General features: G+C 38.0%; 1 protein-coding gene across 1 annotated transcript; it reads right to left on the reverse strand.

Moving 5' to 3' along the window:
• Window positions 1-4,747: 4,747 nt before the first annotated feature.
• On the reverse strand, window positions 4,748-43,253 carry SCG2 (secretogranin II). Its single transcript, XM_072617956.1, has 3 exons — window positions 43,032-43,253; window positions 10,483-10,624; window positions 4,748-7,048 (listed from the first exon to the last, which is right to left on the reverse strand). The coding sequence occupies exon 3, from the start codon at window positions 7,032-7,034 to the stop codon at window positions 5,160-5,162; it is 1,875 nt and encodes a 624-aa protein (XP_072474057.1). The 5' UTR covers window positions 7,035-7,048; window positions 10,483-10,624; window positions 43,032-43,253; the 3' UTR covers window positions 4,748-5,159.
• Window positions 43,254-72,089: the final 28,836 nt, after the last annotated feature.

The raw sequence follows: 72,089 nt of genomic DNA on the forward strand, positions 1-72,089 counted from the left end.
ATTGGATATGAAGAGTGAGAGAAAGGGAAGAGGTGAGAATGACTGAAGTTATGAGCTTGGTTGACTGGAAGGGTGATGATGCTCTAATAGAAATAGGAAAATTTAAATGGGGGAGGTTAGAAAAGATAACAAGCTCTGTTTTGACACTGTTCATTCTGATATCCCTATGTGACAACCAAGTGGAATAGCCAGTAGTTACTTGCTGATGTGGTACTGGGACTGCATATTTAGATCTGGGAGTTATATGCATAGACATGATAGTTGAACCAAAGAAAATGGATGAAATCATTGAGAGAAAAGACACAGAGAGAAGGGAGTCTAGTTCATAACCTTGAGGCATATATATATTTAGGGTACGGAATGTGGATGGTCATCCAGAAAGAAAGACTGAAAAGGATTGAATATCTCTCTGTGTCTCAATCCTAAATTATGAGGACATAACTAGGCTATGCAGTGGATAGAGCTCTGGGCCTGGAGTTAGGAAGACTCAAGTTCAAATCAGGCCTCAGAGCCTGGTCAAGTCACTTAACTTCAGCCTCACTTTCACCTACCTCCAAGGATGGTCATGAGGATCAAATGAAGTAGCATTTGTAAAGCTATTTAGTGGCCCCTGTTATTAATTACTCATAGGTATTTAATAAATCCTTGTTTCCTTCCTTCCTGTTCTGACCTCAATTCCTTTCCTCCCCAAATTTAACCTAATATTTAACTAGTTAAACTACACAGTGTCTTCAGCTATGGAATGTCTTGACCCTTGTCCTCATTGCTATCCCTTTCAGAATGCCAAACCTGGGTTAACTGTATTATTTAAATTCTCCATTCCTACTCATATGCTGCTTGAGTCCCACCACCATGCCCGTTGGAAAGTGCGACTTAGAGCACTCACAAAACTGTAACATGGTCACTTGGTAAACAAGGGTCAGAAGATCATAGATTTAGGACTGGAGGGCACCTTAGAGACCATTGTCTTACATACACACCCCAGCTTTACAAATGGGTATACTGAAAAATGGGTGGGCTAAATGACTTCCCCAAGGTCATACATCTAACAAGCATCTAAGGTGAGATCTGAATCCATGTCTTTCTGACTTCAAATGCACACACTCATATGTGTATATACATACACATAACATTTTTAGTTTATGGAATAAAATAAGCATTTCCATAACAATACAACAGAAAAGATGATTGCACATGAAACTGTAAATTACACACAACTTCCTATCCCTTTCAAATGTACAAAAAAATTGTCATGTAAATTTTTCTCCTTTTTTTCCTCCCCTACCTCCACCTCTGGCCGAGTGATGTCTACCTTTAGACACAAATAGGTGTATATACACATACACACACATGCACATATATACACCAATGTATGCACGTATGTGTATATATACATATGCATATATACACATATGTGTAAATATACATATATAAAATTATTCTGTACATACATCTATTTATCAGTTCTTTCTCTGGATGCAGATAGATATTTATATATACACATATGTGAGCACTCTGAATATTCCCTTTCTTGGATTTATAATTTCACAAGATTCACCTCTTGAATGGGTATTTAGCACCACAATACTTTATCACCAACTTTATTCTGGCAAAGACTGTGACTATCACTATGATTCATAGTCAAAATCCAAAATTCAGACTGCTGGATCAAATTTAAACATCACTTTTCCACTTGCCAAACCTCATCAACTAACTTCTTTGGAGGGGAAAAATGTACTTTTCCAGGATTTTTAAATTTTTTTTTTTATTTTTCCCTCTGAAGATGTCCTGGCAATAAGGTCCCAGGCTGATCTTGAACATTATGGAAGTTGAAATATTGAGAAAAGAATTTTCCAAGTCTTGAATGGGTAGATCCCTAGCTATTAGTAAGCTGTAGACACAGAACCAAAGTAGTAGGAAGGATGTGAGTAGTATTTTCAGTCTTCTCTTTGAGAAAAATTGGATTTCGATTCAATACCATTCAAAAACCATATGGCTAAGTACTGTGATAGTGAGGAGCAGGGTATAGAAAGACAAAGGGCCCCTGTCTTTAAGATCTCTTGTTCTACTAGAAGGATACAACATGTATGCAAAAAACATGTGCAAAATAAGCACCAAGTTATTTGGAAGAGGGAGAACTGATGAAAAGAATCAGGAAATTCTCCTACTGTGTTCTCAGAAGCTCTGATTGTATTTTGGGGGAAAAAGACAATTATGGCAGTGATAAATCAATAATGCCTTTGTAAGAGGATCTTTTCCCTATCACCCAGCATCCTCCATGGATATGCATTAGAGTATGCACAGGTATCCACTTCTAGCCATGTATGACTCATCTGCAGAGTTCCCCTGATTTTCTACTGAGTGAGAAGAGCTTTTAAAAGGAGAGAAAGTTTCCAGCTGGACTTCTTGGCTGTGGTTCTCCAACCTACAAGATATGACTCTAGTATATGGTGGGGGGAAAAGTTAGGATCCTTTATCCACCCTGACATCATGGCAATCTTTCCCATGTGAGAGTTAATGTTAGAGGCCTTAACTGAGACAGCCTGTGCTAGAAACCCCTGGCTTCCCCATCTCTTTTGTGTTTCCTTTCCTTTGGTGGGATGCTTTGTGATTTGAAAGGCCAAAAGATCTAAGAATAGTAATAGAATGATCTGCTAGGAAGATTGTGGTTACAGCAGTAGCAAGAATACATTGGTACCTAAGAAAGTGTTTGCCTTAGATAGTGAGGGCACTGGGACAAAGATGAATCTTGGCTATTTTGTCAGTCAGTGCCCAGTGCATGGAGTGACATTTGAAATGCCTGATCAGCATTTTTGCAAAAAAAAATTGCTTTATGGTATGATGGAGTCTGTCAGTCTTCCAGACAACTGTATCTATAGTTATAAGTTACTGACTCCTGTTTATGTTGATTTGTTCAGGAGAGTCTTTATTCTTCTAGGTTAGCATTGTTTTCTGTATAATAATAAATTACTCGCCCCATATTTAGTAGAAATCAGTGTGTATGTGTGTGTGAATGTGTGCACACGTGTGCTTAATCTGCAGAGCCTAGGATGGTATCTTGCATGTAACAAGTTCATCAAATGCTTGCTGAGCGTATCTGGTTCACTTCTCAATGATGCTAGTAGATAAAACATCCCAGTGAAACAAATTTGAACTCCAATATTTTCTTTTACTTTAATTTACTATGGAAAGACTAAACAAATTGGGAAGATTTCTTTCTGCCTCCAAGAATACATTAACTGCTGTGTCCTGAAAGAGTCTATGGACTTCTCTTATGAGATCACACAAAAAGGGACTTTGGTGCTAGGAAAAGAATAAAACTTAGTGGTTTTATTTAAATTACCTCATCTGATCTGAGAATCCAATGTAGAACATCTCATTTGAAATTTGTTATTTGAAAAGAAAACCTGACAAGGAAGTAGAAGTGGGGTGGGGTTGAGGAAAACATAGTGTAGTTTGTTCTCTGAAATCATCCTTCGTCCCACGCCAGATTTCCAGACATTATTTTCTTACAGGCATTGAAACAAGGATGTCACCTCCTTAATCCAGGCCCTCAGGAAATAACAGTCTCAATGGGGCCAGACAACTTGCTAGTTTCAAGTGGTGTTTGCCACTTTGGTGTAGGATCCTTAACTTGAGAACTATTTTTCAGATAGCTCCTAATTAGGGGTTGGGGAGAGGAAAGATTTCCTTGGGAGTAAATCAACTCAGTCTTAAGGAAATGTTTCTAAGAAGTAGAGCTGCTGCCCAGTAAAAGGATTTGTCTCAACAAGTAGTGAGTTTCCCATTCTTGGAAATAATCAAGCAGAAGCCAGGTAATCATTCATAAGGCATATTGTGAAAAAGGCTCATGAATGGGATCGCTTTTAACTCTAAAATTCTATGTGAATCCATAAAGTTGAATGATATTCAGATAGCCCTGAGCCTACACAAAAATAGTGAAAGTTTTTTTTTTAAGCCCTTACTTTTTGTTAATATTCCCTTTTGGTACTGTCCTTGCCCTACTCCCACTCAGACCCATCCTTCCCCCAACCCTCCACAGGTCACCCCCTCCCCCAACACCCAAAGGATTTTCATTGCTAGCACCATCTTCTGAGGACCTCCTACTAGGACCTCACCCAGGTCTGACCTCTTTGGATAACACCACTAACCTCCCTTCTCCCTTTAAAATATTTGAAGAAAGAAAAAAAAATCTATACTATTGTGTTGTTGGGTACTTATGTTTTAACCTTCCTAGATAATTTGCATTTTAGCAGGGTCCCAATGGAGATAATACCTTAACTCAAAGGAATAATGCTAATAATAAAGATTTCTGGCTCTGTGGCAGACCAGAAAAAGAAACTTTTCCAAATAAATAGATAAGGGGTCTCATGTTACCCAGAAGGAAGTAAAATGTACCCCTTAAGCATAAAAAGAGCCTTGAGATTCAAAGAGTTTATCAAGGCCTGGGATCATTTCTGATTGCTGAGTAAATAGGAATTTAGGAGCATGAAATCTGGGGATGCTGTCCTAAGAGCAAACAGCATGCTTATGTAAGTTCACATTAGCCTTCCCAGATTGACTGTAAAGTGTATTATTTCCACAAAATTTTTACTTACAGGTTCTACAGTTCCTTAGAGGAGCTGGACAGTCTGCTCCAGAGCCATAAGGCTTTAATTAACTGTAATGAAAAGAACAACGTTGTCCAGAAATAATATTTATTGATCAACAGTAAAACGCACAATAGAAAAAGCCTTGTAAATAAAACTAGATATATTTACTGCTTTATTTTTTCTTCAGTACTTCACAAAACACTACAGACAGTAACAAAATAATTCAATTAATTTTTAAAAGTTTCAAGATATCAGACACCCTTCATCTTCTGTAACCATCAACAGTACTTCAGTCGTTGATTTCTGAGATGTAATATGAACTAATATCATACATTTCTTCCTTAAAACAATTGACATGATTTATTTCTATCCAGGAGTCATAACATATACACATATCCATAAACAAGAGAACAGCTCAGGATACGTTGGGCAAACCTCCCAGTGGTCTGGAACTATTTGCCATACATCATTTAGAGAAAATACAAATGAACAGGAGAAAAGGGAACACACAAAAGAGAAATAACCTTGGGGTTATTGAGGGGAGGCAGGGAAATTGACAGAAGCAGCCTACATGTTTTCCATTGCTCTTTTAGTAATGTGCTCTCTTCCCTTTTCTGTTTTTGCCTGATTGAGGTATTCCAACACCTTCAGCAACAGATCTTCATCTAGGTACTGTCTGTTCTGAGTTTCATCGTTTTCCTGGGTAACCAGAGGAAGCCTTTTGGTGACAGAGCCCAACTTATCAGACTCTTGAGATCCCACCTGGCTTAAATGCTCTTTGATGGCCTGTTCAATTTGTTCCTCTCCTTGTTGGTCATCTTCTGAAGAGCCAGGGATAGAAACTCGTTTCATCTGGTTTGAATTCATAACCTCAGGGTATTTAGCTAACACTTTAGCTAAATAATCTCCCAGTTCTTCATCTTTCTCTTTCATGTTTTCATATGCCATTTGTCTCCTTTCCAGATCCGGAATCCAAGCAGCTTTAGGAATTTGTTGTCCTCTAATTCGCCCAGTAGAATATGAGAGCCTTGGGAGAATATTCTCTCTATTAAAATGGTTAGCAAAATATGGGACTTTCTGATTTCGTGCATTCTCAGTCCCTAAGAGGCTTAAAATGTCCTCAATATTAAGACCTTCAGGTAGGGAATCAGTCACAGCTTGCCCAGATTGCTTACCATAGCTACTTTTGGAGCCCATCTTATTTTGGAACAAATCAGGATGTTCCACATCAGTCTCGGAGATTTCCTCTAGGTCATCTGGCAGTTCAGGTTCCTGCTCAGGCTCCACTCTTTCATTTGGCTTCTCCCCAGTTTTGAGCATATCAATTAAATCCTCAGGTGGGATTTGCAAATTCCTTGAGATTTCAATTAGCTGATAAATTGACTGGGGATCAAATTGTTTCTCCAAAAACTTGGCTGCTCTCTTTTCTTCATTTTTTCCACCCCTGAACTTCCCATTTTCTGCACCATTCACTAACTTTTTCAAATAATAGTTCATTAGCTTAGACACTTCATCTGAGAGTTGATTCTTATTTTCCTTCCTAAGATCTTCATCTGGGATGTCAAGTTGCCCTGAACGCTTCATCTCATCTTCAATTTCTTCTTCATTTTTGTCAATCTCCTCTTTGCTGTCTCTTACCTCTTCCTGGGTTTGGCTCTCTATTTTTTCCTCTATTGGGTTCCAGTCTTCTCCACCAACAACATCTTCATAGGCAATGTTGTTCACTTTGTAGATGTCATCTTCATCATCTGCATATAGTTTTTGTTCCTCATCAACCCTCTCACGCTTATGGTTGTTTGGCCCAGTCAGCTTTCCCAGTTCTTGGAAGACAGACTCCAGAGTGGCGAGGCTTTGAGGAGTGTATTGCTCTTCCACGATCTCATTAGTACGTTTAAATGGGTTATCTCGGGAGCTCTCTTCATACATGCGTGGCAACTTGGCATGTTTGTGTCTTCTTTCAGGCCATGGTTGAGTCTCGTAATCTTCACTCAAATCAATAGGAAAGTTCTTTTCAGAATTCAATGGATAGGGTTGGTTTTCTTTGGGAGCAGACTGGGGCTCTTTTTCAGCTTGTCTCAAGGCTTCCAGTATTATTCGCATCAAATGTGACTCATCTTCATTCAATGAATCCCTTAAATTTTCTGGCAAGTGGCTTTGATCAATACTTTCTTTCTGCTGGAGGGAAACTGGAACTCCCTGGTAAGAATTATACTCTGGGTTGATTTCCCCCTTGTTAGCTTGTTGTCTGAGGTTCTCTATGTACTCCAAAGCTTTGATCATATCAGGGCTGGGAAATCTTGGAAAGTTTTTTATTTTGTAGTCTGGGTCTTTCTGAAGCAGTTGGTAATGTTGAAATGAGGCTGCATCAACACAACAGGTTAGGAAAACTAAGGAGGTGAGAGACAAGGCTGCTCCAAGCCAGCAGGTCTTAGCATCTGCCATGTTTGAAAGATTTCCTTAAAAGAAAGAAAAGAACAGTTAACAAAAACAAATCAAATTAGGGAAATTCAAGGAGTTCTTTTTCATTAAATTTTGACAGTAAAGAACAAGAATATTTCTAAGTGAGCCATACAAATTAATCAATGGGGTCTTAATAGAATTCTAAGATAAATTCATCAACTTCTAGGAATATTTTCTTAGTAATAACCACCATAAAGAAAGACTATTTGAAACCAGCATAGCTTAGTGGTTTGGGGACTGACCTTGGAATGAGAAAAAAAACTATGTTCAAACCCTGTTTTTGACACATTCATTTGATCTACCCAAAGATAAGTTAACTAAACCTTCAATGCCTTAGGTAACTCTCTAGGAAATTAAGTTCTAAATAAGTAGAGGGAACTTCTAATGAGGCATTCCCTACAAAAATGAAATCAGAAGTTCAGACCATGTAAACAAATAAACAAGTAAATAAATAAAAAAATGAATATACTGTAATAAGCATTTTCAATGTGGGTACAACTCTATACCTTTTATTTTGGAAATTAGTAACCTCAATCTTTATGGGTATTCTAGTTTAAGGATCTTTTTTAAAAAAATATAACAGTGTTCCAAAGAAATTAACATTTTTCTTTTGCTACAACAATTACAGAGGTCACTGAGAATGATAATGATAATCATGAAGCAGAATTTATGGGTAATTTCATCATGATATGTCTAAAAAATGCAAAACAATCATTCAATACATTGAAAATAACTACTTTAATCAGCTGCTGGAGATTGCTGACCAAACAAATAGTTAGCTTAATGGATTTTTCACTTTTAAACCAATTTTGCTGGTATAATATAGACAATGCTACAGTGGTATTCCTGAATGTAATAGTCTATTGCAACATAGTATCACAAATCCACACTTAATTCAACTATGAGAAAGACCCTTCTGCAAACATTTTTCATGGCAACAATAACTTCTTACACTGGTACTGAGTCTTACACGTGATTTTGGAAGAATAAAGCTTTGGTAACCTTCAAAATATATACCCTTTCAGATTACAACTAAGCAAAGATAAAAATGTGAAGATAGATAGATAGATAGACAGACAGACAGACAGACAGACAGACAGACAGACAGACAGACAGACAGATAGATAGATAGATAGATAGATAGATAGATAGATAGATAGATAGATAGATGATAGATACATTTAAATCTCTGTACTTCATACTGATTCAAATGAGGTCATTGTTGCCTTTATTGTATCATTAACCATAACCGTAATTTCTTCATTTTATTTCATATTATTTCATCAGTGTTTAATAGGACATAGTAAATAATCACAGATGCTCACGCTGAAGCATGAGTTTTCTTAACTAGCCTATTTCTGTCCCTATAAACATGTAGAACCAGCTTGTCCAATGTCTATCTATTTTGGTGTGAACCTGTGAAAAACATCCTCTTGAATGACTCATGTTGCTAAAAATTCTTAAAATAATCACTACTTCTCTCCTAATTTAGGTAGAACAAAGAGGAGGTATTGAATTTATCATCCTTAATATTTCCATTCATTTTTAAATTTAATGGTCTTATAAGCTGATATGAAAATTAAAAAATTAGTTTTTATGGTGCCACTGAACAATTTCCTTCTAATACTTGGTAATATTTAGTTTTAGTTGCATATGAAATAAATATAAAGAAGGGTTGCCTTGTTTGTTCCTGACATCCTATGAAAATCTAACATTCTTCTGACAGGAAAAAATTTTTGATTTAGCAACAGGTGAACTACTCAAATAAAATTCATATGTATAATTTTCTGCTGACCAGTGCCCAACACTATGAAATATGGCATTGTTTCCTGAACAGCTTTCACCCTGACCACCCTAGATCATTCAGTTTGTTACTAGGCTAAATATATGACCTTCTTTATGAGATAATCAATTATATCTTTACAGGTTAATTTCATTGTTTTATCTAGGTTTATTTATTTCATTAAAGTAAAAAGTAGAGTGATCACTTAACAAAGTATTCCTAAGTAGAAATATTTGCTTTTTTTGTCTTTGAGTACTTTAACCTAACCCAAAAACCACAGGTTTAAACTAAATTAGATTATAAGCTCTTTTTCAGGTTATTTTAAGCTTAATGTATCAGTTCCAACTTTTTGCATTCACAACATTATGGAAAATTGATTCAACTCCATTTCCTTTAAAACTGTATTTCTATAGCACACTTAAAATTAGAGCTCGGTGTGTGTCTTTAAAATGCTCATTTCAGGGTACTGTGTTTTGATTGATTGGTTTTATGTTTCTCCCCTCCCTGGGTAAGTACTGCAGTATGTTTAACATCATAGCATAACAACTTAACCATTAGTCATTTTTTTGTAGGTTGCATTTGGCCAAATAGTAGCTTTTTCAGGATAAGAATCAAAACATTACTTTCCCACTCAGTGTCCCCTCTTCAGTGATGAAAGCTGCACCTAGAAGTTCATTGTGGCAGTTAAGAAGAAATATGTCTGTTTTCAGACTGAATCATCTCATGCCCAGCTGATCAAAAGATACTTCTTTTGTTGCTTTACACCACAGAGCATTTAAATTAAAGTGTTTTTTCTACAGAGGTTAGCCTGGTACCTAGATTTCTGCTCCCTAATATTTCTATTCATCTGAATTGAACAATCTGATCAGCTTGAATCTAAGGAAAAGAAACCTTGTTTTGACCAAGATCTTGAGCAACAAATGGAATGATCCTTAAATCATCCATTAAACCACGACAAAAGCCACAACAGTTTGATACAGTATTTTTACCCAGTTTAAAAACATAGAATTTCTAATGTTATGTGGTCTATATCTCAAAGGAATAGTCCATTAAGAAACTAAAGATAACCTAGGCATACATTGTCACTTTTATCTTAGCCTCTCTGAATTAAAATTAGAAAGCAATAAGAGAGTTCCTTTCCGGGTATCAGCCCAATGTGAATTCAACATAGTTGTTTTTTTATGAGGTCTTGTAAGGTAAATGAAAAAAGCAAACTCTTCTGATACTGATGACAAACTGTATTTGTAACCTAGGAAACTTGCCATCTAAAACATTATATATGTACATTCATAACATTTTTAGGATTTTATCTGGTTCTGTTAAAGATTACAAAATGTTAGGATTTTAAAGCTTAATAGAAATATGTACATTGGCATCAAGATCTTCAACTTTTTCACATTCTTTCCTATTCCTCCCTGGAATCCAAATTACTTGACTCCACCATTGAATACTCTATCATATATGACACAAATGAGAGGTTCAGTCATCAGAATAATAGTAGCCTTACAATGGTCAAATGTGCAGCAGGTTGCTATTCATTTATTGCTGCTTGAAATACATATGCCAGATCAAGCTTTTCATATTAACCTAGGAATATAGAGGAAAACATAGAACTTTTCATTACATGAAATGGAAACACAGTCTTACCTGTTATTTAGATGGCCGAGTGCATCCACAGCATGGTCTTCCCGTCCGTCAGCTGGGAGTTTACGGACTGTTTTCAGCACCCGGACAGCTCCCTCTGCTTATACTGAACACCACCTGACTCTGCACTGCCACACTGACGTCACTGTACTCAGTCACACAACCAAAGCACAAGTGAGCTTTTCAAAGAGCACTAGAAAAAATAGTCATTTTATGAGGTTGTGTGTGTGTGTGTGTGTGTGTGTGTGTGTGTGTTTAAACAACAGTATAATTCTGTTGCATGCTTACGCCACCTGTCTTTTTGGGATGAAAATTGCAGTTTTCTACTATCCAACATGATCTAAAGCAGAAAAGGCTCCACTAACCCTTTAAAGTCAATGTTATGTGAAGCATCCCTTGGCAAAAATAAAGAAAAAATCTGTCTGACAGCTTCCGTTAACTGCATGACAGTCTCATCACTTTTCCAATAACTTCTTATGGACTGATTTCTGTCCTAATGAGAAAATTTAAAAGACAAGAATTTGTTCATTGAACACAAAGAAAATGTATTATCATCCTAATACTATCACTGCAAAATGAAAGCAAAAGGGTTATTCATACACTCCTTCGTATCTTGAACAAAACATCCTTCAAGGGGAAAAATCGCTTTTTTTATCAAATAAACTTGAAATTCCCTTGGCTTTTATGATTTTGGATCTTGCCTTGGTATTTGTTTGTATTTAAATCCTCCATATGCATGTTCTATGTTTTGTGTTAAAAGCGGGTTCTGGATTTAAATGTACTTGAGTTTATATTTTATGTTGTCTAATTTCCAGAAAGTAACTGGAAATGTTGTGAACAACTGAAGTGACTGATTTTCTGGGAAAAAAATTTAAAAACAGTCCCCCTACTTCCGGAATAAGTGAACAAGAAATCTGCCTTAAGGATTATTCTGATATTGAGGGAAATATACATACTGTTCCTTATCCCTTTCAAAACTAGTATACACTAATAATAGTACAGTAAGGGTGGACTACCAAATGATTCCTTCTACCTCCATATGAATGAATATGACTGTGTAAGAGTATTAGAATTTGCTACTTATGGTATCGATTCCCTACTGGTTCATACAAAGTGTTATGCACTTTATATGAATCATTTAAAACTCTAGGTTTACCTAGCTTTATTCAGAAGATGTAGACATATATGCTTTATGAAAATTGAATGCCATTTTAAGTATAGGAGAGGAAATCACTACATAAATGATCTCCTCAATGATCTTTCTGTAAAGTAAAGAGTGCAAGGATAACCAAACAACTCTCCTCCAACCTCTGTCCATATAACTGTCACCTTTCATATAACTGGTCCTTTCAGCAAGGAGCCTGGGCATATAAATCAACTTGAGAATGAACAGGATGTAATGAGGTGCAATATAATTCCCAGATGTTCTGAGAAAGAACACTTAGGACAAATAGAGGAACAGTGTTTCCTAGAAATTAGTTGGCCTACAGTAGGGTCTGACCCTTTTTCAAGGTATTTTGCATAGAGCATCTTTTTTTAAAATTTAATGATAGCTAGTTTGTCAATCTCATGAGGGTAACCTTGGAAAAATATTCAGCCTCTTCTCATCATGATTTCTCAGAACGGTGCCCAAAGACAGGTTTGTAAAGCTAAGAACTCATCATCTTCTGATGTCTTTTGGATCAATCATCATGACTTTCACATATTATATATTTTATTCATCTCTTGGTAAAATGTATTTTCTATATATTAAAATATAAGGGGTCAGGTCTTGTTTCTATATGCCTATGCTACAACACAATTCATCCATGGTAAGCACTTTGAAAATATTTGCTAACCATGTGATTAAAATGACTGACCTCTACAAATAGCCGCTTGTGTTAATAGTAATGTTCCAGTTTTATAACTATTTTCTCCCAATGAAATCTATTTGGAGCAATAATTCAGGCATAACATACCTGGAAATCACCTTTTATGTTCACCAGAAATACACTGTAGAGGGAGTATCACAAGCGAAGGATAATCCTGCTTCATTTCATCAAAGAACACGAGATGAAAAGAATCATTTAGAAGCATTCCTTATGTTTCAGATCCCTATCTGAAATCTTTAAATAGCTAGCTATTATAGTCACTAAGAAAGCAAAGTTTGTGTCTTGAACATTTTCAAAATAATTATGTTCTATGTGTGAGTAATGATTGTCACTCCCATAGCCTGCTTCGACACTGTTAAATTCTAGAGAGTTGTTCTCAACTTAAATCTAAATTAATTAAAATAACCAATTTCTCTATCGGAAACTGAGTTTTTTTCTTTCTTCCTATTGATGCTCTGACCATTTTTGTCTGTATTTTTCCACTTCATATTTCTGTTAGATTTTAATTTTGCTGTCATTGATATAGTCACTTTGCCTTTAATCATGTTCTTTCCTCTCAAATCTTTCTTCCATTTCATTACCTTTCTCATCAGATTTTATATTTACATAAAAGCAATCAAGCACCAGAAAACCTAACAAAATTCAACTCTCTCCTTCCCTTCTTGTCCTCCATAATTTTTCCCTTTCCCCATCTCTCTTGAAATCTCTCCCATAGAATACAGTCATTAGAATTCATTCATTCCCACCTCCCACAATGTGCCAGAATCCCCTCCACAATACCCCTGAAAAATAGCAATCCTGTCTTTGCTTGAATATTTCCATGAGCAACTAGATGGTAGTTTCTTTTTCTCCCTTTCTCATCTTTTTCTCTACTTTCACACTCCTTCCTCCTGTCTTTTATGCTCCCTTCCTCACACACCATTTCCACCATCTTTTTTTCCTCACTCCCTCCCTAGATCCTTCCTGCCTGAACATTCTTAAACTGTTACAGTGAACAGATTTGAGGAAAAAAATGTTCACTGCTTTCCTAGCTCGCCTCTTGTAAGTTATCTCCTCTTTCTTTCCTCTCACTGTCAGTAAAGCTGTTCTCTAACACTACTCTTGAAGAGGGAGGGAAGATCTGCCTTAAGTTACATTGAAAGAGTATGAAAATGAGGAATAGTATGCATTCTATATATAGTGAAAAAAACTGCTACTGCCAAGTTTCCAAATGAAATCTTTTTCATTCCAATTTTCACTGTCATAAAAAGCTTACAAATTCCATCGTGGATTTTCCCCCTCTACTTTCTTATTAATCATTCTGAACTGTTATTCACAGAAACTAAAGTCATATCAAATAATTTTTGTTTTGAGATTTTTAAGGCAAAAAAATCCCTTCCTTCAACACAGGAATAATAAATGAACAGATAATTTCTTTCTTTACTCGTTTAATCTCTTTTCTCATTATTCTCTGCCTTTTCTTTCTCTCTTCTCTCTGTTCTCTCCCTTTTCTCTATTTTCTCTCCCTACCCCCAGCCCCCACCACCACCACCACCACTCCCTTACCTCTACAGTGGCATACAGAAGGGTATTATTTTTGATTATTGAGGGAAGAAAAATCTTTTACAAGTTCCACTCCAATCAGAGAATATCGGAGACCACCTGCCTTACCAATTTGCCAGCATCTATAAATCTGACACTGTGTAAATGGTGTTCAGGAGGTACTCATGTGCTATGCATATCCAAATGTAAACTGCACAGGACATACCTTGCTTTCAGAAAATTTCAGATCAAATTACATACACACATGTGTGCATGAATATATGTGTATATATACAATATTCACATGTGAACATATGTACATGTTTGTATATGTGTTATTTATATGTATAAATACAGACTCTATTTCATTGACTTTCTCATTATTTATATTTATATGAAACCAAATTATCATATAAGCATATTGATATGCAAATATGCACATATGTACATTTCAGTGTGTAAACACATGTATATGGATTGTATATACACTCATGTGTGTAAATATGGCTCCATATATAATTGAGTCCCATTTTTAAAATTTCACCGACACTTTTTCTAGAATTGGGAATTTGATATTCATATTTATGTAAATTTTAAGTGTAACCTTTCTTATTCATACTATGCATGTTTTCTATTTACTTTCACTTTGACTTTTGAGATAGAAACATTTTATATTTGGGGTGTCTGATGTCCACATTATGGGGAGGGAAGGAAAGGAATTATGCGACTTTCTTCAAAGGTCCTAAAGTGAGAACCACACTTTTTTTAACCATATCTGTGGTCTCATTGGTAGGAAAATGTCAGTGAGGAAACTCTTTCTATCAGGGCAGATCAGTACCTGCTCTGCAACTGACAGAACTATAAATGGCGAGTAAATAGAGGTTTCACTTTACTTATCAAAGAAATTCCTTTGGATTCTTCTAGAACTACCTGGAACTGAGCAGGGGCAGGAACAGGGTTCCTCTTCCTCTTCTTCTGATGGATGCACATTTGGACATCTTCTGCACAAAGTGTTTTGTGAGAAGAAAGCTTGACTACTTCCTTGAAGTAAAACACTGTCAGTAAAACTGACAAACCAAACTTCTCAACCCATTTTCACACTCTTCCCATCACCTTAACATGATGTTTCTGTGAATTGAATTTTCAGTATAGCTAGTGATTTTTTTCATAGAATAAATTTTGTAGCTTGAAAAAAACCATGGAAATAATGAGCCCAGCACACTAACAAAGGAGAAAACTGGAGTCCAGAGTAGAGAAATAATTCACCCAAGGTCACAAAGCAAATTGTTGAGCCGGGAATCAAACCTAGACCTTCTAATTTCTGGTTCATTGTTCTTTTCCACTATATTAAACTTCATTCTTTTGAATTCAGTTCAATTCTATAAAAAATCATTGTTCTCTGACTATATACGAAGCACATATACTTCAGGGTAAATGTGATTTCACTCTAGTGACTTCTCCCTACTACCATCTGATGCCAAGCTTCTCCCCTTTAAAATCAGAAGCTTAAAGAAACTGGAAGGTATCACTCATCAAAGTGAAAGTTTAACTTGCAGTCTTCAGGGCTTCCATTGATTCGTTATTTGATTCTTCAAAATCACTCAACCTCTCTCACATTTAGTACTCTGGGAAAATAAATACAGTGCCATCTAGAGTGTGGAAGTTGGGCAATAGAGAGTAGTTAGCTCCATTTTCTTTCCTAAACCTTTACCTAAGAAGGAATTTCAGTATAGTAGACTATTCAGACATTTTCCTGCAGAGTGAATTTCATCATCAAGGACCTATATGGCCCTGCTAATTAGACAATACTGGATATATCATAAACAGGAATACAGGATTTTGTTTAAAAAAAAAAAGTCCTGCTCTCCCAGAAACAAAAGAAAACATCTCCATCCAGGGCCATTATTCTAAGACAAAGGCTAATACAGAACACTCAGACTAATACACTGGGACGAGACAGGGTGGGGAAACAGACAAGTGCAAGAGAGAAAGCCACTTAGATACACAATAACAATACAGTATTTGCTCCTGGTCAATAGCAGTCCAAAACTCTTGTACTATATTGAAAGAAAATAACCCAGCAAGTGACAAGAGATGGGGGGAGGGAAAGGCTTTGCTAATGAATAGACATCAGTTGTCGCTGATCAGTATAGCTTATCTAAGAATACCACTATGCCAAGTACAATCCCTGAAGTTTACATGTAGGGTCATCAGACATCATTTCAGCAGCATCAGGCACACCAAAACCGAGAGGTACAAAAAAAAGTAAATGGTATCATTTTAGGGACATTCCTGAAAGATGCCAAAATTATTTCTCCCAACCACTTTCCAATGGAAATTAAAATTGATTGATTCCTTTATGTCTCCAAAAATATCCTATAAAATGTAAATACTCTCTAGGAAAGAGAATAGGTTAAAATGTAATTGGCCATTAACACCCTTACCTTGAAATAATTTACCATCAATTTGTAATTCTGTCACATAGCAGTATGGGTACCTATAGAAACATGAGAAGGATGCTAGAGGGGCAGCATGAGAATGGGGTTGGAGTCTCATTGGGCATCTAAGGCACAAAATATTGGGGCTCACCAACACTAGGGAAATGGATTTTGAAAAGTGACGTGGGAAGATGCCTAAAATAAACTTCTGCCTGATGATTTTGCCTAGGAAGAGTTATTGATAACTAGTAACTCTGAAATATTTAGAGAACTTGGATGACTAATCGAACATTAATAGAATTATGACTATCAAATGAGATCATATTTGTCATAAGATAAAGTGAAATATTTGTTTTTTTAAAGTACCTACCACAGTGCCTAGCACATAGTAGTAGGTGATATATCGACCTCTCTGTTTCTCTCTCTCTCTGTCTCTCCCTGTCTGTCTCTCTCTGTGCATATATATATATATATATATATACATACATATGTACATACATATGTACATACATAGGATTAAAAAGAAGTGACTATTCATATTCAAACCCTCCATGGGTAGCAAATTTCTTATTCATTTCAATTTCCTAAATCAACTTTCTATGATAGTAATACCTACACATATATGTAACATACATATATGTGTACACACATCTATCTATCTTAGTTCACAAAAGGCTTTCCTCACAATGACCCAGTGAAGCAGATATATAGATATATAGGTGTACATATGTAGATACACATATACATATGTATATACTTATTCCCTTCCCTTTCCCCCATTACCATCCATAATACCGCATGCCTGACAATGTCCAACTGGTCCATGGGATGTGAAGAATTATATTGGAAAGAGTATTAAACAGTGTCAGAAAGTTTTGGCTTGGAATCCCAGTTCTGTCATTTCCTAGGCAAGTGGCTATGTATATGCTACCTCTCTGAACTTGAGTCCCCTCATCTAAAAAGTAGGAAAAATAATACTTGTATTGTCTACCCATGTAGGGATGCTAGGAAAGAAGCCCTTTGTAAAGAGTAAAATGATACATAAAAGTGGGATGATATGCAATCCAGTAAATATTTCTTGAGTGCCTACTATGTGCCAGGCACTTTACTAAGTGCTGGTAGTACAGAATATTGGTTCAGTCACTTAAACTTTCTGATCTTTAATCATTCCGTCTGTAAAACAGGAAAAATTATACTTACAACTACCTGCTTCACTGGGTCATTGTGAGGAAAGCCTTTTGTGAACTAGATAGATAGAGAGATAGATAAAATGTGTACATACATATGTGTATTACATACATAGTATGAATGTATATTAAACATATGTATATATATACATATATATATATATATATATATATATATATATATATATATATATATATATATATAGGTAGCCACTAATATCATAGAAAGTTGATTTAGGAAGTTGAAATGAATAAGAAGTTTTCTACTCATGGAGGGTTTGAATCTGAATAGTCACTTTTTTTAATCCTAGAGTCAGGGAAAGGCTAACTCATTCTTTTTCCCACCTTGAATAATTGGGCTTACTAAAGACTGGGATTGCTTACAAACAAAACTGGACCTTATCTCAGTACTTCAAAAAAATTGGGTTTTTGCCTCCACCTCTCTAGGAGCAACCAAACAGAACAACTTATTGCAGGAATTGGCTCTTTATATATCATATATTGTCCCCGTTGCTTAAAAGTTTATTTTCTAGACATCAAATTTTGTTCTCATTGTTCAGTCATTTCAGTCATGTCCAACTCTTCATAACCCCATTTGGGGTTTTCTTAGCAAAGACACTGGACCAGTTTATCATTTCCTTTTCATTTTACAGATGAGGAAACTGAAGCAAACAGGGTTAAGTGACTTGCCCAAGATCACACAGCTAATTAGTGTCTGAGAACAGATTTGAACTGACTCTAAGCCCAGTGTACCATTTACTGTGCCATCTAGCTGTCCATCCCATAGTTCCTTACAAATTATTAGGCTTTTCCTCTTCTCCTATCTTCAAGTGTCCACTCAATCAAAGAATATTAGGTTAAAAATCTATTTTTTCTACTTTGTTTCATGGAATCTATTGGTAGGTCCTTATTTATATAGTGTTTACTCATGGTGTAGAAATAGTATTTAGAGCTGATATTTCTGATAATCTTTTTTCCAATCAAAGGCTTATTCTGACACCTTTGTCACAGCATAGGGGGTGATCCCAGTTACTTCAAGGTTATGCCAATGCAGATTAAATTATCTTGGTTCCTCCCAGTCTAAAAAGGCTACAAGTTTGGGTGCTAATAATGAACTGTATGAAACTCTCCAAGGACCAGCCCAACTAAGTTGAAAGAGGTTCACCACCATAAGTCTGATGTCTTGGGGTGTACTTTGAGATTGTGCAAAGTTGAGAGGGGGAAACTTGAGGAAAGCCTTAAGTATAGCCAGTACAATGGGAATATTTCTTTCCTAATTTATTATAGAGTTGGTTACAAAATAAAGTAACTGATTGTAAGAAGAAGGTGAGAGATCAGGGCATCAGGAAGTAATTGTAGCGCAAACATGTAGCAATAGAGTACTTGGTAGCCAGGCTAGCCACTGTGAGGATAGCAGCATGGCAGAAGAGGCATTGGTAGCCAATGGACATATCTTGGATGTGGACAAGAATTGTGTAATATGAGATGTAAATGACCAGTAATGACAGATCCATTTGGAGTACTGATGAATAAGGATTTTTTTAAAGTTTTGCTGTGGATTAACTGAGCCTGGGAAATACTCACTCCCTCAGGGAATTCATAAATCATATAGTTTAAATCTTTGTGATCATAACTGAAATCTGCAACTCCAGACTTAAGCCCTCACTTAACTCTTCAGGTTCCTTACTGTTCATAGGACATTTCACTTGAATAATTCAATAATGCCTAAAGCAGTGCTTTAAAAAAAAATTCTAAGCTTATCATCTTAGAATTTTAGCATCATAGGAGTTAAAATTGGATGGGACCTTAGAGACCATCTATTCCACCTCCCTAATTTTACATAGGCCATCAATGGCATCATTTCTGAGGACGATGAGGTCCTTACAGTTAAATGAATTACCCAAGGACATATAGGCAATAAGTATGGGAGCTAGGATTCCTTGAAGTAGGTCCCCTTACTCCAGATTTCCTCATAATTCAGAAGGTGGCATGATGTAAAAAAGGAGTTGAACTTAGATTGCATTTCACCTCTCCCTAACCATGTGGTTAGGGTAATTGACCTCCACTCCCTTCATCTGTAAAACAGAGAAATGTAATTTGCTCTCAGCATTATAAGTAGAAACGTCTATACCTGAACATTACCTTAGTTGGAGGTAGGGAAGAAAAGGAAAGAGTTCATCTCATCTAATATTTGGCTCACCCCCCAACCCCCATGTCTTACCTTTTGCCCAGTTTTACCAGTTCTACCTTTGCAACATCTCTCATGTATGCCCCCAACATTTTCCTTGGGTACTGCTACACTACCTGGAGGTAGGAGGGATGCAGCCCTTTATCATCTCATAACTAGATATTATAATAGCCTTCTTGTTGGTCTGTCTTCCTCAAGAAGTTTCACTCCAACCTATCTTCCACTCAGATTTCAAAGCAATCTTCCTAAAGTTCAAATCTGACCCTGTCACTCCTTATTTGAAAACTATAGGGACACCCTAATACCTTCAGGATCTGTTCGGATTTTAAAACCCTTCTTACCCTCTACACTTCCTACCTTCTGATCTTCTTACACTCTCATCCCTTCCACGTACTCTAGGATTAAATGAGATATTTGTAACACACTTAGAATAGTCCTGGTACCTACCAGGTGCTTAATAATTTTGTTCCTTTCTCTTCCCTCTCTTTTATAATCCATTGGTTGTCTGATACCAAGTAGAGCTGAAGTCATGGCAGTTTGAGCCAGCAGCCACTGTTCCTCACACCAGACACTCCAGCTCCTGAGTGTGCATTCTCCCTGGCTGCCTCCATGCCTCTCCACTTCTGCCTCCTGGTTTCCCTGACTTCCTCCAAGTCTCACCTCAAAACTCTCTATAATATACCTTCTCCAGTGTCCTTTAATGCTACTGACTTCCTTCTGAGATTATCTTTCATCTATGTGGTATATAGGCTATCTGCACATAGTTGTATGCATATTGTCTCTCCCTTGTGAGTTCCTTGAAGGCAAAGACTATTTTTGTATTTCTTTGTATTCTCCAGAACTTAGCATAGTGCCTGGAACCTAATAAGCTTAATAAATGACAGGTGTCTAACTGACTGACTTTTTAAATTCATATATCTTGCTAATTAGGTGTTAACTAGAAGCTTTGTCGTGTCTACACTGCTAGAGTGCTACAAGAACTATCAGTACCCTCTAAATCTAACATCCTTTAAATCTGTCACCCTCAGACAATGCTCTGGTGACCCATCCTTAGTTATAATTCTGTTTGCTCAGATAACCATCATATATTCTTAGGAGAATCTCATGAGAGAGTAGGTGGTAAAGGCTTTGAAAAGTATAAAGGATTCAATGGATGTAGAGCATCTTTATTACTATTATTTAATTCCCTTTCCCTGAAGATTCATTCAAAGAAGGGCTACCATATCTCAGTTCAAAGATTGTAGCCAACATGAAAAAAATAATGCCATTTATGCTGATGTGATAAGAATTGATTTTCTCTATTCTGGGCTAGATGACTTCATAAGCCCTGCTATTTCTGACCTACCTTCAATTAGAAAGAAAAAGGCAAATCTATAGCAGCTCTGCGTAAGTGCTCAGATTCTCCAATCCAGACATGTTCAGGTTTCTTCAGGGAGGCTGCTGGCTCAAACTGCCATGACTTCAGCACTGCTTGGCGTCAGACAGCCGAATTTAAAGTCAAAACACACATGGTTAGAGGGAATAAGACAATGAGTCATCCTGTGCCAAGTCTGAAAGGAGCAGATGAAAAGACAGCCAACATGAATGAACGTGAGCACCTCATTGCAGTGAGGCTGCTTCCTTCCCAAGCTCAAAGCCAGATTCATCTTTTAATCATTGGAGTTTCTGTACACTTTGGTAAGGGGGAAGTAGAGGAGAGGGAGGACAGCAGCAAACTGAGATTATTCATTCAAAGTGGCATCACCATCAGTTAGATCTCTTCCTCAACAAAGTGCTCATGAGGCCCTAGAGCCTATCTGATGAGGCTCTCTGATATGGGAGAGGAGCATATTTATAGCAATGAAGACAGGCAGGTGAGCTCAATGCTGAGGGATCAGGAATCCAACCTCCCCCACAGGTCTGCAAATCTTGAGAATTCCCAAAGATCCTGGCAGTTTGGGTCCCAAGGCCAATGAGGAGATTGCTGAGGAAAAGTGGAGTCATTCAGGGGTCGTCTCTGAATGCTCTTTCCTGGAACAGACTCTCAAATCACCTGATTGTCAGCTTCTTACTTGGAATCAGTCTACAGCATGAGTCTTCTCAGTATAAGAAGTCAAAGGTAAAGAGTCAAGATGCTTGGTTTGTGCCCTAGCAGCAGAGGACCTCTTCAGCTTAGTCCAGTCTGTGGAAAGGAAATCTAGCTGTTCCTTACATTTGTTTCTGGTTTTTAATAAGCTGTATTGAGGCATTTTATTTTTATTACCGTCATTTTCATTTCTATATGAACCTTAACCTCCCAAAGTCTTCTCATAAAGAGGTTCAGAATACCAACCATCTCTTCATTTCCCACTAGTGCCATTGCCATCATCTCTCTACATATGTACACGGGCTCACGCAGACACAGACACACACACAGACACACACACACACACACACACACACACACACCAGGATAATATCATCACCAGGAAACTCATCATTAGGAAAGGTCATCACCTTTGCTACTCACATCTCATCAGAACCCTCAGTAGCCACTAGTCCTTTGATTGGAGGACTTGAGGGTGAAGGAAAAACCTCTTCCCAGAGCCTCTTTATAAAGAGTACTCAGAAGCCCAACCATTTCTTGATTTCCCATCAGCTCGTTCTTTGAATTCCACTCCATCATCACCATTTTCCTGTGCCAAGTACCTTTTACTCTCCCATTTTTTAATTTCCTTGTGTATATTGTCTCCCCCTCCACCTTTAGAGTGTAAGTTCCTTAGGAACAGAGACTCTCCTTTCTTATTTACACCCCTTCTGCTTTGCATAGTATGTGGTATATAGTAGCTGCTTAATAAATGGATATTGTATTACATTATATTGCATATATGGAGCTGGAGATGAGAAAAAGAACATACAAATGTGAAGATGTGGATTTGGGAGTCACCTTCTACCTGCCAAAGAAGGGAGTGTAAAGAGAAAATTAAAGTTAGTCAAAGATAGAGCCTTGTGTCCACCTATCTTAAGGAGTCTGAAAGAGTGAGAAACCAGGAAAGGAGAAAGGATTGGCTAGAGAGGTCAGAGGAGAGCTGAGACAGTGTATTGCCCCTGAAGACAAAGCACAAGAAATTACACAGTCAGCGATGGTGTTCAATAACATTAAAATCTTCAGAGAAGCCTAAGAAGGGGCGGGGGGGGGGGGACTTAGAAAATGTCAATGGATTTGATAATGGAGTAGTGAAGAAAGAAGCTGCATATCAAGGGACTGGGGATGCTGCTATTACTAAATACGTCTTTCTAAACATTAAATTCCTTATAATTAGAGAGCTGACAGTTATAGGCACTAGGCTGTTATCCTTATAAAGGTAGCAATAAGTGCTAACTGGTCGAAGAATTTACAACCATTGCAGAAGAACAACTATCTTGTATTGAAAAATAAATAGCTTTTTGCAGGCATCCATGACATGGCACTGGGCCAAGAATACTTCTAAATTTCAATGAGACAAGACAGAGTCCTGATTATTATACATGCCCCATCTAACAATAGTAACCAGTATAAACAGTAGGGCAGGAAGAAAATTAATAGAGGGTAAGAAGAAGGAAGTTTCTGTGTAATCTAAGGAATACTAAATGAAAATACAGGAAAATCAAGCATACTTACTGGAAATCATCAGGCATACTCCTAGGCCAGTCTTGGCAGTGAAACATAATGGGCTTTCTCCAGCAGAAGTCATATGTAACCCACTTAGAAGATTATGTGTTGGTCAGTTCTCTCAACACCAGTGTTACAAAGATTTCTGTGGTACTGTTTTTTGTCAAATTATTTTTTAATTGTTTTACTTATTTACATTAATACATATGTATTACATACAACTTATTCTTACATCACATTCCTTCCTAAATAAATTCCTTCTTCCCCCTTCCCCAGAAGACTTTACCTTGAACCAAAAATTGAAAAGAGAAATTTTTTTGTAAAACTCAGAAAAAATACTTAATAAATCCTGCCTCTCAGTTTTAAAATGAAGAAATCAGAGGTATCTATAGCCATATGGGAAAATGCTCTAAGTGGGAGGGGTGTGGGAAAACTGGGACTCCACTGTTAGTGGAGTTGTGAACTGATCCAACTATTCTGGAAAGCAATTTGGAATTATACCCAGTAGACTATAAAAACTGTAAATACCCTCTAATGTAGCAATATCTCTACTATATCTGTATCCCAAAGAGATTTTTTGAAAAACGGAAAAGGACCTATATGTAAAAAAATATCACAGCAGCTCTTTTTGTAATGGCAAAGAATTGGAAATTGAGGAAATACTTATCAACTGGGGAATGACTGAACAAGTTCTGGTATATGATTGTGATGGAATACTATTGTGCCATAATGAGCTGTGACAAGCAAGATGTATTCATAAAAACCTGGAAAGTTTCACGTGAACTGAGGCTGAGTGAAGTGAACAGAACTAGGAGAACATTGTAGATAGTAACAACAATGTTGTGTGATAGGCTTCGCTCTTCTCAGCAACGCAATGATCCAAGATAATTCCAAAAGACTCATGATGGAAAATACCATCCATCTCCAGAGAAAGAATTGATGGAGTTAGCACACAGATCAAAGGATACTTTTTTATTTTTTTTATTTTTCTTGAGTTTTTTTGTTTGTTTTCTTTCATGATATGACTAAATGGAAATGTTTTGCATGACTGCATATGTATGATGTATATCAAATTGTTTTCCTCCACAGGGTTAAAGAAGGAGGGAATTTGGAACTCAAAAAAATTTTAAATGAATGTAAAAAATTACTTTTTGTATGTAATTGGAAAATACATATATTTTAAAAACATAGATTCTGCCTCTGATGCTTACTACCTTTGTGACCTTTGGCAATTCATTTAAACTCTCTGGGCCTCAGTTTCTTCATTTAAAAAATGAGGGGACAGAGGGAGGACTAGATAATGTCTAAGATCTTTTCCAGCTCTAAAGCTATGATCACACAATCAACCATTCTATAATAATATTATTTCTTACTTTTTTTGGTTCTTTTCTGATATTTTCTTTTCTTTCTTGGTGTCCTTGGGTAGTTGTGCTACTATAATTAAAAATGCCTTTCTGAGCATTAAATTTCCCATAATTAGAGGGTATAAGTAGAGAGAGGAGGAACTAGCTGAAAGTTATGGGGACTAGATTATTATTCTTGTCCAGGTAGTAATAAGTGCTAACTAGTCAAAGAATCTGCAACCATTGAAAAAGAGCAGCCTCTTAGTCCCCAAGACCCACAACATATGCTTCGCCCTTGACTTCTCATTATCTCTCTCTCTCTCATACACACACACACACACACACACACACACACACACACACACACACACACACACACACACACACACACATCCAACACATTCTGCAGTCTATTAACACTGGCTTCCTTGCTTTTCCTCGTAAAAGAAACTGTATCTCTTGACTAAAGACATTTTCACTGGTTATCATCCCCCATTCCTGAAATGTTCTCCCTCCTCCTCCTCATCTCTGCCTCCTGGCTTCCTTCAAGTTTCAGCTGCAGAAAGCTTTTCCTGATCCCCTTTAACTCTAGTGATGTCTCTCTGTGGATTATCTCCAATTTATCCTGCATACAGCTTTTTGTAAATTGTTATTTGCTTGGAGTCTCCTCCATCAGACTGTGACCTCCTTGAGGGCAAAGATGGTCTGTTGCCTTTCTTTGCATCTCCAGTGCTTAGCACAGAGCTTGACACAAAGTAAGTGCTTCATCCATGTTGCTTGGCTGATTGAATGAGAGATAATGGAAGGAAGCCTAAATAGTATGAAATGAGTTATAGCAACTTGCAACTGCCCAAAAGAAGAGAAGAGGGAGTAAGAAATGACCGTGGAACATGGCTTACGGATGGAATAAACAAAAAATGGAGAAAAATGAAAAAAAGAAAAATGGAGAAGAAATGAGGCAAACAATCTGACCCACCGATGTGAGCATCATTTGAATATTTCCCAGAAGACTTTGCAGCTTATGTGACATTTCTGCCTACATAGTCTTCTAATCCTGAAGGAAAAATGGCAGATATTATCCCCATTTTGTAGATGAGGTTTAAAGAACTTTTACTAACAACTAAAACCAAGCAGTGGTGGAGCCAGGACCACAGTCAGTTCTGATTCCCCATCCAGTGTTCTTTCCATGTACCATGCTATATTGAAGTGGATGGGGCAGCACCCAGTTCATTTCAACAGACATTTATTAAGGACCTTCTATATGCAAGGCACTGTGCTAGAATCTGACAAAATAAACAAACTTACATAGAGGTCATGAAGGATGATATGGCAAAATATGTCCAGAAAGTTAGATGGGAGACTGAATGTGGAAAGTTTTAAATGCAAAGGGTCATGTTACATATTATACTCCCAGAGGGCTACCACCTTCCCCTCTACCCTACTGGGGCTATTAGAAACACAGAGCAGCATGGAATTCTGTTGTTGAATTTGTGAAAATAATTTCCAGTACCGTGTAAATTGCAGCCCCCTCTTCTGTCTCTGTTTGGTAAGATACATTCCTCTCCTAGTTCCTCTGCTTTTCTCCTCCCTACAACAAATGCAGTATGCTATGATTTAATTTTCAAATTAATTGAAATTCATTTTTCCCTGAACATTTGTCAACATCCCTTGTGATCAGTGGAGACAATGTGAGGTGTGGCTAAGCCAGGTTGTGTGATGGGAAATATCATATGGCAAATCCCCCTTCTAGCATTCAAGGACATGCTTGCAGCCAGGGCTTTCAGCCATCAGCAAAATGAAAAAACGGTAGAATGAATGCAGGGATTTGAATGCTCAGATTCATAGCCGTTTTCTGCTCCCATGTTTAGGCCACTGCTCCTATGATTAATGGTAACCTCTAGCTGCAAACTAAGACCAGTGGAAGACTCAGGTCCCTATGAAGATACAGAATCTAAAATAATTTTTTTTCTTTTTTGTGGGTTTTTTGTAGAGCATTTGCATTCTTTCATGTGTGAAAAGCTATGACCTATATTTTTGATACTTCTCAAATAGAATATGAGACCATCCTAGCACTATTCCCATTCAAAGGCTGGTGCAGCAAAAGGCTGTAATAGGATTTTTTTTAATGGGCTATTGGATTCAACTCTGTTTATGACTTTAGCTCCTGATTGGCCCTTCAATGAATAACTGGAAGCAAACTCTCTAGTTCCCTAAGTAAAATGGTGAAATTGGAAAAAACTGTTTCCATACATCTCTCACCCTCTTTCTGGAACCTTTTCCCACAAACCTGCCCTCTCCCATACTTCCCTCTTACTTCACTAACTCATCAAAATCTATTAGACCTATGCTCCACCTCCCTAGCACCCTGTTCTCTGCTACAATTAAACATCTGATATGTGTTAAGGTATTAATACTAATAATCCACCTTCCAAATAAGGTATTACTATCATCACTATGGAATTCTGAACCTTACCTAACTAATGCCAAGAATTTCAATCACAAGGCGGCAGGTTAGTGAAATGTTTCTATTGGGAGGGGAATAGCACAGAAAGGTTTGTCAGTCCCTCAGTTATTTCATGCCCATAGTTTGCTATGCTGCCTTTCCTAAAGGAAGCTTTATATAAAAATTCAAGAAACCATTGAACAGTGCTTAGATCAGCAAAAAGAACTTTCCCAGTGAGACTCAGAACTCATTTTACAGATGTGGAAACTGGAATTTAGAGATGTCAATTAAATTGACCAAAATCACACCTATACTCAGTGAGGGAACTAGGACTGGAACCTAGGTCTTCCAATTCATGGTGCATTGTTCATCCCAGGCTTTCAGTTGGGCCTCTTGCCCTCTACCCTTTTTAATTTAATTTTTCAATTACCAAGTATCTATTTTCTGTCCCTCCAACATTTTCCCCTATTTTCAAAAAAAGAGAGAGACAGAAACAAAATCCTTGTGACAAATATGCACAGTTAAGCAAAAGAAATTTCCCTGTTGGTTATAACCAAAAATATATGTCTCATTCTGCCTCTTCAGTCCATCACCTCTTAATGTGCTTCCTCTTTGGTCCTCTGAAATCAGGTTCTTTAAATGGCATTGATCAGACTTCTTAAGTCTTTCCAAGTAGTCTTCATAATGTTGTTAGTGTTAGATAAATTGCTCTCCTAGTTGTATTCACTCCACTCTGCCCCAGTTCATGCAAGTGTTTGCAGGTGTCTCTGAAATCATGACTTCTCATGGTATAATAGCATTCTGTTACATTGGTATGACTTATTTTGTTTAACCAATCTAAAGCTCCAGAGACTATTCACTAAATACAGAGGATTCAGTACACTTGACCCTGCTCATGCACCAGGGAAAAAATGTTTGTTCTTTATGTCTTCTCACTTTTTTCCCCATCAGGTGGTCATAGGACCCCAACAGTCTTCTTCCTCAGCTTCCCCACAGTGCTCCACCCACCCATAACAAAGTAGGCTGAAAGGCTGACAGCAGTTTAGCAGTGAATCTCTCTACCACTACTTTTGGAGTTTTGCTGTTGCCTAAGGTTGAGGCAGAACCAATGGTCATGTACTAGAGGCTAGAAGTGCATGGGAAAAGTTGGACTAAAACCAGCCAAGGAAGTTATTGCAGTCAGCTTTATCACCTTTGCCTCCCATCATGCTCTTTCTGAGTTTTAAACAAAGGAGTGGGAAAATGAGGGATGCCACACAGGCCAGCTAAGGGATTTGTCCTGCAGAAACTTCAGAATTGGACACACTGAGCAACTCCAGCCACTCTAATTGCATTAAGGCTTTGCTAATTGGTTGTTTGTGCCTTGTTTTCTTAACTGAAAAACCAGCAGCAGTTTTTGCTCTGCTTGCCTCTGGCAGACTCAGCTCCCTCCATTTATTAACTCCTCAGTCTCCAGAGATGGGATATCTTCCTTTTGGCAGAAATCACTTTGCATGGGGCCACTCAACTTTCTATAAATGTCGAATAGTGGAGGCAGGATTCATTAGCACATTCCATGGTAGTTGCAGTTCTCCTCTGACTGGTAGCTGAAAACTAGCTGGTGATGAGGGGAAATGAGCAGGATTACCTTCCCCTCCAGGCTTTGCACAGGCCCCTAGACCAGAAGAGGGTTCATGGACCTCTCCAGGAGAAAGAAACTTCTGGGGAAACAGTATTCACAGTTCATGTATCACTATATGAACTCCAAGTTCAATTCCAGTCAACAAATCCTTATTAAGCATCTATGATTTGCAAGGAAACTCACTACGACTTCACGTTTTAGGTCGGTTATTAGTCTGCATTGGTGAGGGGGGGGGATGGGTCTAATGTCAATGAATTCACAGATCCAGTCGATGGGGTGGGAGTAGAAAGAAATGTGGTGCAATGCAGTGGGTTGAGGGCTGAACTTAGAAGTCAGAAGACCCAGGTTCAAGTCCTGACTCTGAGAGATGTTGTCCATTGGCTCCTAGTCTAGTCGCTTGACTTCAGCTCTCTCAGACTGCAAGGTATAGATAAGTTGTTGAATGAATGGAAACTCTCCATGCCATGTTCCTTATGAAATCAGTGTACAATGAAAAGAGCACTAAATTTGGGGGCAGAGGACCTAGACTCAAATATTGTCTCTATCACCTAGCCCCTTGATGGTCTTAGTTAACCTCTCTGTATCTCAGTTTCCTCATCTGTAAAGTGGCTCGATCTTTAAGGTCTCTTCCAACTCTAAATTTCTGACCCCAAACTACAGGTCTGCTCCTTATCTCTATTCCCCTTAAAAAGGCACAAGATACGGAGCTAGTCACTAAGGCCACAGACAGAAACTAAGCAATCCCTGCCCTAAGGGCAGCTTCTCTTCTTCTGAGGGAATATAACAGTTACCCTGATAAGTAAATGCAAGGAAAAATGGCGGGGGTGCAGGAAGAGGTACCAAGACCTGGAGGAATCATCTTTGAAGAGGAGGTAGCCCCTGAATTATACCCAAAAGGAAAGCCAAGATTCTAAGAGGCCAAGGTGAGATTATATTCTAATTATAATCATTATATTATATTATTATTATATTATAGAATATATATATATATATATATATATATATATATATTCTGGATTTGGGAGATTCAATGCCAATTTCACCTAGCTATCAGTCTAGTTGGACCAATATAGATGCAGGAGGGAGCAGCATCCTATCCTGCGAGGGATATGGCAATGTGATTGGTTAAGACCTTGCTTTTAGAACTCATCTGAAAGAAAGCATTTCATGTTGTGGGTAGCCAAGAAGGCTAAGGTGATTCCATTTTGTCTGTAGTTCTATCTTACCCCTGATCCTGTTTGTATTGCAACTTCCATCCTATCTTTGAGCTTCCTTCATATTTGAGTTTCTTTTGGCTGCCTCCCAAACTTCTCCAGTTAGAAAGGGGGGTGGGGGAGAGAGACAGGCAGACAGACAGATGGACAGACTTTATTTTTGATCACTTTGAAAGTTTTGCAGAAAAGATTTCATTCTTTACACCCTCTTCCTTTAGCTGACCAGGCCAGAGGAAAAGGGCAGGTTGAATTTACCAAGATGAAAAACACAGACAATACTTCAAGATAACCACACAGAAGCACTTGCTGGCAATGTCTTTCTGATTAATCCTGAGAAACCAGTTTCTAACCCAGAACCAAATTAAACCAGGCAGACCATCTGATTGATTTAATGGGAGGGAGGAGAAATTGCCATTTGTGGATCAGGCATGATCAATCCCCACCTGCCCAAGTACAAATACTCACCAGATTCTCAGAACCAATGTGTGAGGGCTATCCCAAGTGGAGGTACCCAAGCCTTTCCCAGGTCATGACATCTGGAATTTCATGGGTCCATCAGTCTGGAAATCCCACCACTGCTACCATTTACTGTGGGTAAAATTGTCAGTGCCAGAAGAATCTAGACCCAGAACCCAAAACCAAACCCAAAATTTGGGAACCAATGAGGGTTTATTAAGTTTGTCAACAAAGGAACCCCACCCACACAGGCAGAGACTCCCTGAAGGAACAAAAGACCAAAGTTTATATAGGCTTCAATTTAGCCAGGAGGTAAATTGGGTATAGGGTACCTCAGGACTGGACAGCACTTGTTGCTGAAAGTTTACAGGGTAGGAATTGGGAATGTCATATCCTTTTATTGGACAGGACCTATTGCTTAGACTAATAACAGAAAAGGCTCTTCTTTGGTGACCTCTCTCTCATAACACTTCCCACCACCACCAATTTTTCTTACCTAGCCTTAATCACTGAATGGGTGTTGCCTCACACAAACTGAGATCTGGGAAACAGCTTAGTCAAGGTGTCTCACTGCATTTGAGACCATCTCCAGATCTCCTGATCTATATCTTGCCACTGGATCCAGATGGCTTGGGAAGAGAGAATGAGTCTGGTGACTTTGCACATCCTGCCTCACTTAAATCTAATTCACTTGGAATCATGACATCACCTTCCTGATGTCATGTTTCTCTTCGAGAATGAAGGTCAAGCTTATAACTTATAAGTCCACCCTAATAGATAGACCTGTCCTTGCTGTTTCAGTAGTAAGGAAGGTTGCAGACAGAGCAGGAGTTACAATACAAATAGGGTAACATAGAGGAAACACAGACAAAATGGAGTTGCTTTAGCTTTTTCAGCTACCTACAGTACTTTCTTAGTTTGGGTCCAACTCAACCAGGAAGCTGTCCCTGATTTTATGACCATTGTCATTTATGACTAGTGGTATTTTAGAAAAACTAAAATTCAGTAATGATCATTTTAGCTGTAAGCAAGAGCATCAACACCCAAGCCTTATGTCTTAATCACAGGATGTTTGAGCGTCACTGTTTCTAGCATATCTCTCCTTGAAATGCGTCATAAAGGCTAAATATACCACCTTCTGCATTGTGTTAGAGGCTCCTTCACTGGCCTCTGACACAAGGAAGCCCAATTAGGAGCACAGCATCAGGCACCTCTGACCTCAGTTAGTGGGAGGCTGGGCACCTGACACTCTTGATTCTATTTCCAGACTCGAAGATAAGCCCAGGGGGTGATGCATCCAAACACGTAACCTGGTATTTCCTAATTGGCAGCCAGGAAGCATTGCCTCGAATGCTGGCTCCATCAGCTATCTCCAGATCCAATTAAGTAGCTTACCTCTCCCAGAAGACCACTCCATACTTGCCATCCCCCTCTAGTTAGCTGGACAAAAGCCCAGCACCTGGAAAGAACAATTCTTTTCTATCAACTAACAAGTATTTATTGAATCCCTACTATGTGTTCAGTACTGTAATAGGAACCACAGTATATATCCAAGTATATGACACAGTTCCTGCAAGCAAGTGACAAAACTGAGAAACAGTTTAGCATAGGGAATAGGGCTCTAGACCTGGAATCAAGATGACAATTCAAATCCTACCTCTGACATTTATGTGACCTTGGGCATTTCGTTTGTCCATCTGTAAAATGGAGGAGGGGGTGAACAGAGTTTGGAGTCTTTGACCTCTAAGGTTCCTTTCCTATGATAATGTACAGGATACAATAGCAACAAATACAAGACAGAAGTTCTGAACTATATATATCAGTCTTTAAGTACTATTATGACCTGTAAATCACTTTTTTTTGTTGGGGGTCTCATTTTAAAATGAGGAAGTTGGACTAAGTGAGCTTGAAGGTCCTTTTCCAACTCAAATCTGATCATCCTAAGAGGGGGGAGGCACGGCTCTTCTCCTATGGATGGTGAAAGGAACACTAGCCTTTACCCATCATTCTCCTCACCTAGAGGCTACTGAGAACTGAGCCATTTACTTCTTGAATTTGCCCTGAACTTCCATAGCACTATCCTTAGTTAAAAACATTTTCTACATGGAATAAGAGTTGAGGAGTGAAGATGCTGACAATACCTAAACAAAATGATTGAACCCAATGAGTTTCCCTTGGGAGAAGTCACATGGTAGAGCAGATAAAGTACTGGACCTTGAATCAAGAAACCTTCTGTTTGAATCCTACCTCTTTTTGCCCTCTCAGTTTCCTCATCTGTAAAGGGAAGGGATTAAGCCCAGATGACCTCAAAGATTCCTTCCAAGTTGAAATTTGTGAGCCATAAAGATGGAGAAGGTGAGGATATCATAGAGAAAAGGAAGGGGGAAAGGTAGTTGACAGAGCTAAGCAAATATTTTCCTAAGTCAGAAAAGTCTTTCTACATGCTCTTTGGCCTAAAGGATAGGCAAAAGATTAAGTGATGATGATTAGGGACACTATGAAATCTGCTTCCTTGGAAATCTTTCAGAACCATTGGAGACATCCTTGTCTGTTCAGTGGGGGAGGAAACATGATGAGATGGAACAAACACTGATAAAAAGATTATGGTGACTTCAGTTCAAGTCTCAGTTCTTATTCTTCCTGGCTGGGAAACCTTAAACCAATCACTTCTACTCCCTGAATATCAGTTTCTTTATAGGTAAAATGAGGGATATGTGCCTTCTATGATCATTAAAGCCCCTTTCCAACTTTAAATTCTGTGATCCTATGGTTATTGGAGTTCAGAGAATGAGCCGGAATGATCAGGAAGAAGATAGTATGGAAGGCAGAATAGGATTTGGGGAGGAAAGTAGCACAGTACATGGGGAAAACTGCAGGAGAATCACCTCAGTGGAGTGTTTACAAGGTAAATGCTTTGTGAACAAGATAGAATTTTAGGAGCATTGGGAAACAAGTCTAGAAAAGTAGTACTGGATATCACATTGCATGCCATCTTGGGGAGGGAGGGAGAGAAAATTCAAAACTTATGGAAATGAATGTTGAAAACTGAAAATAAATAAGTTAAATAGTAAAAAAAAAAAAAAAAGAAAAATGGTGCTAGGATGCAGGAAAACTTGAGAACTGGACACAAGTTTAGATTTATGTTGTGATAGGGAACAGGTGGACTAAAGATGCAGAATGAAACAATTTTTTTGACACAGTGAGAGAGAGAGAATTTGTTTTGTTTGACTGTACATGTTTGTGATCACAGTTGTGTTTTTCTTTTATGACTTTTTTTGAGGGGGAGGGGAAGTAGTAGGGAGAGAATTCGTTCTGTTTGACTGCATACATTCGTTTGGAAGGTTTTTGTTTTTCTTTTGAGGCAGGTAGAAGAGAAAGAGAAACTGGCAACAGAGCTGTTGAAAAATTTTTAAAAAGAAAATAGGTTATTAAAATATATTTTAATGACTAGGACTCCCTCTCCCACCCAGGCTGAAAGTACAAGGGCTGCTTCCATTGCATGATGGCCTGATGCCATGACCAAGGATTAAGGAGCTCTGACTTGCTCCATTTCTAGCTTGGGCCAGTTCACCCCTCCTTAGAAAACCAGGACCTCACCATATTAATGACTAAATCAATTCCCATCCAATCAGCATTATTATTACTATTGCCTTTGAAACCTTTCTGTAACAGCAAGGTGATTTTATAATGGAAATTCCCAACATGCTCAAAAGCTATCCTATATCTGGTGTGAGGCTACAGCTTCCACTTCCCAAGGCTTCCAGGTCTAAGATAAAGACATTTGGTTAAGCTTTGATTAAACGGCCATTTGCTATAATGTCAACTCAGTGCCACTACCTTACTGCCTATAATGAAAAAGTGACTATCATATTCTCATGAATTTTTATTATTTTTATTATTTATCCTGATTACACAAAGGCCAGTGATGGTGCCCAAATAGAACTCCTAGTCCTCTCTTAATATAAATTTTGATATTCTGAAGCGCTACCTTCAACTGACTTGCTCTTTTTGCCTAGAGTCTGCATTTTTCCAACCAGCCATTAGCCAACCAAAGCTACCCTGACCACCACCACCAATCAGACAATATTGCTTAATTAAGGATATTTGTCTACAAGCTTTAAGTAAGCTTTTCTAATTGCAGCCATTTCACATCACTGCTGTTCCAGTTGATAAGTTATTTAAACACCATGAATAATGCAAAATCAGGTTTTGAATTGTTAATTGGAATGATGCTAAAAGCGGTTCACAACTCTTTGACAATTAGATTGCAATGGGTATTTCCAAAACACTCTGAGATTCTTTCCCTGCATTCCTGGTCTCAGAACAAAATTGGGATTTCCATTCAGTTCCCAGGGATGAAAATCCAAGTCCCTGAATAAATCTTTTCCAGTCCTGATCTGTTTTTTCCATCTGAGGAGGAGGTTTAGGACTTTCAGTGATGAAAAAGGGACTGCATCTATCACTCTTCAGGTCAGTCTTTGAGGGAGGAATTGCTTAACACTCCCTCAAGGCTTGATTTGCAGTCCCCTAGCTCAGGATGCATCGTAGCGGCCTTCTCTGCCAGAATTTGTAAAATTAAAAGATTAATGCCACATTACTTTTTGGAGGAGAGCTGGCAATGAGGAGGAATTTAGAAAATATACCCATTGGAGACAACATGGTGAAATGCAAAAACTGCTAGACTTGGACTTACCAGAAGACAGTAAAATTCGCATTTACTGCCTATGGAACACTGATCAAGTCATCTGACCTCTCTAGGACTCAGTTTTCTTATCTGTACAATGAGGTAGTTGAACTAAATTAGGTATTTTAGACATTCAGATCTTATCTGCTCCTTCTCTTAAGATGTTGTCTATTCTATCGAAATGCTCCAGACCATATCTTCTTACTTGGAGGAATCCTAAGTCTTCATCAGTCTCAAATATCTCACCCCAGTTCCAGTTTAATATCTCCAACTTGCTACAAGACATTATCACCAGGATGTCCCATGATCATATCAAATTTGATCTATATAAAATTAAATGAAGTACCTTCCTCTTGAGACAAACATTCCTTTCCAACTTTTCTGTCTCCATCATTGAAATCACTCCCAAGATCATTCTCCCAGTCTTGAAATCTTTAAGGCATCTTAGATTCCTATTTTCCCCTTACCCATCACTCTCTCCAATCCAATCAATCACTAAGTCTAATTTATTATTATTTAGAAATATCTCATGGATTCATACCCTCCTTTCCATTCATACTCCATACCACCACCATAAAATAGATCGGGCTTTCATCTCAAGTCTAAAATATCTTAATTATCTTCAATTAGCTGATATTCTTATAGGTTATTTTTCTATCTACATTTTCTTCAGCATTCCAGTGCCACTGACACATTAATTTTCCTAAAACATTATCTTAATCATTCCTTCTTTCATTTTTTCAATGAGTATCATGCCTCAGCTTGGTAATAATAAGCACTGGCTCTGGTATAAGAGGGTTTGGGTTCAGACTCCTGGTTATTAAGTCACTTAACTTGCCTAGGATTTAGTTTCATCATCTGTAAAATGAAGGGACTGAGGTAGATGGCCTCCAAAGTCCCTTCCTTCTCTAAATCAAGAGTACTTTAAGGTGTATAGATTGCTTTCCTTCTGTAACCACTTGAGATAAAATAATTTCATTATTATACTCATTGTACAGATGGAGAGACTGAGCTCCAAAGGATTAAATGACTTGCCATGGATCAGAACTATTCAAATTTATCCAGATTTCCATTAAGAGCTGATGGTCATCATACTAGTATCATCTCTTTACTGATGAGTATTAAATTCATAAACTGGCTTATGGTTCTTTTCAGGAATATAAAACTATAGATCAGTAGTAATAAAAGATATTTTAGGGATCATTTATTTTTTCCAACTGTCTCATTTTACAGTTCAGGAACTTAATCCCCCAAAATGAAGTGGTTTGCTTAAAGTCATACAGGTGATAAATATTAGAACCAAGATTCTCAGGAAAAATAGTCCCCATCGAGGGGTGGAGCCAAGAGGGCAGACTAGAAAGGTGGACCTGTAGAAGCTCCTCCCCTATGGTCCATAAAATACCAGTAAAAATGACTCTAAACAAATTCTAGAGCAGCATAAGCCACAAAATGACAGAGTGAAAGAGATTTCCAGCCCACAACAGCCTGAAATGTTGACAGAAAAGGTCTATGGCACCAGGCATGGAGTGGAGCACAGCCCAGCATGCACTGGGACCCACAACAGGCTTCAGGGCTCCAGCAGCAGCACCAGTTCCCGGAATGTTCAACCCACAAATGCCAAAGATAGCTTCAAAGGTCAGTGAGAAAAGTCTTTCACTCAGGTGAGAAGGGAACATGGTCTGGAATCCCCAGCAGCAGCCACTGCAGTGGCAGCATCCATTGTTAGAGCCCTTTGCCTAAAGGCCCTGGGGGAATTGAGCTGCTGATCTAGATATCATCCCTGAGTGGCTCTCATCCCTGATTGGCTCTCCTGGGTTGAGGAAGAGTGCTGGCAGTGGAGCTGGTGGAAGCTCTGGAGAGAGAATTCTACTCACAGATTCTGGGCAGAACAGAGTGCCTGTGGTTGCTCCTAGACCAGAGTACAGGACAGGAGAAGAGTAAACTCCTCTCCCTTAACTGTGCCACCTTGGAGGAACTGAGAACTTACAGGCCCCCAGAGTATATCCTCCTCTTGACAAAGAACTCAAAAGTCAAATAACTGGCTGGGAAAATGTCCAAAAAAAGGGGGAAAAATAAGACTATAGAAGGTTACTTTCTTGGTGAACAGGTATTTTCTTCCATCCTTTTGGATAAGGAAGAACAATACTTACCATCAGAGGAAGACATAAAAGTCAAGGCTTCTGCATCCAAAACCTCCAAAATAAATATGCAATGGTCTCAGGCCATGGAAGAGCTCAAAAAGGATTTTGAAAATCAAATAAGAGAGGTGGGGGGAAAATTGGGAAGAGAAATGAGAGAGATACAAGAAAATCATGAAAAGCAAGTCAATGACCTGCTAAAGGAGACCCAAAAAAATGCTGAAGAAAATAACACCTTGGAAAATAGGCTAACTCAATTGGCAAAAGAGGTCCAAAAAGCCAATGAGGAGAAGAATGCTTTAAAAATCAGAATTAACCAAATGGAAAAGGAGGTTCAAAAGCTCACTAAAGAAAATAGTTCTTTCAAAATTAGAATGGAGCAGATGGAAGCTAATGACTTTGCGAGAAACCAAGAAATCACAAAACAAAATCAAAAGAATGAAAAAATTGAAGACAATGTGAAATATCTCATTGGAAAAACAACTGACCTGGAAAATAGATCCAAGAGAGACAATTTAAAAATTATGGGGCTACCTGAAAGCCATGATCAAAAAAAGAGCCTAGGCATCATCTTTCATGAAATTATCAAGGAAAACTGCCCTGATAGTCTAGAACCAGAAGGCAAAATAAATACTGAAAGAATCCACTGACTACCTCCTGAAAGAGATGAGAAAAGAGAAATTCCTAGGAATATTGTAGCCAAATTCCAGAGTTACCAGGTCAATGAGAAAATATTACAAGCAGCTAGAAAGAAACAATTTGAGTATTGTGAAAATACAATAAGGATAACACAAGATCTAGCAGCTTCTACATTAAGGGATTGAAGGGCTTGGAATATAATATCCCAGAAGTCAAAGGAACTAGGATTAAAACCAAGAATCATCTACCCAGCAAAACTGAGCATAGTATATCATGGGAAAAAAATGGTCATTCAATGAAATAGAGGAATTTCAGGTATTCTTGATGAAAAGACCAGAGCTAAATAGAAAATTTTGACTTTCAAACACAAGAATGAAGAGAAGCATGAAAAGGTAAACAGGAAAGAGAGATCATGAGAGACTTACTAAAGTTGAACTGTTTACATTCCTACATGGAAAGATAATATTTATAACTCTTTAAACTTTTCTCAGTATTTGGGTAGTTGGAGGGATTATACACACACATATATATAGACAGAGGGCACAAGGTGAGTTGAAAAGGAAGGGATGATATCTAAAAAAATAAAATTAAGGGGTGAGAGAGGAATATATTGGGAAGAGAAAGGGAGAAATGGAATGGGACAAATTATCTCTCATAAAAGAGGCAAGAAAAAGCTTTTTCAATGGGAGAGAAAAGGGGGGGAGGTAAAGGGGGGGAAATGAAGCTCACTCTCATCATATTTGGTTTAAGGAGGGAATAACATGCTCACTCAATTTGCTATGAAAATCTATTTTACACTACAGGAAAGTAGGGTACAAGCAGATAAGTGGGGTGGGGGAGATGATAGAAGGGAGGGTAAATGGGAGGAGGGAATAATTAGAAGTAAACACTTTTGAGAAGGGACAAGGACAAAAGAGAGAATAGAATAAATGGGGGGCAGGATAGGATGGAGGGAAATATAGTTAGTCTTACACAACATGACTATTATGGAAGTCTTTTGCAAAACTCCCCATATATAACCTATATTGAATTGCTTGCCTTCTCAGTGGGGATAGGTGGGGAGGGAGGAAGGGAGAGAAGTTGGAACTCAAAGTTTTAGGAACAAATGTCGAGAATTGCTTTTGCATGTAACTTGGAAATAAGAAATACAGGTATTGGGGTATCAAATTCTATCTTGCCCTACAAGAAAAGAGAGAAGACGGGGATAAGGGAAAGGGGGGGTCTGATAGAAAGGAGGGAAGTTTGGGGGAAGGGGTGATCAGAATGCACAGCATTTTGGGGTAGGAGGAGGGGAGAGATCAGGAGAAAATTTGGAACTCAAAATTCTGTGGAAATGAATGTTGAAAACTAAAAAATAAATAAGAAAGAAAAAAGAAAAATGGTCCCCATCAAATTCAGTGCTCTTTTCTATTTGCTTTTACTCACCAATGATCACTACAATGACATCCAAAGAAAACACAAGATTAATAAATTATCCTTTGAATAAGTCAGCTCTTAAAACATTCAATGAAAAAATATTCATCATGTGCATCAGAAAAGAGATTGTTCCTTCTTAATTCAGACCATACTGAATTTGTTAAGTTCCTATCACAAACCTCTTTGAAGTCAATCCAATGTTAAGCTAAGAATGCAAACAAAGAACATCATCATTTACCATTCAGTCAAAGAAAACTTGTCTCTGCAATTAGACATTCCTTGGTTGGGTTGGAGCCGAATTAACATACCTAGAGATTGAGTAAAGCTAAATTTATTTCTGTTCCTTTTGCAACTGGAGAAATGAAAAAGTTAACAACTACAAATTACTCACATGGCACTTTCTCAGTTCTAAAACTTCCAACAGATTAACAGTGCCTAAATCATCCCATTTGTGAGGGAACAATTGAAAATAGTTCCTTTGCCCCTTAAGAAATACCACACTGAATGAGATTGTTTTTCAACAGTCAAAATGTACCTAATCCATATCATTCCTTCCTAGAAAATACTCCTTAACTGGCTAGATTTCCACTCTTTGCTACTCAGAAGAGGATTTTTAGAAGACCCAGAGAGATACATGAAAAGCACTAGACTAGATGTAGTGGAAGAGGGAATATTTATAAGGGGTTTTGAATGTTCTAAGTGCTATTCGTTATAATGCTTAGCAATGACGCACTACATTACATCTAAGGCTGTTAAGTATTCTCCAAACATTATTTCATTAATGCACCAAACATTCCAGGCTGCTGAGTAGCAAATATTATTGTCAGTCCCACTTCAAACATGTGACAACTATAGCTCTAAGGAGTATTTTGAATGACGCACCTGGGGGACAGATGCCTTGGGCCCAGGACTGGTGGGAGGAGGGGAAGAGCTGATGACAAAATAAGGTTCAAAGTCAGAGGCAATCAATATCCTGATTTAAGTGGAATAGGATTACAAACCATAATCTTTCATGGCCTATCTATTCCATGAGTTCCTATACTATTTGAATGGCTTAGGAAATGACAAATAAAGGATTCTTCTGGGGTAAGGTCAAACTCCAAATCCCTCAACTCAAAATCTCCTTTTTGCTGTTTTAACCTTAAGATACCACCTAAAATATATGTGAAATCTAATAGGAAGAGATTAGAAGTAGTAAAGGCTAATGCAAAATGGTGACTAACAGATCTGACCAATAAAGTAGGGTTTTCTAAGCAACATGTCCATAAGGCTTATATAGCTTATTACACTGGATCTCTTAACCAAAATTCAAAGATGCTGAATGAGTCTTTCCTACGCACAAATTCTATAAGTGAAGGGAGATGATATAGAAGTAAGAAGGAATGCATAATAATTTGTTATGATGTTTGCACATTGAAATATGGTTTTTTAAACATATATTTATAAGGGAAGTTGTGTTTGCTATATTAAGGTCTAATATGAAGTTTAAATGGAAAAACAGATGGCTAAAGCACTCATAAAATTCAGAATTTACAGTGCAAGGTGAAGACATATAAAAATAACTAGAATGTAAGGTAGATAGGGCTTAGATCTTTAAGAGAGCTGTAGAAAAAATGTATTCGAGTTGAGAGGATGGAAGGATCACATCTGACTATGGATAGGGAAGGGATATGCAAAGATTCTTGAAGAAAGTGAGATGAGATGCAAAAAAGAGGGGGGAGAATTTTGAGAGAAAAGAACAGCATGAGTAAAGGAGACTATATATAGTCCAAATGCTTGGAGAGTCAGGTAGTATAGGAGAAAAGTGAGAGATGAGTCTGGAAAGGTAAGTTAGAACCAAAGCCTTGTAGGCTTTGAATGTCAGGTGAAGAGCCCAGATTCAATTTGGCAGCCAACAGAAATCCATTGAATATGGGCCCAGATATTCAAGAAGAAGCAGGAGAAGGAGAATGAAAAATGATTTGCTAAAGATGATGAAGTAAAAGTAGCCGGGAGGAAGGGGTAGGCAACAGGAAGATAGGAAAATGCATAGAATGGCCACTGAGGAAAAGTCAACAGGGAATTAAACTAAAAATGAAATAAAAATTCTTAGATATCTCTCTTGTTGCCTCTTTATCCCTCTTCCTCACTTCTTGAATTTCCCCTTTTTCTCCTCTCCCTCTTTTGTTTCTCCCTACATGTTAGACCTGCAATTGACACCCCTGGGAAGAGCCAGGCAGGACAAGCTTAGGCAAGGTTTGAAATCATACCCTTTATAGTCTGCAGAAGGCTTTGTTACAGAAGGTTTATTTGCTAAACATGTGACTTGACAGATCACAAAATAAATACCTATTAAATAGAAATTATCAGGCATGGAAATAGGCACATTTGTCAAAACTAATATTTAAAAATGTATCTTCATGAGCTCCAGACAGTTCTCTGCCTGCCTCCTTGCCCCTATGTCTTGCTTCACCCAGTGCCAAACAGGCTAACTAAACCTACACAGAGAGATGCTGATATTGAAAGACTGCACATCCCATTTATCCCATGATTTGGGACACATTCCTCCTCTTTATACAGGTTTTATAGAGATGGGCTCAGAAGACCTCAGCTGGGATAAATTACTTGTATGACCCAGAGCAGATTCAATGCTGTCCTCTCGGGGCTCTCAGTTCCTTCCCTGCCAGGACATTGTGTGCAGCTGGTTCTTTATAACTGTGACTGTTGTCAGAGCTTGGCTCTGTCCTTTGTGGTCATTGCTCCTCTCAAATTCCTCTTTTTATTTTTTCATATGTGGTAATAGTGGCTGACATTTATATGATGTTTTGAGGTTCACCAAGAGCTTTCCATATATTATCTCATTTGAGCCTTGCAATACCCCAGTGAAGTAGATTTTTGTATTGATAATGCATTTTTGCTTATTGTTAACATAATTTTGTTTCTTAAGAAAGATCTTCCCCACCCATTAATGGGCCTGACCATTGAGGGGAGTTTAATTAAAGAAGATTTGTAGGAGGGCTGGCACCTTTTGTTAATTTTCTAATGAGACACTGGTACTCAAGAGTTGTGATTCCCTCTGGCTCTGAAAAATGTATATATATTCTGATTTGAGCTTTTACTTTGGGGTTTATTCATTGGAAATATTTGTTTGACTGGATAAGACTCTGGGCAGCTGCTAAGGAGTCCCTCAGTTTTGAAAACCCAGATATTGATGCTTCTCTCTCTGATAACTATGTATGTATATAATGGTCAGACAGCTGGATTTGTCTGTTGATCTGTGATGTATGTATTGCTTATGGTCAGAGGGTTAGAAGCCCCATCTGTTGGGCTTGTATTTTATCTATTGCTATATGTGATTAAAGAAGATTGTTGATCCCTCAAAAGTTGCTTTGCTTTTAGAAAAACAACCTGTGCTAGCAGGCCATCCTGTATCTGTCAGGGTGTTTGCTGCTGTAGCGCTCTAGTTACTCACACTGCAAAGCCATCCATAAAATTATTATATGAAATTTTCAAATTATCTAGTACTTTTATGAAGTGAAAATTATATGCCAGGCACTTTGCTACACAGTGGGGGAATTTAAAGACCAAAATTAAAATAGCTCCTGCGCTCCAGGAGCTTACAACCTATCATGGGTATGAGTGTGTGTATATGCATGTATGTATGTGTGAATATGTGTATGTGTGTATGTATATATGTCTATGTGTACACACCTGTGAATATAAAACACATACATGTCATATGTATATATGCTTGTGTGCCCATATGTGTATATATGTATGTATATATAGTAAGAAAGCACTCACATGGTGGTCAGAAGAAGCAGTATTAGGGTGCTCTCAGGGTCTCTCTGAAGAACTTTAGTATCAATTGTGATGGGAGATACTGGTACAGAACTGTCTACTATGGCGTGCTCACATTAAAGAAGGTGCTATATAATCCATGAGCAAAGGAGAAATTCAAGCTGTTTATATCCAGAGACATTTCCATTCCAAATGCTCTAATGGCCTACTTGTATCTGACCTGTGAGAGAGCCTTCTGAACTCGTGCTGGACTGATCAGTCACAGATGAACACAGTGTACCCTGACCTCAACATTGTGATGTCATCAGTTCTGTTCAAAAATGAAGAATGAACATCATAAAGTAATTGCAGGAGGAATTTGTAGCTGGGGGAATAGGGAAAGGCTTTATGTAGGAGGTGGAATTGAAGCCAGCCTTTGCAAAGGAGCTTGGAGTCTGAGAAGTGGAGGTGAAACTGCCTTCCAAGTTGGGGTGGGTCTAGGGAGAGGCAGCCTAGCAAAGGATCAGAACTTGGAAATGCATGTGGGATAAAAAGAACAGCCAGTCAGCAAGTTTGGTAGTAGTAGCAAAAACATGAAGGGAAATAACATATAATAAGCCTAAAATGGAAAGTTAGAGTCCAGCTGTTAAGGGCTTTAAATACCAGCAGTTTTGTATTTATCCTAGAGGCAATAGGGAACTATGGAGCTATTTGAGCAGGTGCATGACCTCGTCAAACCTATACTTTAGGAATATCACAGCAGCAGCTAAGAGGAGATGGATTGTAGAGGATCAAAATGACATCATAGGATCATAGACATAGGACTAGGAGGAAAATAGAAGGCTCAAGAATGGTAGGAAGGTCTATTGAGCCAGGACAGTCAGATGACTGCCTGCAACTTAGCTGAGGGTCCTATCTGACTACAAAGAGGATCAATTGCTGATAAAGTCACAAGGTTTCTGTCAACTCCTGATTGACCAGTGGTAGTATGCTTTATTCTGCTAAACATGGTAAGACTAGCCTTAGTTCTGTGACTTTATTCCCTTCAGTGAAAATCAGATGACTTCCCTTTCCCCCTTTTGTAAAACTGAAGGTCCAGCTTATGTTCCTACAGTCCCTACACCCCAGGGAGTTTTGGGGTTTCAAAATTTTAAAGATATCAGTAATGTCTTTAAAAGTATGTTCAGCTAGTTCATGAGCAAAATGTCAAAAAGCAATCATTACTGTCAATTTAATAAACCACCTATTATGTTCTATATGCTAAGTGAGGTCAAAGACTGTTTTAGAGGTCAGTTCTTGATGCAAAGAGAAAAACACAGAATACCATCACTTATTGCAGAATTTACAGCAGTTTGTTTCCCATGAAGCTACGTGGCCACAGTGCAGAGCATTGAAGGATGAAATTTATCACTGGAAGTAAAAAGATTAATGCTGGTATCCATCACCTGGAGGACTCAGAGATATAAGTGGTACAGCAGGTATAGAACTACAACCAGAGCCCCAAGTATTGTCAGAGGCTGCACAAGTTGGGGACTTCATGGAGACAGAGAATGAGAGGTGACATCCATTAGCAGATAGTGACAGCAAATCTCTGCACCAAAGGTTCCAAAACCTCCCCAGTCCAGAGCCAGGCAGTCTAGAAGAGGTTGTTTCCTACCCTGCTCTGAGGGAAATGATTTTGTTCTTGTTCAAGAATATGTAAGAATGTTTCTCTGTTACTTTTGTAAGAGTGGGGATGAAACTACCCCACTCCATTTTAGGCCTGATACTTTAACTACATAAAAACACATCTCAATCAATCAAAAGACCTTGGACTAAATGTGAAACATCTTTTCAAACCAATGGATGAAATTAAATGATAACAGACAGGAAATCTGTTTCTATAGGCTGGGAAGTTTAATGATGCCCTCAGAGTTTGTCTATAAATTATCAAGTTGAGTTGAGAAGGAAGAGAGATAATGGGAAGGACTTTACATTCTTCACATCCTCAATTGAAATTCAGAATGCATTTTCCTATAGAAACATTTCTCATATAAATTGCACATTTAGAGCTGGAAGGATCATTAGAGATCATCTAATCCAAGCTCCTTATTCTATAAAAATTCTAGGAAAATCTGTGGTCCAGAGAAATTGAAGGACTTGTCCATAGTCATAAAGCTAATAAGTAGCAGAACTAGAATGTGAACCCATATTCTTTGACTCCAAGTCCAAGAGTATTCCTCTTGCACCATGCTGACTCATGGTACAGGTGTGTTACATGTCACCACCATTCACAAATCTTCAGTGGTTCTATATTGCCTCTGGAATAAAACACAAAATTCTCAATCTAACTTAAATGTTCTCCACATTGCTTTTGTTGTCGTTGAGTGGTTTCAGTCACTTCTGACTCTTCGTGACCCCATATGGAGTCATCTTGGCAAAGGTAGTGGAATGATTCGCCATTTCCTTCAGCAGATCATTTTACAGATAAAGAATTGAAGCAAACTGGCTTGGCCATGGTTACACAGCTACTAAGTGTCCAAGGCCAGATTTGAACTCACAAAGATGAGATTTCTGGATTCCAAGCCCAGGTCTCTATCCACTGTGCCGCTCTTCAAGTAGTCTTCATTCTAGCCTACGTGACCTGTATACACTATTCCTTCTCCCACCTCTATCTTTGCACACATCTGAAATGTACCATCTTCATTTCCACCTTGAAGAGTCATTAGGATACATCAAAACTCAGTAAAGCTGCCACCTCCTGCAGGCGACCTTTCCTAATACCTCCAAATATTAGTGAATTCTCTATCTTGATATTACTTTGCATTACTTTTCCTATGTTTTATGTACTTACTTGTGTATATGTTATATCCTCTCAATAAAATGTAAGCTTCTTGACTGCAAGAACTGTTTTTATTTTTGTCTTTATAGCCCTTCACTCAGCATAGTGCCTACCATAGAGTGTTTCAAATGTTTGTTGAATTTGGATTGTATTGGAATTGAGTGGAATCGGTGGGTAGCTCTATGATTAGTACTACACTTCCATTAGTTATGGGTTAAATTATGGATTAAATAGACTCTTGCTCACAGTCCTGGGAACCCATGTACCATATATAACTTTGTTTCCATGGGAAAATGCATTCCCAGTTTTAACAAATAACTTAAAAAATGAATTCTTGGAACTCGACCAGTTTGTAACTTAGGAACTATCTGCATTGTTAGCTGTGCATAATGACGAATTACCCCCATGCACTGAGAATAGGATATATAGAATAATTTTATTCCATTCTAGCTTCTAAATATAGGTCCTTTTAATTAGAAAATGATGCCTTCTTCTTTCTTCATAAGCTATGATATATTCATTATTTATTGAGTAGGAGAAAAAAATAAATGATTCCATCGCTTGTTTCCTAAATCAATGACCATTGTGCACCCATAGCTTTTAGTTCAAGATGTGCCCAGTGAAAGAAATTAGATGAAATAGTTTCTATCCCCATGATCTGGGATACTTAAGAGCCCAAAAACAGTGCGGTGAAGAACCTAGCTCCAGATTATGGAAGTCTGCTACCCAGGACTGATAACCAGCAATCCTTTGCAGCACTTCAGACTATGAAAGCTCACTGGGCCACATAACCATCCACAATGGGTGGTATTCTGGGCTGCAAAATATCTCTGCAGGAGAGCCAGGAACAGAGGGAAAGGAGCAAGAATCATGTCTGGACTTCAAGTAGAGCTCAACTCCACATCCCACTTCTACCCCCTCCCAGAGCCTCAGAGACCGAAATAAAAATCCACCCTATAACACCAGTGAGGCAGCTCTCTGAACTCAGGAGCAGAAGGAGCAGGTCAGGTTATAGTGCATGTGTAGGGGCTTTATGGCACTACACTAAGCTTGAGGAGAATCCAGTTGGGGCCACTTTTGACCACCCAAAAGTCAGTTGGGGCAAAGATCTAGGATGGCATCCTCTGAATGGACCAATTCAGTGAGAGTGGGAGATGGGTAAGATGCTTTGAGATTCAGGCCCCAAAGAAACCACTATCAGAGGGGAGGGAGTTAGTGAGTCAGAAAGTGAGCAATAGGGGAAAATAAAGGAGGAGAAGAGGAGAGACTGAAATTACCAAAGATCTCAGGAAGAAGAAAACTCAAGGAACTTGAACATAAAGAGATAGATCAACAGGGAAATATTAACAACAAAAAAGAAATACGGGCTCCAGATCTAATAAAATGAATTCTGGAATCTATGAATAAATACTACAAAACAGAGAGAAATGATGTAACATTTGATGAGACATATAGAATTTGAGGAGAACAAGGAAACACAACACTTTTAAATCATTCTATTCCTTTGTGGTTTAAAAGAGAAATGATAATTATGAGCACAGAACTTGTGCTCTGCACAGCAGAAAAATAAATAAATAATGGGCAGAATAGAAAATTAAGGTCCAGATTTGTTCCTTTATATGTTGTCTGTGTTTCTTGCAGATTCTCAGGTCCCCCTTGTTCCAGGAATTGGTCCAGGAACTACTTTGTCACTCCATCACTGCTGCTCTGAAGCTGTTGGCTCAAAGTGTCACTAGTTTAGTCCAGAAATTCTTCCCTATTCAATGCCTGCCATCTCTAGGGTTAATTGCTCTCTGGAGGAGTTATGTGTATGTATGAGTGTCCTTCTAGGGGACTGAGTCCAAGTCACTGTGTCCCATAGCTCGCTCTCTCCTTTTCTCTCTCTCTCTCTCTCTCTCTCTCTCTCTCTCTCTCTCTCTCTCTCTCTCTCTCTCCTCTTCTCTTCTTTCTCTCTCCTTTCCTCCCTCCCTCCCTTTCTCTCCCTTCCTCTATTCCATCCTCCCTCCCTCTCTGTTTTTCTCTGTGTCTCTGTCTCTGTCTATCTCTGTGTGTGTCTCTTTGTGTCCCTCTGTCTCTGTTTCTCTGTCTGTCTGTCTCCATCAGCTTCAATTGTTTTTTTTTTTTTTTTGGTCTCTCCTTTTGTATTCCTTTTTAAGGGTCAATCCCAAGGGTACAACACAGATACATAAACTCATGAATCAACTTCCTTCTAAGGCATCCTACTTCCCCATTGGACAACTCTGATTTTAGGAAGTCTTCCCTATTTAATAGAGAGATAAATCTATGGGGAGGGAAAAAAAGACTTCTCTGAAATGTCTACCCAGTGCTCCTGGTTCTCATCTCTGAGACCAAAGAGAGGAAGTCAAATCTGTTTTCTACAGGAGAGCTCTTAAAACACTTGATGAAACATTTTGTGGTGGCAAAGAACTGGAAATTGCAGGAATCCCCATCAATTGTGGAATGGCTGAACAAGTTGTGGTATATGATAGTGATGGATTAGTACTTTGCTGTAAGAAAAGATGAGCTCAGTGATCTTGGAAATGCATGAAAAGACTTGCACAAAATGATGAAGAAAAAAGTGAGAAAAAACAAAAAAAATTTCATACAGTAACAGCAATATTGTTTTTAAAATGATTTTTAGTGACTAAGTCATTTTAACTATTATAAATATACAAATTAAAAATAGAGGACATATAAAGAAAGATACCATCTGCATCCAGAGAAAGAACTGATAGATGTATAGAATAATTTTACATACAGGTACTTATTTGAGTCTAATGCTAGCCAACTTGGGGAAGGAGGAAAAAAAGGAAAAGGAAAGAAATTTACATGATAACTTTGTCGTATATTTGTACATAGTAAATTTGTAGTTACACGCAATCATCTTTTTCATTGTACTTTGTTATGGAAATGCTTATCTTTTTGTGCATTGAAAATCAAATATTTTTTAAAAGACACTTGACGAGAACTAGCATGTTCTGCCCCATTAAGTTTGTTTTCATCTGTTGTCTGAGAATCAGTCTTCCAAAATCCACAGAATATTATCACCAAATTGACCAAAAAACCAATGCATTTTTCAGGCATAGCAACTCTCAGAAATGATCTACTAGGTTGCAGAAAGATGACAGTCAGGGTAAGATAAAATTACATATATTTGAAATATTAAAGTCAGTTTCATACAAATTTAGGGTTTGTATCAAAATATATATATGTACACACATATATATAAACTTTATGTATGTGTGTATGTTTATATAAGTGTATACATATACATATATATGTATAGAAAAACACCAGGCATATGTTATTTTTCACATCCCTACAGAATGTGAACTGTATGTGTCAAGGACACCCCACTAGACACAACACAGTTGCTAGTTATTAGGAAAGTAAGTAGCTAACTACAAATTAAGCAACTTTCTCCAAAGAACTGAATTTAAACTGTCTCATCAGACAAATGAAAGAGCTTACGTCACTCTCAAGGTCCACAGTGTTACCAATTCTGCTGTTTTCATTATGATCTGTTTAGAAAAAACAGACCCACTCTATGAACAGGTAGATGTCATTCTTACATAGACATTAAAGGTCAACTTTTACATTCAGTTTTACATAGCAACGATATATTCTATTTATGGTATTTCATATTTTCAAAGGTCTAGTATCAAGAGAATTCTGCCTCAGTTCTGACGTAAAGGAAATGACAGAAATAACCAGCAAGATGATTAGTGATCTAACTCCCACCAGCATCCCTCCTCAGAAAAGTTCTTTCTTTTCGCAGAGATTTCCAAACAGGAGCCAAGTCTAAATTTACATGGATGAGAAGGAAACTGGAGCAATCAATTCATTAGACAGGGTTCATTAACTCGTCAATCAGTTCATTATTGAGGGAATCATAAAATTTTAGAGTTAGAAAAGTTCTTAAAGGTCACCTGGTCGCTCGCTCAGCTCACTTGTTTTTATAGATGAGTTAGATGAAACCTAGAGAAATTACGAACATGCTCCAACTTAGTGGCAAGTCAGGCTCTTTTTACTATACCAATGTTTCTTGGCTCATGGTGAAAAGAATGGTATTCTATAGAGTAGTCCAAAGATTTTGTGAGAATAGCTGAAGCATTAGACAAATGCCCGTAACAAATTGGCCCATGTTGCTGCCTCAGTCAATTGGACTGAATACAGAACCATCAGAGATTGGCTTCAGTTACATTACTGGAAATATGGTTTCTTATTGATCTAGAGCAGAAATTATTAACCATTTTTGTATTGTGGAATCATTGAGACAACATAAAGGCAGCTAGATGGGACAGTGGATAGAGCTCTACACCTGGAGTCAGGAGGTCCTGTATTCAAATCCTGACTCAGACACTTACAAGCTATGTGACCATGGGCAAATCAATTAACCACTGTTCACCTCAATTTCCTCATCTGTTAAATGGGGATAATAATTGTACCTACTTTTCAAAGCTGCTATAAGGACCAAAGGAGACAACATTTGTAAAGTGCTTTATAAACCTTAAAGTACCATATAAATGCTATTTTTAATTATTATTATTCATAGACCCCTTTGGCAGTCTAATGGAACTCATGGACATCTTCTAAAAAGAATACCTTGAATAAATTTTTTTAAATTAAAAAAAATAAACTCAATCACTGAATTCATCCACTCCACATACTTGCACAAAGTTATGCCTGTCTTGAAAATGTGTGTGTGTGTGTGTGTGTGTGTGTGTGTGTGTGTGTGTGTGTGTGGTCCTGAGTTGGCTTTTTGACTGACATTTGTTATCAGTGTAATTAATTAATTTGCTCACTCCATTCATGTAGATAGAAACCTTTTCTTCTTTGGTTGATAGTCTCATGAAGTGCTATGACTAAAATAAAAATTCTTCCCCTGATGCCCCTCCTCCTTTTGGTGATGAGCTTGTCCATACTTAACTTGGATGGCCCTTGGATAACAATCCATGACTGGTTTCAAGCTCAGAGCTTTTCTAATTTGGTAGAACCTTCTAGAGTTTGAATAGCATTAGCAGAATTTTGCATATATTCTGGAGTCTCCACTAGGGCTCAGTGAGACACCAGAGTAAAATAATTGGGTAAAATCGGGAAATTCAAAGACAAGAAAGTAAAACTATTATTATAAAACCAAGGCCTACCAAGGAAAAAACATTCTTAAATTTTGTTCAAGACCCATATCCCAAATAAAGAAGAAACAATTAGTTAAACTTTTTTATCCAGGGTTTACTTTTAGCACCCAAGATGCACAGTGTGTGTGGAATCATTCTTTAAAATAGTCTTATGGTTTCCTGGGATGCAAAAACATTTTTAAATACAACAGAATGAATTGAACAACAAACTATTTGCTGTTTTGCTTTCAATAGTTTTAAAAAATGATAAACTGAAAAATTCCTTCCCCAATATTGGCACACAGAAGAAGATGAGAGAGTGAACACTGTCCTGCAGCATCTTGGATACTGAAGTCCTTGATTAAAGTTACAGATTATAAACTAAAGGCTGGCTGAGCTATACCCCTTCTGTATACGGATTAAGTCAAGGTCCAGAACAGTCAAGTCATTAGCACAAAGTCACAGAGGTGATAAGTAGAAAAATAGGGATTCAAATCTAAGTTCTCTCATTTTAAAATTAGCCTTCTACCACCTCACTGGGTCTTCTTTTAAGTTTGTTAAGAAAAGTCCTTTCAAAATAAACATGAAAGTTGTGTGTGTCAACATCCTTCATTGCCAAAGAAGACCATGCCATCAGAGAAATGATGACATGACTTGCACTTGACTTTGTTTTGAGTGAGGAAGAGCTGTGCAGGTCACCAGCCTCACTTCTCCTCCAGAGCCATCTGAATCCAGTGACCAGATATTCATCAGGATGACTGGAGATGACCCAGGATGAGGCAGTTGGGGTTAAGTGACTTGCCCAAGGTCACACAGCTAGTGAGTGTCAAGTGTCTGAGGTGAGATTTGAACTCAGGTCCTCCTGACACCTGCACTGGTGCTCTATCCACTGAACCACCCAGTTGGACCAAACATGAAAGTTAAATTTTATTTTAAAGGGCAATGTCTAGCCATTGCTATTGGCTAATGCATATATACATATGCATGTGTATGTATGTATGTATATATATACATATATAGGTATGTAACTAATATGGGGCCTTGTACATAATAGGCAATCAATACATTTTAAAAATGCAAATCTGATTCTAAGAATCTTACAATTTCTTCTCTAAAACATTCATGGAATATGTCCTCTTTGTGGGTAGAATTTGTTGACAACATGAAAAAATCCTGCACTCTGAAACAAAATGATCCCCAGGTCCATCTGCTTCACCCTAAGCTTGTGTTTAATAGAATACTAGAACACGGGGCGAAAGACTGTGAAGGAAAATGGTAATATATTTCCTTCCATAAAAACCTGAATATTATAACAAAAGAGTCACTCATAGTAAAAGAAAGTTACTCAGTTATATGACATGGGGCAGATCTTCCAACATCAAGGCGTTCCAATGATGCCAAAATCTTCCTCTGGACAAGATACTGTGCACATATAAGTATGTAGATATGACTAAGGAGAAAATCATAGCAGTTACAAAATGAGAATCATTTATTTTTAAAAAGTAAGCAATCATATCCAATACAAGAAGAGTAATGGATAGAGGGTTGTCCTCAGAGTCAGGAGAACCTGGGTTCAAGTCCTGCTTCTGACTGTGTGACCTACACAAGTCACCTAAACTCTCAGTACTTCCAGGCAACTCTCTAAGATCCTAACACACCTCCCAGTAGTCACTCTTTCCTTCCTTGGAGCGCCTCTTCTGAGGAAATCGTAGGTCTGACCAAAACTCACCATCATCATCATCATCATCATCATCATCATCATCATCATCATCATCATCACATCCAACAATTGCTCCCAATTACAAACCAGTTGTTAATAAATAGGCGCATGCTTCCCATAAAGTAATTTAATGATATAATTCGCTCTAGAACCAAAAGCCAAGTCTTGTCAATTCTGTCTTCGCAAATGAGTAAATATCTGTAAAGTATATTATTAACCTAAAACACCACATAAATGCTGGCTGTCATCATCATCATCGCCTCCATTTTATAGTTGCAGAAACTGAGTCTCCCAAAGTTGTGACTTACTCAAGATCACATGAGCAAATAAGAGACAGAACTGCCTATTTTAAGGAAGGGAAACCAAGTAATGCCAGTCACAGAGGCAATATAGTATTGTGGTTAAAGGGTTAGAAGGCTCAGAAAGTACCTGGCCAAGTTATCTGACATTTCAATGTTCCAGACAACTTCCTCACCAGGAATTTCTTGCATTGATGAAATCACATGTATCTTCTCCATTCCAAACACCCCCAATTCCTCCAATTAGCTGTCACTTGTTCTAGTTTTTCAAGGCTCATGAAGATTGTCCATGAAAAGTGAAGTCAATGCATCCTGGGTCTAACTATTCACAGAACAGTTAGATAGGCCTCAATAAATCCAAACAACTGATTTTGCCACTTAAATCATTTCGACTACATAAAAAAAGCCTTCCTTAACCAAAATACTCAAAATGGAATATTCTGGCTAATTGTATTTCTGGCCATCTTATAGTTAACCAAAATGCACCTCTTAAAAATATGTCTAAGATGAAAGAGCTTATTTTCCTGATTTACTAAGTAGAGTATTCTTGTACCATTCTTTAATAACTCAGAGTTTGATAACATAAGGTTATCAGTGATGAATCTCTATTTCCATGTTAATTCATTGCTAATTAATTAATTTTATATGTAGGAAATTGAGGTGAAAGATTCAATTGAATGTATGCAGAACCTAGGGTGGGACTCACAAGTGTTGAAGAATGGGGTTAGGGAGGAAATTCAGTGAAAGATTTTGGTTAGTTTTGTTCCACCTCAATGGGGCTTTACTATGCATAAAGTGGGGGAAAGAAAGAAGACTGCCTGGAACTCAGGAGACCAGGGTTCTAAGTATGCTTTGTCACTACTTTGCTCTGATACATCAGGTAAGCCACTTGACTTCTCTAGGTCTCAGTTTCCTCATCGGTAAAGTGAAAGAGTTAGACTAGGCTTTAGGTCTCCGAAGTCTCATATGGCCCTAACGAATTATGCGAAAACATCCTAAATCATTTTTCTTCACTTAACGAAATTTGGAAGCAGGTAAGGAACAAAAATAAGCACCTAACAAAGAACTGAGAAGAACCTTCAGAAATTAGACATCCTTTTCTGTGCATCTATAATGGCTTATCTTCCTAATTGCAGCTTCCATGATAAGCTGGTTTTAGCTTTGGGATCCGGTAGCTGTCTTGTTAATAAATGTCCCTGATGTGCTTCCCTTATCAGTACTCATTGATTTCCTCTGGCCTCCTACAGAGGTTGATCAATTGGAATGCAGAAACTAAGAGTTAATGGTGTTCACTTCCTTTATTTTGTAGAATTCCATCCCATTTTCAAAGTATGAACTAAATCTTCAGGCTTCCTAATTTAAGAACACTTCTATCAAGCAAGGATGAGGCTAAAGGAACAGACCTGTCACTTGTTTTTTAAGGGAGCTTTATCTCCCTACCCACTTAGCAGACTATGAAATCACTGAAGCTTTACATCATTCTCAATCCCAAATCCTTAACATTTCTTAATGAAAGGGAGATATAATTCTAGTCAGAAAAACACCTTCTGCTAAAAGAATGAGCTGTCTTCTTGGAATTTTTTTTTGTTTATTTTCTTAAAGGAAATAATTGGAGGGATGAAAAAGGTGAGATTTAATACCAAATGACCCACCTTCATTCAATCAAACTAGAATTCCACAGCCTATCCATCCAGTGAGTATGGACATTCTCTTCAGACTTTGATTTCTTAATAGATTTCTCTATCTTTTCTATAGTCCTGGGAGTTCAATTCCACCAACCTCTACCCCAGGCCTGAACAGCCAGCCCCCAAGAGGCATAGTCAATAGCACAGTTTCCCCAGGTCTCCATGGTTTCTAAAGGACAGAAAAGTGTTGTGATGGTAGCAATGTCTCCCAGGTAGGCTAGTTTAGTTTTTTTTCCTTAAAAGGTAACAAAGTTGTTCTGGAGACCTGATTGGCTCAGTTGACTAAGGTTTGGGTCATTGCCTTAGCTTCTTGGTGGGGCCTAAGTACAAAAGCCAGCCCATGAGGAAGCAGTGCTCAGGCTTCACTGTGCCACTGGCATTGCCAACACTCAGACTGGAAAATTTTTCTGAATCATAGTTGTATCCTTACTGAGTATCCTTTCCATGCTATAGCTAAGAAAACTTTCTTTTATTAACTTTTAGTATCTCGTTCCATTCTGATTCCAAATCTGAAACACCAGACAGGCCTGAATCAAGCCCAGCCCGAAATAAGTCCTTAAAAGGAAAGATGATGAATCTCTCCTTGAATGTTAATAAAGTAGAAGCAAATTGTTACTGAAGGCTGTACTTAGGTTATGTCATAAATTATGACCTCTGGTCTTTTCTTGCTCTCCTTGCAATGCCATTTTCCCTTTGGTAATCTCCATCATCTGGGACCCTGTGCTGCTCAATAATTCAAGACCCTAACTTTGCCCTTCTTTGCAATTATTCTTCCTTGAATTCACCTAATCTAGAGGACTAATTTAAGCTAAAAAATGAATTCCTAATATCCCAGTTTAATCTGTTGACTTTCTCAAGCAAAACATCAATGACCTCCTAGTAAGCAACTGCTTACCCAGAGAAGCAAAATGGAAAGTTCTAGCTTCTTGGCCAGGGTAGTGGAAGAGATACTTAGGGTCCCTAAATAGATAGGGATAAGTGTAGTGCTTTCTAAATGCCTCAAATTATATTATATTACAATGAATTTTTTTTACTTTTTAATAGATTTTATGAATATATTTTATTTTTACATTGACCTGTATCTCTTCCAGAAACCCATCCCTTATAGCCAAGAATAAAAAAGAAAATTGAAAAAAGAGAGAGAGGGAGAAAGAACAGGAGGGGGAAAGGGAGCAAAATGGACCAATTTTGAAAAAATCCACCATATGTAATGTTCCACACAAGGTCCCCCCAGGATGGTGTTTTTATATCTTTTTAGGGCTGTTCTTTGCAATTTTTCAGCATTCATTTCAGATTGTTTGGATTCATTGTTCTTTCCATTTACATTATTAGTCATTTTGGATGCAGCTTTCTTGACTTTGCTTACTTCACTTTGCATCAGTTCATTTAAGTCTTTCTGTTTCTCTGTATCCATCATGCTAGTTGTTGCATCATAAATAATACATTACACACAGGGAGTATACTGGCAAGTATTTAACTGGCCTTACAGGAGGGAAAATGTATTCCTGGCACAGTTTTAAGTTTAATCTTCATTATTATGTTTTTCTATCATGTTTTTCGGTCTAGACAATCAACAAAACAATACATCAAGCCCTGATTTATAGTTCTTGCTGATTTTCAAGGCATAAATGCTCATGCTGAAAATATAATAATCCATTCTGCATGAACTGGTTCCAGCACACCTCTAATTACACGATTTGTTTAGTTATTCCCCAGCTGATAGGCATTTCCTTGTGTTCCACTTCTTTGCTACCACCAAAAAAAATGCTACTCTAAATATTTTGATGCATATAGAGTCTTTTTGGTCAACACATTACAAGCATTTTATTATGAGCCTACTGTGTGCAGAGTACTCATCTAAAAATGGGAAATCTTTAATTTAGCTAAGTCACAGTCTTAAATCTTTTGATGCTATTCAGAAAACCAACTGTTCCATTTGCATCAAGACTGTCCCTGAAACTATTCCTTGAATACCAATGAAATCACAACTCCTGGAATATCCCCTTCGCTGGGACCTGTACTACTGGACCATTCTCTTCTAGCTACTGGTCTGAACATGGAATGATAAATGGTACCTCTTCTGGGAGTTAATATGTTTTAGTTCTCTTTATAATTGCATCTCTAAATAACCATGTTCAAAATGGAAGAAGGCAAAAGCTGGAAAGAATATTTTAAAATAATTTCAAACCTAAAATCCAGATGTTACCATTGTATCAAACTCAGTGGTAAAATATGGCTTCTGGTTTTTTAATCTCTTATACCTTCTCTGTCCTTTTTTTAAAAAAAAAATATTTATTAATCTTTTCTGTCTCTTCATGATGACCTTGACAAAATTTTTGATTTGTCGTCCCTGAATGTGTTCCGTCAAAAGGAACATAGTATTTTATTCTTTAGTATTAATAAACTGAACTCATTATTCACTGACACTGTACTGTATGCCAGGCACTGATATTCAAAGAACAATTTAAGGTTACCTATGCTATCATCTCTGATCCTATAAAAATATCATACCTGCCTTCAAGGAGCTTATAATCTCTAAAGAGAGAAAATGCTTTTGGAAGGATGGGAAACAGAAGATGGGCCTGGCCCTATTATTTCACTGATCTAGGAACTCATGGTGAGAAAACTCCATCTAGCAATCCACGTTTTGAGGATTTATATTCTTAGTAAATTGCCAGGGTAAGGGATTAAGGATTTACCCAGACTTCTGCAGGCACCTTGCATCAGAGGAGAAAATGGACCCAGATTTCCTTGACTCTGAGGTCAGCTCTCTACCACTACACTAAGATAAATAGAGCTCCATGGTCTGCTCAGTGCTTTCCATGAATTATCTCCCTTGAGCCTCACAACAAGTTTGTTAGATAAGAATCAGAGTATATTATCCTCCATCTGAAGATGAGGAAACTGAGGCAGAGGGAAATTAAGTGGCTTGTCCAGGGTCACACAGCTATTAAATGAATGAGGCAGGCTTCACACCCAAGTCTGACTCATAAACAGTACTGTATCTGCTCATTGTACAAGTGTACTTGGAGAAGGGAAGGATACTGAATATAAGTTCGTGAAGCAATACACAGACCTAAAAATAGTGGAAAGAAGAGATTATTTCCAACTATGAAGAATCAGGAAAGCTTCAGGGATGAGATAGCATTTGGGCTGGGTGTTGAAGAAAGATTGGATTTCATTCCCACTACATATGAGAAGCAACCTTGCATGGAGACTGGAAAGCTGACCTTGGAGTCAAAGAAATCTGGGTTCAAGGCTTGCCTTGAAACTGTGTGGTTGCCATTCATTTTATCTCTCAATGCCCATGCATTACTATAAGACTAAAGGCTGCCAATTGACAGAAGTCAAGGAAATACCTACCTATACCAATTAAATCACAAGTCTATTTTTAAAAAGATAAAGGAGGACACATTTTAGATATAGAGATTATTTAGAACATAATTTTATCAATTTTTTAAACTGCTTTCTATTCATGTTTTGGTTTCTTCCCTTTTTCTCTCCCCATTTACTTTGCCTTTACATTCTAAATTCTAATCTCTTTCCAAATGTGTCACAAGATGATTTCTGAGAAAATTCCTCAGTATAAAGCATGCCAGATGATCCATGCCTAAAGCCCTTACAGATGGCAAAACCTACTTAAGTCACCATCTGTTTGGAGGATCCCGAATGTTTTCCTAAGACACGAAGATCAATGCATGTCATGCCCACATTCAGAAACCATTTTCCCCAATGTAATTGGGGGCAATGTTTGAGGTATCCTGAAACAGCTTGTCTTAGGGGGCAGTACTGCATAATGGGTTATGTCCCCTCCATTCCCAGGCTCTCTGGTTTTTCAGCTAGGATTCTTTCCATGCCACTCTCTTGATTCATGGATTTTACCTTCAGTACTTACCCATGCCATGTCTCTCAGGTGGAAAGGGCTTTAACAGGTTCTGTTTGGCCCCAGAGAGAAGAACTAGGAGCAGTGGGTGGGAGTTGCAAAGAGGTAAATTTAGGCATAATACCAGGAAAAAAATGACTAGGGTCATCCAAAAGTTGAATGGGGGAGCAGAGGCAGGGAACCCCAAGTAAGTTGGTAGTGGTTCTTATATTGTAGAATTTCAAGAAAAATCAGATAACTTGTTGGGTATATTGGAGAGTGGGTTCTTTTATCTGTGTGGGTCTGGTCAGATGGTCATTGGAGCTTCTGTGATTCTGTATCCCATTAGTAATAACATTCCCCTGTATACTAGGAGGATAAAAAAGAAAAAGGATGGGAGAGAGGGGAAGCCTCTTGATAAAATTACTCTGAGTCTCATGTATTTTGAGTTTGTAGTTTCTATGAAATATGTATCCTAAGGGGGCAACTCTTTAAAAAGAAGGAACCAAATCCTTAGGCATCTTGTCGCTCAGAGGAGGGGACTTGAACAAAGCTTATATGCCCACGGGGAGGTCAGTTTTATTGTCCAGCCAACGAATCAAGGGAAGGCAGATAAGAAAGAGAAATGTGCTGGAAGAAACTCCCAAAGAAAGGACAGTTTTAAGAAAGGGATAAAAAGAGAAGTCAGTGTTTGGAAGAACCAGCAAGTGGTAGAATATGGCTAATAGGGTGGGGAGGGCAATAACATTTTAAGAAGTTGTGTTCTCCAGCCCCACATGAGAAACTCATATGACTTATACCCAGCCAAAGGAAGTCAAATATCAGTTGATAACACTAGATAAAAATTAAAATAGTAACACACTAATGTAATGTTTTCCTAGTTTACTACCTTGTAGATAGTCCAAGTACTATTATTTTGCACTAACTGAAACACTGGGTTGAACAATGTTCCTGGAGTGAAAAAAGATGTGATTTCAGACATTCGCAAGCTGTATGACTCTGAGCAAGTCACTTAACCTGTATCTGTTCATCTGTAAAACAAGGAAAACAAAAACACCTACCTCGGGGTTGTTGTGAGTATCAAAGGAGTTAATAGCTGTAAAGTATATTGTATATTGTAAACCTAAAACACTAGGTAAGGGCTAATCGTCATCATCATTGTCTCTGAGGCTCCAGAAGTTATGACTTACCCAAGATCACATGAGCAAATGAGAGTCAGAACCGCCTATTTTAAGGAAGGGAAACCAGGTATTGCCAGCCACAGAGGCAACATATAGTTGTTAGTGGTTAAAGGGCTGCTGGTATCGAGTGTTAGAAGAGTCAGAAATGACCTGGATTCAGGTTCTGCATGACTGACCAAGTTATATGACATTTCAATGTTCCTGACAACTTTTATCTAAGACTACAAACTGCAGAGTAGTTTCTGATCTGTATCAAGAATTGTTTCATTCCAACCAAAATAAGACCACAGGACAGACTTTCAGGACAAAGAAAGTCAGAGAAAGCCTGAACACCAAAAAGGAGAATTAGGGGAGAAGAACAGGGGGAGAGAAAGAAGTTGCTTTTCAATCTTCAGAAACTAGGGAGCCAAGAACCATAACCATAGAGCCCAGGATGAGGTAGACTTTCCCAAAGTGACACAGAAAGTCCACAAAGCAAACAGATTCACAGGAGGATGGGAAGAAAGCTGCAAAGATAAGTACATTCTATAATGCCCTTGTCCCTGGCACAGAGAAGTGCTTAATAAAATTTGTGCTGACTAACTGATAGATGTTCCTATACTTAGAGTTAAGGGTTAGAAAAATAATTGCAAGAAGAATGAAACAACTAGAGCTTCCCAAAAGGAATCCATGTGATTTGAGACTGAGATCAAGATATGTTTACTGGATGATAAAATTTAGAATCAGAAAACTTATCTTTATGAGTTCAAATCTACCTTAGACAGTTACTGGCTGTGCAACCCTGGGCAAGTCATCTAAGCCTTTTAGCCTCAGTTCTGCATCTGTAAAATGAATGGGAGAAGTATCACTCCAGTGTCCTTCAAGAAAACCTCAGTGGGGTCACAAAGAGTTGGAAATGACTGAAAACAACTAAACTAAATATTTAGAAGAGCAAGGGTGTCAGTAAGCTAGTAAGAAAGGAGAAAAACTAAAAGAACCTAATTTTTATGTATAAACAGAGGTTCTTGACCTGGGGTCTGTGGACTTGGGTTTTTTTTCATTTTGATAATTTTATTTCAATATCACTGGTTTACACTGTGATCCTGTTCTGAGAAGTAGTCCATGAGATTCATCAAATTCCCAAAGAATTCCATTTTTTAAAAAAGTGAATAACTTGTCAGCAGCAGCTCTAATGTCAGCATTCTTAGTTTAAGTTCAATGTTGGAATGAAATGAAACACTCACAAGTCATTGAACAGTTGAGAAAATGAGGTCAAATTTGCCCCAACACAGCAAAACTACACACAAAGAGACACAGTGGCACTTAGCGTGTCTGCTCATGGCCTTCCTCCTGTCTGTATGAAAATTCCTCTGGTCAGGAGGACTAGTCCTACCAGGGTGGGACTTTGATCTTCAGAAATCAGTCAAGTTATAGGGGCCCCAGCTGCATGTGGGTGAAACTTGTCATTCCCAGGTGACCACCATAAAGCTGTCAGGGAAATGGGGCCAATCAGTTTCTGGGATTGCTTTATCTCCATTTAGGGAAAACTAATCCCTGCAAGCAGGAGGAAAAGGAAGAGGGGATAACTTAACCCATGTTGTGGGGGGGAAAACTGGCAAATATTAGTCCCATCAAGGAACACTGTTCTAATATGCTCAGTTTGGGCCGGTACTGATGCTCTGTCCCAAGATTATCAGTTTAGAAACACTTTAATGAACTAGATTTAAATAGCTTTGTTAAAGGGTATTTACTAAGGTATCATAACAACAATTGGTACAAAACATCCCCTAAAAGTCTATGACACACTCTCTACAAGGACACACAGGATCCATGGGAAAATGGGCTCAAGCTTAGAGATCATTTTCTAACAAAGGGGTAACTCAGAGCTGCTGGTTTTATCCTATTTGTGGGGTTTCAGAAAGTTCCCCGTAAGTATAATAAATCTCCACCTGCTTGTCCTTGGCTCCAACTCAGATGCTACCTTCAGATCTAGGGGATGTAGGTAGGACACTAATGAGAAAATGGGAGGTCTAACCTCCTTCTGAACTTTTGAAGATTACAAGGTCTTCCTCCAATAGAAGGGGAGTGGGAATAAGGTTTTTTCTCAGATGTTCTGGAAAGTCAGGCCTCCCTCAACTTCTAAATGATGACTTTGGTTCTCTAGTTTGATAACTTATAGAAAATCCCTTGGGCATGGCCAAGTTTCCTTTACTTATCCATGATCCTTGTGAAACATTAACGTAGTTTGAAGGACTTTTTTCATAATTAATCTAAAGTCTAGCAGTGAGAATGGTTGATTAGGCATCTTGTGATTTAGTGTAAATAGGGTAAGATTGAGAAAATCAATTACCCTTCCCTTATAAAAGTAAAAGTTTGACTTTTTTAACATTCCTCAGGGATCCAAATGATCTACATTTAACTGTTGCATAAGATGGTGATACTTTCTACCTTATCTGAGCAGGGGCTTTACTCAGCACTTCCTATACCATTCATAAACTCACATTCCATTTTTAATTTCAATTATTTTGTTTTACTCATTCAAAAAAGTGACACAAAATTTAACAAAGAAATAGAGAAAATAATTAACAATAATAATTCACACAAACAATTAACAGCTTATTTTTGTATTTTTGAAATCTATGAACACTTTATAAGAAAACTATATAGTAGCAAAGGAGCAAAGGTTTACACCTATGGACCAAAAGTTCCAGGGGCTGTGAAGAATAATTAAGTTATTTGGTATTATTGAACAAGCCTCCCAAGAGCATCATAACATTTATACTGAGTTTATTGATTATCCAAAAGCCTTTGTCTCAGTTCCACACTCATGGCTTAGTCAAATCATACAAACACATGTAAAATAGACTCAGAACCTAGTGCGATTATAGTGAACATGCTAAATTGCTTGATGTCCAAATGAAAAATTGTTTGCCCTTGAAAATATGTCATAAATACAATAGCATCAAGTGCAAGTTATATGAAACATTACGTTTTTTTCAGGAAAATAGTATGCATTCATTAAAGCTGCCTATCCTGCAATTCACCATTATCTTCTTCTAAATATAACTAAGTATGGCTTCCAAAGTAAAGAGGGAGTCAAACTAAAACATGCTGCTAATGGCCTGATGTGCATGAATGACCTAAAGTCATGTGACTCCACTGAAAAATACATTAAATAGCTCCCTTATCTTGTGGAATCTTTTTTCCAGCATCATAGAAATGTTGAATCAATAACAACATTCTGAACTGACACCAAGGAACCATAGAAACTTAACAATTTGAGCTTAACTCTGGAGATGAAATTGAACCAATGGCAAAGATGGTACTTAGTTCTCCTTCAGGCAAGCCGCATCAAGAACAAAGCTGTCAAGGAGAAAATTGTGATGGAATATGTTAAAAGAATTACTGGCTTGTTAAAACCAAAACTCAATGAGAACATGTATAAGCAATTTACACTTATTCAATATCACTTTAATGTAAACTCTCAAAACTATAAAATAGATTTGGAAAATATTTTAATAAAAACTCATATAGTGTCAGTGAAATATAGGACCATCCTCCTAAGCTAGCTACAGGTAGACTAATACTTCTTCATCAAAATGAAGGAAATGAATGGTAAATGTGATTAAAACAGATGGTACACATATCAAAAGCCTATAGAAATAATTTTGGAGTGAGCATAAATGACTCTACTGAGAAATAATAAATACTGATAAAAGGTAGACATTCTTCAGTCTATTGATTATAATAAAAAGTAGTCTACTTCCAGAAATTGCCTTTAAAATAACTAAAATCCAAGAATGAAATCAAAATCTCTCCATGTTTGACATAAACATGAATTCAGCTAATAATGTGTTGGGAAAAAAAAGCATCAAATACTGGTGATTAAGCAGATTTGTCTGTGAAAATACAGAACTTAACGACTCTACTTTTGGACCAGGTCATTGTAGTCTGTGACTTAGTGATCAACGTGGACCCAGCGAAAAATTGATAGAAACCATGAAATACATCATTTCAGGCTATGAAAATCGAGCACCTTCTCAAACTAGCAAGACATGCCCTAGTGACTAGAATTATACAGCAGAAGTTTATCTTTCATGGACCAACAGATGATAAATTCCCACATTACAAATACAGATGCCAAAACATCCTGAAGAACTCAACCAGTAAACTATCCTAGGGTCAGGCCATTATCACAGACTGGACTATTGCCTAGGATCACTAGGACATAACATCAATTCATTAAAAACTTTAAAACTATATTTTTCATTGATGTGATCATGTTCTGTACTCACTCTAAGCTACATGTAATGACAATCTTTTAAAATACAGAAACTGGGGGAGGAACCAAGATGGTGGAGTAGAAAGACACACATATGTTAGCTCCAAACCCACAGCCCATAAAATACCTGTAAAGAAGAACTCCCAACAAATTCTGGAGCAGTGGAAGCCACAGAACAATGGAGTGGAGGAGATTTCTGTTCCAGAGAGCCCTGAAAAACAGACACCAAAGAACCGTTGTGCACCAGACCCAGAGTGGAGCCCAGCCCAGCCTTGGCCATGCAGCACCAAGAGGAGCAGATCTAAGCAGGTTTCAGGGACAGAATCTCCAGCAGCCACGAAGGTCCCTCCACCCACGGACGCTAAAGGTCAGTGAGAGAGTCTTTTTGGCTCGCAGAGAGAGGAGCGGGGTGTCCCCATAACTCAGGCCCCCTTGGGAGGCAGCAACAGAGACAGCAACAGACTGGGGCTCCCAAAGCAGGAAGGAGCTTAGATCCATTGTTAAAGGTCTCTTCATAAACCCCCTGAGGGAACTGAGCCCCCATGAGGCAGCCCTGCCCTCACCTGAGCACCTGAACTTAATCTCAAGTGAATAGCAGCCCCACCCCCGCCAAAAGCCCTAAAGCTGGGGAGCAGCATTTGAATCTCAGACCCCAAGCACTGGCTGGGTGGACCTGAGGTAAGGTAGGGGTGGAGAGGACACTCAGAAGTCAAGTCACTGGCTGGGAAAATGCCCATAAAAGGGAAAAAAAATAAGACCATGGAAGGTTACTTTCTTGGTGAACAGATATCTCCTCCCTTCCTTTCTGCTGAGGAAGAACAAGGCTTACCATCAGGGAAAGACACAGAAGTCAAGGCTTCTGTATCCCAAACATCCAGAATAAATATTCAATGGGCTCAGGCAATGGAAGAGCTCAAAAAGGATTTTGAAAATCAAGTTAGAGAGGTGGAAGAAAAACTGGGAAGAGAAATGAGAGAGATGAAAGAAAAGCATGAAAAGCAGATCAACACCCTGCTAAAGGAGACCCAAAAAAATGCTGAAGAAAATAACACCCTGAAAAATAGGCTAACTCAATTTGCAAAAGAGGTTCAAAAAGCCAATGAGGAGAAGAATGCTTTCAAAAGCAGAATTAGCCAAATGGAAAAGGAGATTCAAACGCTCACTGAAGAAAATAGTTCTTTCAAAATTAGAATGGAACAGCTGGAGGCTAATGACTTTATGAGAAACCAAGAAATCACAAAACAAAACCAAAAGAATGAAAAGATGGAAGATAATGTGAAATATCTCATTGGAAAAACAACTGACCTGGAAAAGAGATCCAGGAGAGACAATTTAAAAATTATGGGACTACCTGAAAGCCATGATCAAAAAAAGAGCCTAGACATCATCTTTCATGAAATTATCCAGGAAAACTGCCCTGAGATTCTAGAACCAGAGGGCAAAATAAGTATTCAAGGAATCCACCCATCACCGCCTGAAAGAGATCCAAAAAGAGAAACTCCTAGGAACATTGTGGCCAAATTCCAGAGTTCCCAAGTCAAGGAGAAAATATTGCAAGCAGCTAGAAAGAAACAATTCAAGTATTGTGGAAATACAATCAGGATAACACAAGGTCTAGCAGCTTCTACATTAAGGGATCAAAGGGTGTGGAATATCATATTCCAGAAGTCAAAGGAACTAGGACTAAAGCCAAGAATCACCTACCCAGCAAAACTGAGTATAATACTTCAGGGGAAAAATTGGTCTTTCAATGAAATAGAGGACTTTCAAGCATTCTTGATGAAAAGACCAGAGCTGCAAAGAAAATTTGACTTTCAAACACAAGAATGAAGAGAAACATGAAAAGGTAAACAGCAAAGAGAAGTCATAAGGGACTTACTAAAGTTGAACCGTTTACATTCCTACATGGAAAGACAATATATGTAACTCTTGCAACTTTTCAGTATCTGGGTAGTTGGTGGGATTACATACACACACACACACAGAGAGACAAAGAACACAGAGTGAATCGAATAGGATGGGATCATATCTTTCAAAAATCAAATTAAGCAGTGAGAGAGAAATATATTGGAAGGAGAAAGGGAGAAATGGAATGGGGCAAACTATCTCTCATAAAAGAGGCAAGCAAAAGACTTTTCAGTGGAGGGACAAAGAAGGGAGGTGAGAGAAAAACATGAAGTTTACTCTCATCACATTCCACTAAAGGAAGGAATAAAATGCACATTCACTTTGGTATGAAAACCTATCTTACAATACAGGAAAGTGGGGGAGAAGGGGATAATCAGGGTTGGGGGGATGATGGAAGGGAGGGAAATGGGAGGAGGGAGCAATTTGAAGTCAACACTCTTGGAGAGGGACAGGATCAAAAGAGAGAATAGAAGCAATGGGGGGCAGGAAAGGATGGAGGGAAATATAGTTAGTCTTACACAACACGACTATTATGGAAGTCATTTGCAAAACTACACAAATATGGCCTATAATGAATTGCTTGCCTTCCCAAAGGGAATGGGTGGGCAGGGAGGGATGAAGAGAAGTTGGAACTCAAAATTTTAGGAACAACTGTTGAGCATTTCTTGCTACTACAAAATAAGAAATACAGGTAATGGGGTATAGAAAGTTATCTGGCCCTACAGGACAAAAGAGAAGATGGGGACAAGGGAAGGGAGGGATGATAGAAGAGAGGGCAGATTGGTGATGGGGCAATTAGAATGCTCGGTGTTTAGAGGTGGGGAGAGGGGACAAATGGGGAGAAAATTTGGAACCCAAAATTTTGTGAAAATGAATGTTAAAAGTTAAATAAATAAATTTTAAAAAAAATTAAAAAAAATAAAACACAGAAACCTAAGCAGAAGATCAAAGTCATGTGGAAATAGGTTATCATCATGTCATCCCTGTTGCCTGTCTATTATTAGAATATTTTCTGTGAGCCTACTGAACATGAGCTTATATTCAAATACTTTTATTCAACTACAAAGGGCAGTTATTTTATTTTATCAACCTGTGTGATAGCCAACAGAACATTAAATATAAAAAATGAATGAATAGCACTTAGTTCCAGGACTATCTGAACCCCACTGAAATAATGACAGCAGTTTCATTTATATAGAGACTTAAAGTTTGCAAAGCACTTTCCCTGCATTATCTCATTTGATGGAGCAAGAACCAAAGTATTAACACTAAATTCATTGTAAACAACTTTCATATATGAAGGATTTCCAATAAATTTCCTCATGATGTTCCAGAAAAACTGTTCCTTCTTCTTTAATTACATGTCATTTCACCAGATTGAGGACTGTTCAGGAAGTATTTTTAGTTCACCTAGTCCAGCTTCCCCTCTGTTCCATTTTTAAGGAACTAAGGTCTAGAAAGATTAAATACCATGCCAAATGTCATATTGATAGCAAGAAGCAGAGCCTCATTTCACCCCAAATCCAGTTCTCTATCCATTGGATGCAGAAGAGGCTAAGATTTGGAAAAAACCCTCCTTACTGACTGAAATTCAAGCATCCACAAATATAATAGAAAATCTTTTAGACTTTTTTATTCCACACTGATGTCATCAGCATCCTTTCTGATACTTGAGGAAACAATTTCCTCTGCGTTTCCTTCCCTGCCTTCTCTTCTGTACTTATCAACACCAGAAAGACAGCCTCATTGCCAATAAATCTGGACGGCAGGGAGAAAACAAAGCATTTGTCCTCTCTCAGGGAAAGGCTGATTTGGTAGGGAAGTGTTTATGGTTATAGTTACTGTGGTTTTCTTTTTTCTCTTAGTTGATCCATCATGATTTTTCTTCAGGCATGTTAATCACACGGCTGGTTTTGATCCAAATACTGGCAAAGACTGCAGGTTTTATAGCCCATGTTTTGCATACAATAATACGAAAATAACAGCTAACATTTATGCAGTACTTACTATGTACCAGGCACTGTGCTATGTGCTTTATAAATATTATTTCACAACAACCCTGGAAGGTAAGTGCTATTATTATTTCCATTTTACAGAGGGGGAAACTGAGGCAAATAGTAGTTAGGTGACTTGGTCAGGATCACTCAGCTAGTATGTGTCTGAAGCTGGATTTTAATTCAGATCTTCCCGACTCCAAGATCTGTCCTCTATCCACTACACAGTCCAGTTGCCCCCAATCTATGTATAAGTAGATGAAGCAGTCACTTACATGACATTACTTGGAGGACAATGGGAATCTTAAATAATAAACTGGCATTTATGTAGTACATTCAGGTTTACAAAGATATATATTATATCTATGTGTGTGTGTGTATTATCCCATTTGACTTTCACAACAACCCAGTGAGACACAGATATTAATGTTCTCATTTTGCAGATCAGGAAACAAAAGTTCAAAAACTTAACTTATTTCCAGTAGTCATAAAACTGGTAAGAGAGAGGTAGGGTAAGCATCTCTTCTTATTCTAAGTCCAGCACCCTTTCCTCTATACTGTGATATTCCATTTCTCCTAGCTCAAAATAACTTACTCACTGGCTTGTCAAGGTACTGGAAATGTCACTATTGGAGATTCATGTATTCCTCTGGATTCAAGCACTCTCTTTTAGAATGTTGGAAATAGATAAAAGAATATGTGTCCAAAAATATCGTAAGAGTTCTTTCTGTTTAGCAAAGAACTAGAAGTGAAGGAGATGCCTATCAGATGGTACTGACTTTAATTATAGTATATGAATGGAACAGAATGTTGTGCTATAATAAATGATAAGAAAGACAATTTCAGAGAAACCTGGGAAGACATATGAATTGATGCAGAGTGAACAGAACCAGGAGAACAATTTATAGAGTGACAACCACACTGCAATGAAAAATAACTTTTGAAAGACTTAAAAATTCTGATGAATACAATGATCAACCATTACCCCAGAGGATTGCTGTTGAAGCATGCTACCCAGTTCCTGACAGAGGGGTGTAGAGAATGAAATGTAAATGGCAGGTGTATGGATTTATTTTGCTTGACTATGATTATTTATTACAAGGAATCGGTTTTTCTTTTTTTTTAATTGAGTAGGTGCTTTGGAGAGGAGAGGGTACTAGTGATGAAGATGCCAAAAGGTAATAGGATAAAAGACAGTCATTGAAGAATTGTTTAAATGTGCAGAAGAAAATAGAAGCTAAAAGACAAAGAAAGATAAGCAAGATAGCTTCAACAGAAAAATACTAAATTCATTATATACTTTTTTAAAAGCAAATTCTACAATACAAGAGATTTGCAGTTTCATATGTAATTCTATTTTCCTATTCTCTCCCTCTCTCCCTTTCTCTCTCTTCCTCTTTCCTCTCTCCTTCCTTCTCTCTCTCCCTCTCCCTCATTTATCTTTCTCTCTCTGTTTCTGTCTCTCTCCTTCCCTCCTTCATTCTCTCTTTCTCTCTCTTCTCTTTTTTCTTTTCTCTCTTCTTCTTTCTCCCCCATCTCTCTCTGTCTCTCTGTGTCTCTCTCTGTCTCTGTCTCTCTCTCTTCCCCACCCCCATCAAATTCAAAATAAAAAATAAAACAAAATGTACGTACTCTTGAGTAGGGTTCCAAGACTGATGAACAGATCTTGGTTTTTGTCCTAGCCCAGGGGCTAACTCTTCATGTTACCTTGGGCAAAATTATTTCATGTCTCTGAATGATGTTCAATTTTTTTCAAATATAAAATAAGAGAGTTTCAATAAATTATCTCTAATCTCCCTTCCACCTTGAACAGTCTATGAGAAATTTATTATGTACTATTAACACTGTAATGTGAATTAGTTTTATCAATTCACTTATCAATAACTAACTGAATTTTTATTGTGAAGAGTTGGAAGAGAAGAGGGAGATAGGTTTTGTAAATGGAAAATTGGAGTTCTCTGAGCCATAAGACACCTGGGGATAGAGACACCAAGGAAGGTGAAGAGGATAATTGTTAAGGATATAGGTCATCCATATCTTGCCTAGGGTAGGCCACTAGACTTTGTCCCTGGGTATAGAACACCAAATATAACAAGTTGTTGGTCTTTATTTTATTTACTCGCAAGTCAAAAGACCCTGAAAATGCAAATGTGAATGAATGCAAATGTGAATTAATGAGAGAGCTACAGGGATCCTTAATAGGTCACAAGGAGTAGTTCCGAAGCCCAGACCAGAAAAGCACACATACATCTTCCCTCTCAATGTAGTATTCCTTTTTAAAAATAAAAAACATGAATAGAACATAAGAAATTATTTACAAAGGAATAGCCCATTATAAAAATTGTGTCTATTAAAAAGTGGAGAACAGAACACTAAAGGCAGTTCTATCTCATACAGACTATTTGTAGATGCAAGTTTTTCCATTAAGAAAAAGTGCCCCAGATAAAAATGATCAGTAATTACTCTGCTCTCACAAACACTACTTACAGAATGTCTATACTACATGTGGGTTATTATTACATGCATTCCTAGTGGCCAGCTTTTACAATCAGCATAAATTCTGCTATAGTAAATCCATTTTGTAAGTATGTGTGAGTTTCCACAAAGAAAACAAATTTTTTTGTATGTCCTTCAAACCATGCCATCAGACTTCTTTTCTTCCCAAAGATAAGAGATTCACATTTGTTCCCTCCTTTAGTCTACATAAGATCATTGTTTGGAATTTTTTAAGATCTCAAAGGGACTTCAGAGGTCACATCGTCTAACCCTTTCATTTTACAGATGAGGAAACTGAGGCCGATGAATATGAAATGACTTGTCCAAGGCCTTCTAGGCAGTGTCAGAGTGAGAATTTAATGCAGGACCTCTGACTCCAGAGTCACTATTGTTTCCACTGTCTCCTGCACACTGCCCCCAACCTGATACCATCAGCCTAATACCATAACTACTTGAACTATTGCAATGGCCTCTGCAAATCTGTTCTCTTTTCCCTCCAGTCTACCACTCTGTAGCCATAATCATCTTACTCATACATAAATCTTGTCAAACCACTCATACTTCTGGTCAAAACTCTTCCTACGACTTTACATTAAGGTCAATTTGCCTCTTTTCAGTTTTTATCCATCACTTTTATATCTACTTCAACGTTGGAACTACACTTCGATAGTTCGGTAGAACTTAGAAAGCCCCTAATAAATTGTAGTTAACTGACCAAATGACTTAAATCCAGAATGAGGACTTTTGTCTACAGGAATCACAGAGGCAAGTTTCAGCTTAGTATAAGCAACCAATCACAGCAATCCAAAACTGGAAAAGGTAGCTTTGAGAGATGGTGGGTTCCCCTCACTGAAGGCCTTAGAGTAAAAACCAGATGTTGAATGTATTTGAAAAGGGATATTTATTCAGATCAGAGTTGGACTAGATGTCCCTTCCAGTCCTGAGATTCTGTGACTGGGAGACCTTTCAAACTCACATCACATTCTACTTTCAATATCCATCCACTAAAATTCCATGGACATGGTGTGATACTGAAGTTAGTTGGCAAGTGAAGAGCAAAGTGACCTTGGCAAGTGAAGAACAGAGCCCTGAGGAGTTGGGATATTAGATAGTAAAAACTGGATTTAAGGTCAGAAATTGTAGGATCAAAACCTGGTTTTACCATTTATTATCTCTGTGACTTCTTTCCTCTGGACCTTAGTTTTCTCATCTATAAAATGAAGGTGTTGGATGATGACGTCCCTTTCCTCCTTAAATCTAAGAACCTACAATGCAGGATGTGATCAAATAAGAAAAGGCAGAGAAGATTCAGAGCATAGGCTGATATTTCAGATAGGCAGAGCCTTGAATGAGGCACCACACTGGGGGAACTGAACTTCCAGAGGGGCCATATGAGGGCAATGGACACATGACAGAAGTATCAAAAGTGAGCATGAAGAAAGAATTAGCTTCATAATTTTGCCCAGGGCTATTCATACTGCCAGAACATTCAAGGATATAGTAAAGAGCAGAAGCTTTCATCCAAGGTCAAACTGTTCGGTTGGTCCTCTTTCAAAAGAAAGTCTGATGACCTACCCTTGTCCAAACCAGCATACATGAATACTGATTGCAGTGATGCAGGCAGGGGCTGATAGAATGAGCAAATTTTCTGAACAATCCTTTAGACATTGGTAATACCTTAGCTCTCGCTTTAGTGTTCATGGGAGTTTTGCCTCTAATAGTCAAGTTCAAGGCTTCT

The sequence above is a fragment of the Notamacropus eugenii genome, chromosome 6 (assembly GCF_028372415.1).
Source record: "Notamacropus eugenii isolate mMacEug1 chromosome 6, mMacEug1.pri_v2, whole genome shotgun sequence".
In the NCBI taxonomy this organism is placed as follows: domain Eukaryota; kingdom Metazoa; phylum Chordata; class Mammalia; order Diprotodontia; family Macropodidae; genus Notamacropus; species Notamacropus eugenii.

Excerpts from the sequence above, each read along its gene's own strand:
- SCG2 (XM_072617956.1), bottom strand. The coding sequence starts at position 7,034 with ATGGCAGATGCTAAGACCTGCTGGCTTGGAGCAGCCTTGTCTCTCACC.